Source organism: Myodes glareolus, chromosome 8 (genome assembly GCF_982192425.1).
Source record: "Myodes glareolus chromosome 8, mMyoGla1.1, whole genome shotgun sequence".
Lineage (NCBI taxonomy): Eukaryota > Metazoa > Chordata > Mammalia > Rodentia > Cricetidae > Myodes > Myodes glareolus.
The window spans coordinates 19,478,894-19,550,982 of NC_142033.1; the positions used below are offsets into that span (position 1 = coordinate 19,478,894).

General features: G+C 35.6%; 2 protein-coding genes across 7 annotated transcripts in view; one reads left to right on the forward strand and one right to left on the reverse strand.

Annotated features, from left to right (window-relative positions):
- Positions 1 to 1,067: 1,067 nt before the first annotated feature.
- Csn1s1 (casein alpha s1) lies at positions 1,068 to 28,257 on the reverse strand. 4 transcript variants are annotated; one of them, XM_048443095.3, is made up of 32 exons: positions 28,123 to 28,257; positions 16,012 to 16,074; positions 15,004 to 15,036; positions 14,345 to 14,368; positions 13,846 to 13,893; positions 12,573 to 12,596; positions 12,446 to 12,487; positions 11,914 to 11,937; positions 11,246 to 11,269; positions 10,179 to 10,208; positions 9,435 to 9,467; positions 8,366 to 8,407; positions 7,680 to 7,697; positions 7,553 to 7,570; positions 7,425 to 7,442; positions 7,297 to 7,314; positions 7,169 to 7,186; positions 6,991 to 7,008; positions 6,863 to 6,880; positions 6,742 to 6,759; positions 6,615 to 6,632; positions 6,491 to 6,508; positions 6,361 to 6,378; positions 6,234 to 6,251; positions 5,846 to 5,863; positions 5,715 to 5,756; positions 5,371 to 5,412; positions 4,510 to 4,539; positions 3,551 to 3,574; positions 2,743 to 2,888; positions 2,094 to 2,137; positions 1,068 to 1,449 (listed from the first exon to the last, which is right to left on the reverse strand). In XM_048443095.3, coding segments are annotated over exons 1-31 (924 nt in total). In that variant the 5' UTR covers positions 28,141 to 28,257; the 3' UTR covers positions 1,068 to 1,449; positions 2,094 to 2,136. The 4 variants fall into 4 exon arrangements, with proteins under 4 accessions (XP_048299052.3, XP_048299054.3, XP_048299051.3 ...); XM_048443097.3 differs by having other exon boundaries at positions 4,510 to 4,536; positions 10,179 to 10,211; XM_048443094.3 differs by having other exon boundaries at positions 10,179 to 10,211.
- Positions 28,258 to 61,786: 33,529 nt separating this feature from the next.
- Positions 61,787 to 72,089, forward strand: part of Sult1e1 (sulfotransferase family 1E member 1) — a 14,747-nt gene continuing 4,444 nt past the window's right edge. The window contains exons 1-7 of one of the 3 annotated variants that reach the window (XM_048443111.3): positions 61,793 to 61,911; positions 62,720 to 62,903; positions 64,672 to 64,833; positions 66,083 to 66,208; positions 66,910 to 67,007; positions 69,853 to 69,979; positions 71,662 to 71,756. In XM_048443111.3, coding sequence (XP_048299068.3) covers positions 64,686 to 64,833; positions 66,083 to 66,208; positions 66,910 to 67,007; positions 69,853 to 69,979; positions 71,662 to 71,756 — 594 coding nt within the window. In that variant the 5' untranslated portion in view covers positions 61,793 to 61,911; positions 62,720 to 62,903; positions 64,672 to 64,685. Of the gene's footprint in view, positions 61,912 to 62,675; positions 62,904 to 64,671; positions 64,834 to 66,082; positions 66,209 to 66,909; positions 67,008 to 69,852; positions 69,980 to 71,661; positions 71,757 to 72,089 lie in introns of all 3 variants that reach the window. The other 2 variants (XM_048443112.3, XM_048443110.3) reach the window with 2 other exon arrangements.

Sequence of the window (72,089 nt, forward strand, 5' to 3'; positions counted from 1 at the left end):
AAATGTCTGAGTTTCTATCTTTCCCAGTTCCTGCAATCATTAAGTCCCAAAGAAATCACACAGAGATCTACATTAGTTATAAACCGATTGGTCCATTAGCTCAGGCTTCTTATTAACACTTATAACTTATATTAGACTGTTACTCTTATCTGTGCTAGCCACATGGCTCAGTACCTTATTCAGTGAGGCAGTCACATCTTACTTCTGTGGCTGGGTCAGGACTGCAGACCAGGACTTCCTTCTTCCCAGAACTACCTGTTCACATTGACCCACCTCTACTTCCTGTCTGGTTGTCCCACTTAAACTTCCTGCCTGGCTACTGGCCAATCAGCATTTATCTAAAATATAATTGACAGAATACAAACCATTGCCTTACATGACTTTCCCCTTCTTAAAATAAAATAAAAAACAAACAAACAAGAACTCTGAATCTAGTATACTTTACTTAGGTTTTCTCCTGAGAGCTACTTATTGCAGATGGCAGATATTTTAAGTGTGAAAAATTTAAAGTTCCTTGTATTTGTCTTACACAAAGCAATCTTGTAAGTTCGTAATCTTCAAGCTGTTTTAAAGAGTAAGAAAAGAGAAGCAATTTGTTTTATCTTACAAATAAAAGACCTTACTTCACTCAACTGGGACAGATTTAAACCAGTTTGGCACTGCAGTTTAGATTGCAGCAAATATGGCTGTCTGTTCTATTAATAATCTTGGACTAAACCGACACGTTTGCTCTTGTAGGGTTAATTTTTAGTTTCTCACATATATTCATTTCTCTGTTTCAATCGTATTTAGATGGCAAAAGTAAGCATAACTAGTTTCAAACTCCCAGTGTCCCTTACTGATGCATTATGATTAGACGGCAGATATGCTATGAGAAAGCAACCTTAAATTAATTGTACTCTAGATAGCTTATAAGTATCTTTTAACTTTCAGCTCCAGCTAGAAATAAAGATATCTAAAAATATTTATTAAAATTGCATAAAGTTACTCAAACACAATTTTACACAAACACTCCACACTGTTATGTAAATATTCAATAATGACAGGAACACATGATTTGTGCCTTAAAAATGCAATTTATTGAAGAGAAAAAAGAAAATCTCAGTTACTGCACACAATTACACTAAATAATAGTATTTACAGAAGAATCAATTCAAAGTCTTTTAAAACAAAATTTCCATTATAGAAACTTAGTTAAAGACTTCAATTCTCTCCACTCGGTGTTTTCCCTCTGACATGATGCAACTGGAATTTAAACAGACTATCTGAGAAAGGTAAGCTTAAGAAAGGATGCTATGCTGTCTAATATGCAGCAGACAACCCAAGAGAATGATTGCCCTTTCTACGGTGTTTTCCTATTCTAGTATAGCAATTGAGCCTTGGATAGGATGATGAATCCATATGATGAATGAAGAGGAGAAGTGAAAATGATGGAGGTTCCAGTCACATCTGTAAGTAGAGGTGGAAATGCATGGTTAGCTATATTATGTCATTTTGAGGGGAAATTGTTAAGATTTTATATACTTTGTTACCCATTTTTTTACATCAGCCTAGCTCATGGGATCATTTTTATTTCTCTACTACTGATATATATACACACACACACACACACACACACACACACAAACACACACATTGTTTCTGGTTTGTATTGATTTAAAGATAATTTTTTACTAAGGTGTAACGTTTTGTGTTATTACCGATGCCACCAGGAAAACACAAAAAAAGACTGCCACATAAGTCAGAAGATTATTGCTTTCATCTCACATCACACACCCACACACAAGCACACACACACGTAGAGTGACTGAGATGATTAAAACACATGTTTAGTTTTACTGTGTGACTTGCTACTGATCCCTACTTTAGCATCATAATGAATAGGATCTTTGTCTCAGAGGCACTATTCCACAAAGAAGTAGTAACATTCACACATACTCGCATAGGCTTTTCCATTATTACAAGTTTTACTAGTAAAACATTATTTGCCATTAAATCATTTAAGTATTAATACTATTTAAATACATAATTATGAAAATTCAAATTTCAAATGGAGTAAGGCTAAACATTAGACACACAGACTATAAACTCACCGAGTGTTGTAATTGTGGAGTTTCTGAGGGTTGAATTAATGTCTCTGAAAAAACAAAATTTATTCACATTAATGGATAAATTTATTAAGTAGTAAAATTTTAATTAGAAAAAGATGATGGTTACTTATTAAGTCCCTGTTTTCATCATACTATGCTTCACAAAGATTACTTTAAGGATCACCTTAAAGATAAGGAAAAGTATTACCATAGCATTTCAAATGAGGAAAAGGCCAGGAGTTGAATTTAGGATGAATGCATGTTTAGATATGTGTTTTCTTTTTTTACATACATAACACTTTCATATTGATTTTATATATATATATATATATATATACACACATACATATATATTCATATATGGAGAGAGAGAGAGAGAGAGAGAGAGAGAGAGAGAGAGAGAGAGAGAGAAAGTGCTTCGAGATCAGTGAAAACAGAAGAAAAATGTTTTCTGTGCATCGGCAGTTTTCTACTTCCATCATTAAAGTGGGTTCCACTTACTGAATGGAGAATTCTGCTCTTCTTGTTACCGAGAGGTCATTTAGAGTCTTAGATACCAGAAAACATCTGACTGGTTATTTTTATTCTAAATATTTTCTTATTATGTATCCTTTGGCATAGCATCAACATTTAGTAATTTTCATTTACTTACCACCACACTTTGGTTTCTTCAGCAGTCTTGGGGGCAATGGGCTTGGCACTGTTAAGAACAGATTCAGGAGTAATGTGCTGTACGTCTTGTGGAATAAAAGACCAAAAAGGATAGGTCTCATAATGCTGGTAGAATTGTGGAACGACCTGCAGAGAAAGACAAAAAAAACCCAAAAACCCCAAAACAGGTGTGAGCAATGGCTGTTGAGTCCACACAGAGCTGGGTATTCGTCTCACTTCTTAAGGTCACCTTTCAAAACTGAATCCTTAGGCCCAATATTATCCATACAGATCCAATTACCAGACCAGAAGAAATAAGAACATGAGTCTCTATTAGTACTTAACTAAAACTCATTGATATTTTCACTACAAAAAAATAGTTTTGCTAATTTAAACCTACTTAACTTTCCTTAAGGACTCCGATGTCCAAAGAAGGGTCCTTTATCCAGGGTAAATATAGCTGATCCTTGAATGTCTCATATATAGAAAATAATTCTCTAAATGTTAACTCAGGCCCTCCCAAGAAACCAGTTTGGGGATAAAAAAAACTGTGTTCCTTTCTGAAATATTCAAACAGCTGCTTCTATTGATCTATTATATAATTTTAGTTAGAAATTTAGAAATTTCTATCTAATACATCCAAAACTCTCTAAGTGGAATTTATATTTTATGGGACCAAAAATAAAATTAAAAACAGGTCAAATTTTCCTGTGAATACTTTTATAAAAACTAACACAGGTATTATGTATGAAAATTTCTATTTTTCTTATTGATATATAAAATAAAATTAAATAATCAAACCAACTGACCTGAGTGAAGAACTGGGCCAGTTCCTTGGTGAAGAGAGAGGAAAAAAAACAGTCTTCATAAGTTACATATAGCTGGGCACCAATAAAGACTAAATTATGGTACCAAATTTAAAAAGGAGAATATCTATATGTACATTTTCCAAACTGTGTATAAAAGAAAAGGTGGAAGCCAATATTTTCATCACACTTTAAATAAAATTGAACAATTGCCTCAAATTTGCTTTTACTTTGAGCAGTGAAAGTGATTGGAATTACAGACCTCAATGAAGATAACTTGGGACACACTGACAAATCATCCCCAAACCAATAACTGATTTAACATCTAAACCTTGGGAGGCAATATTTAGCCATAATCATATTCATAGAAAGAAAAATCCATCACATTTTTAAGTTTCTTTATAATAATAGAACTCTCTATGTGATGCATACAAGTGGGACCGTCAAGCTCCCAGAAACTCAAAGTTGAACACACAGTGACTTCTTTTCAAAATAAAGACTAGAAACATGAATGTGGGAATGGGGGGGGATGATAAATTTACAGACTTCTAAAATTCTCAAAAGTGAGACACAATATGCATTCAGATTGAGAACTTAAATTGTCTCTATTGCATAACCATGTTTGGAAGCAGAGTACCAAGTAGTGTTTTTCTAATTTTAAGGTTGGACTGAAATTATTTTCCTTCAGAGGTGTTTGAAGAATTAGTCTCTCATTTTCCTACAGCAAGTTATTCGAAAATCTACAATGAGGTCAGAACTATCACTAGAGAGCCCAAGAGTAGCCGGCAGCTAAGGAATATTGGCGCAATCAATGCTACTTATTGAAACAACACACACACACACACCTATATCAACACTGTACTATATATATGTCAACATTTTACATGCACACACAAATGTTACACAAAGACACATGAACATGTGTACGTGTGCATGCTCACACACACAGATTTTTTTTTTACCTGTTCCACTACACTCATAGGCTGTCTCTGCTAAGAAAAAAGGAAATAGAAATTAACTTTCTAGGGTCTATTAACACAGAAGAAGAAACCTGTTTGAAACCTTTCTTGTTAATGACTTGGGAACTGACACTAATTTTGTCAAGTGCTATTTAATTACCCACTGACATCTTTCCCTCTAAGATACAGAGGCATCCCCAACAATCACTGATTCACTAAATAGTAAGTCCTGTTAGAAATCTTCATGCCTGGTATGCAATGGCTCTAGCGATCCCGAGTCAGAATTGCTAGGCAACAGCTGTTTCATATTAACTGATTTTTATCTTAAATCCCAGAGACACAATGGAACTAGTGGTATACAGAGTGGGTCAGACAGTGTCTGTACGACCGAAAAATTCCCCTCATAGATAACAAAATAGAAAGCGGGAGGATTTTGATACAATCCCCTTGGACTCTGAAGTCTAGAATCTAGCTAGATAGTCTCTTTAAAGTGTGTCAGTCAGTAAATCTAGTCAATCTTCAACATGCCCCGATTAGGAAAACATGACTAAAACCGAACTGGAGAGTCCTAAACTACATTTAGTCTGACAACCCGAAATTGACACATATAGGTACGTGACAGTAGAAGAGGTGTTGGCATGAACACATGTAACTATAGAAAGTAACCCTTTGTAATGCTTGTGATTATAGCTGCGCTGGCCACAGGAGCTGAGACATGTACAAGGTGGACCGGGAGCAGGCACCACACAACGGTGGATAAGTTAACCAGTACAAACTCGTTTAGGAATAGGAGAAAGAGGAATCAATTTGAATGAAAGTTTTAAAACAAATATATATTAATTTCAAAATACAGATCAATATTACCATTTGGACTTGGTTGTATGCACTCATTCTGTAAGGCTGCTCCTGTACAGAAAAAACATATTCTGGATTAATCAGACATCTGACTTCACACTATTGTGCTAACTACAATGAGTCGAAATTATATCAGTATCCAATCCAAAGTTTCATATTTTGAGTGTATAAAAATATTTCAGGTAAGACTAAATTAAGTGAAATTTAGAAAAACAAATAGTAAATAAATTTTATTCATTGGAATAAATACAAGTCCAAAAGCCCATCAATTCCTTAACACGCTATTTTATTCCCATACCTATTTGTAATCATTATTAATTTTTTTCTTTGGTAAATATTAAGTAAAATATTACCATGTTTGAGTAGTAGAACTGGCTCGGTCTTGGGAGGAGTTTCTGTGTTTTAAAACAAAAACAGTGTATGTTTTAAAATGTAACACTCAATATAAATAGTAAAATATTTGAAATTTAATAAATTATCTCACCTGAGCAAAGGCAGATTGCTAAAGAAGAAAAACAAATTGTGTCTTTCAGTCTACCGATTTTATTCATTTATGAATAGTCAACACTTACTATGCACTTGTCTTTTTCATAGAGATTGCAAAAAGTACTATGAAATATAATGGAAACGCTATGCAAAACTTGGATGCTTCTAGAATGTGTAAGCTTTATTACTTAACCTGACATACACAGTTAAGACAATCGGTTAATTTCTAACAGAAGTAGTGACATTTGTACTTGTGAAATAAGATATTTAATTTTTTGTAGATTTGTCCTTAACAGAATCAACTTGAAACAACAATACGGATATCACTATCACACAACACATCATGGAAATATTAAAATAATTTAAAATTTGGTAAATAATCTTACCTGCACCTCGGAAGCTTGCTAAAGAAGAAAGACGAGTCTCCTTTTAGTATATCGACTGACATAGACTTTGTATTGGCATAGTATTTGAAAAACGTTAAAATAATTTAGATTTAGTAAAATGTCTTACCTGGGCCAGGGAAGCTAGCTAAAGAAGAAAAGTAAGCTTTTTTAGTACATTGATTAGCATAGAGTTTATATTGGCTTATAACTTGAGAAATATTAAAATAATTTAGACTCACTAAAAAAAAGAATCTTACCTGAGCCAGGGCAGCTTGCTAAGGAAGAAAAAAAATTCTCCTTTAGTATACTGATATAGAATTTGCATTGACATAGTATTTAAGAAATATTAAAATAATTTAGATTCAGTAAAAACAATCTTACCTGAGCCAGGGCAGCTTGCTAAGGAAGAAAAAAAAATCTCCTTTAGTATACTGATATAAAATTTGCATTGACATAGTATTTAAGAAATATTAAAATAATTTAGATTCAGTAAAAAAAAAAATCTTACCTGAGCCAGGGCAGCTTGCTGTGGAAGAAAAATAAATCTTTTAGTATGTAGATTGATGTAGAATTTGTATTGGCATAATATTTAAGAAACATTAATTTAGATTAATTAAAAAAAAACTTACCTGGGCCATGGAAGTTTGCTGTGGAAGAAAAATAATTTTTCTTTTAGCATGTTTATTGAGATAGAATTTGTATTGACATAGTATTTGAGAAATATTAGAAAAATTTAGATTTAGTAAAAGAATCTTACCTGGGCCAGGGAAACTTGCTATGGAAGAAAAATAATTTTCTTTTTAGTATATTAAATGATATAGAATTTCCATTGACATAGTATTTGAGAAATGTTAAAATAATTTATTTATTTATTTTCCTTCTTTTTTAAATTTATTTATTCATTTATTAAAATTTTTTTAATTTAAGATTCTTACCTGGGCCAGGGAAGATTGCTATAGAAGAAAAATAATTTTCTTTTTAGTACATCAATTGATATAGAATTTGCATTGACAAAGTATTTGAGAAATATTAAAATAATTTACTTTTAATTTAAGACTCTTACCTGGGCCAGAGAAGCTTGCTATAGAAGAAAAATAATTTTCTTTTCAGTATATCAATTGGTATAGAATTTGCATTGATATAGTAGTTGAGAACTATTAAAATAATTTATTTTTAATTTAAGATTCTTACCTGGGCCAGGGAAGATTGCTATAGAAGAAAAACAATTTTCTTTTTAGTATATCAATTGATATAGAATTTGCATTGACATAGTATTTGAAAAATATTAAAATAATTTATTTCTAATTTAAGAATCTTACCTGGGACAGGGTAGTTTGCTAAAGATAAAAAAATAACTATTTTAGTATATTGATTGACACAGAATTTTTATTGTCATAGTATTTAAGAAATTTTAAAATAGTTTAGATTTAGAAAAAAAAACCTCACCTGGGCCATGGTAGCTTGCTAGGAAAGAAAAATAATTCTCCTTTAGTATATTGACTGAAATAAATTTGTATTGGAGTAATATGTAATATTTGACATTGGCTCCACTAATGCAAACTTTTTCCTAGTTAGAAATTAAGTATATGATATCTAAATTTAGCTCAACCTTAAGAAGCTCACATCCACTGTACAGAGTGTAACGATATTCTCTGTTTCTCTCCCCTGCCTCTTAATATCATGTTTATATCACAGAGTTAATAAACTTTAAGTCTGGTTCAAAAAATTAGAAGGAGCAAACATTGCATGCTGATATTCAGATCAATAATTGATTAATTATTATTAATTAATTAATGTTATTAATAATTAATAATTATGATTAATTATTATTAATGTCAAAGCTAGAATAAATGACTTATTAAGAAAAAAGTGTGAGGGGCTGGAGAGATGGCTCAGAGGTTAAGAGCATTGCCTGCTCTTCCAAAGGTCCTGAGTTCAATTCCCAGCAACCACATGGTGGCTCACAACCATCTGTAATGGGGTCTGGTGCCCTCTGTTGGTCTGCAGACATACACACAGACAGAATATTGTATACATAATAAATAAATAAAAAGAAAAAAGTGTGAATGAAACTCATTTATATTATCTTTGTAATTGAATATGAATTAGCATTATAATGAATAAAACATTACCTGGCATTGTTGGTTGCATTTGATCTGTCTCTTAAGCTGTTCCTTTTTAAAATGAAAAATATTCTCAGTTTCCTGTACACAATTCAGTAGTTTTAGATAGTAAACCTGCAATGCCTTTTCTCAGGACTAAAGGATGAGGAATTATTAATCTTATTTTATTACCTCCTCTACCCCAAATGATTTTATCTCTTTTATAACCATTAAGAAATTACCTGTAAAATTGCTTTAATTCAAACCATAATGCAGTTGTCTCTAAGTGTGAGTATTAGGCAGCCACACTTTCAGTATCCCTCAGGCTCGCTAACCAGAAGACAGAAATATTACTTGCTTTTTGACTTAGCTCAGATTGCTCTGTGAACCAAGTCAAAATGCTTCTAATACAAATGAAAGTTTATTGAGCAATTACCATGTGCTACCTTTAACACAATAACAATTTATTTATCACAAGACACAGTGAACGGATCAGATTGAAAGCATAGCATCAGCTGGAGTTTTAATTTGACAAATGAATGTGTTAATATTTAGATAGCGTGGTATACTGATTCAAAAACGATAAACCAAGAAAACATTAAATAAAATAGTTAGCTAAAATGAAAGAATCATAAACATAGGCTAAATGTTGTTAGCTTAAGTTTAGAAGTTGACAATTGGCCATTTAGATTTCATGAGACTATGTATTGCAAGTCAAGCCGATATCAAAAAGGAAATACATCAACATTATAAGGTTTTCACTGATGCCTGACTTTCTGCTTTTGAAAGACTCACTGAAGTTTTACCAGGGTACACTGGTTGAGTATGTCTTCACTTGAAATGTGCTTAGCCTAAAAGGAGGAAGGAAGGAAGGAAGGAAGGAAGGAAGGAAGGAAGGAAGGAAGGAAGGAAGGAAAGAAGGAAGGATGGAAGGGAAGGAAGGGAAGGAAGGACGGAAAGAAGGAAGAAGGGAAGGAAGGAGGGAAGGAAGGAAGAGAAAGAAGGAAATCACAGAGGTGAAAATTGCCTGGATATACTTTTTTTTACTACTAATAATAGTATATTGTTAAATATGTTAAATTTAGCAAATATGCCTTACCTCGTTGAGATTGGAAATGACATTCTCAGTTTCCTAACGAAATGATGAAAACACAGATTTATAGTTATGACACATTCTTATTTGAATAATTCTAATCAACAACATGCCATATTACTAAGTTACTGCTCTAGACTGGTTTTACTAACTTTACTAGGACATTACTCAGAATGTTGCTACCAATGGAAATAAACACAACTGAAAATTACCATAACTACCCTACTTATCCAACATTTTATATTAATAACTGGAAATTTAACTCTTCAAGTCAAAGCTTTGACTTCAACATCTTCTGATCTACTGTCCTCTCGTTAGGTTAGCAAGAGGAAAAGAAGGAAAACTACTTGTATTATCAGAGCCAGGGTGATCCACATCCAAGTGACTTCTACACAGAATATAAAGCACATACATCATTCAGTTGGAAGAGATCATTTAATAGCCTCAAGTTCTATTTTAAAAAATCTGAGGATGATGAAGAAAGAAACTAAATGTAAAGATGAAGACTCAAGCTGGGGGACCCCACACATGGCCAGATAGGATTGTTTGTCCAGAAATAATTCTTTAAATTAATCTTTGACCAGCAATTCCTTTCTCCTTTTTAGGGATGATAACCGCATTGTAAAATATAGTGTCACACACATTGATATCAGGCAAGGAGGTCTTATGTTGTAATTTCATATAGTTTTACAGGTTTTCACAAATGTCCCCCAAGGTACAGAAGCTCGAAGTGAAAATGAAACCCTTTACCTCACTTGATGAGCTGGTGCTGGAGACTGCCTGCTAAGAGGAAGAAAATGAGTGTTATGACCTCCTGCAAAGTTTCAAAATTTGAAGAAAACAGTCCCATGGCACTGAAAGGGTCATTTTGGTGTTGAAACGAACTATGTGAAAAGATTTGTGGCTACAGTAATATACTTTCTCATTGATTTTACTTGAAAATTATGTGCAGGAAAGTCTAACAACGTGGGAAGAAAGTTTAAAAAAAGCCCTTAAATAGTGCCTTTTATCTATTATAACAAAAACAACTGTGCCCTTGTATTAATGCAAAATTTATGAAAACTCCCGATAAAATAAAAAGATAATGGAATAGCTATTCAGCAAGTTTATCAAAGACCCAAGGGGCAGTGTTAATTCTCACATACTTTGGGACTAGTTAATGTGAATAAACTGAAAATAACACTTTCACTATGGTGATAAAAATTAGATTAGGTATCAAATCATATACCCTTTGAAATATTTACTCTCTCTTCCAATTCACACAAATATATCCCTTTGTAGTTTCATCTCCAGTAATACATTTTTTAAGGATTGGTTTTACTATTCCACTGATTCATTGTATCTGGAGCTAGTTAATTGACTATATATGTAATTGACCAATGCAGTTTCATCCCACGTTTTACATTGGGCAGCACAGAGCATCGATCATAGGTTGTTGCAATGTGGGTTCATCTGTTTTAGAAATGTACCCAGGATTAGAAAAGGAAGTTCTTAGTTCCAAATGTCAGCAAAGGGTTCTACTGCAACATCTAACTTCGATGCACATTTCTCTTTTTAGTTTTTATTCTAATCAACAAGCAAACTTTTTTATTTTACTATTATTTAAATGACTTAAATTTCTATTCCCAGTTTTAACTGAAACATATTTGCATACTTTATTCTTAAAATTGAGCACAATTCTGAGAAGTTCAAGAAAGAAAATACTTTGAGATTCATTTTCCCAGTGAGCTCAGCATAAATTAGGATTTGAAAATGAAGCAGAGTGCACACACACGTGTGCTGCACAATTGCTTGGTTTTTACAAAACAGCAACTCACCTGAACACTTGTCATTGCTTGTTCCTAAGGAAAAGAAATGAGAAGATAAATTTTTCTTATTTTTCATGACAAACACTCAGATATAAAACTAATCACTACCAACTCAAATAGATGCTAGAAGAAAATACAAATTTGGAGAATATCTAGGAATTGAGGAAAACAAACAGAACATGTCAAACTGAAGCATTCTCTTTTCTAATTTGCATTTCCAAGATTAATTGAAATCTTTGAGCGAGTTCTTTCACCTCAGGAGTGACTGCCAACATGTTAATATGTCTGTGACAGTACAACTTTTTGTTTTCTTTTATCTTAGTTTCCGGACACTGAACATAAACACTGTATGAAAAGCTGCCAGAGTAGAGTTGCTCAAGTGTGCACAGATATTTAAGAAATAATTCCTTTTTGCTGAATATCCTGCACCCATGTTTGGCATCACAGTAGTAGAAAGATAACACCCTAGGGCTGAAGTTCAAAATATCAGCGTTAGTGTATCATCTCCTTAATTTCAGCAAACACATAACCGTGTCTTCTTTCTAGCAATTAGAGATATTTGTCACTGAATGCTCAGAATTATTCTCTCATTTATGTACGATAACTACAGAGAATGCTTATTATGTGTTGCCCCCTCCCCAAACCCAGTGAAGTATTTTTAAAACAAAGGGCATTACCTCGGTTGATTCATTCATAGTTTGCTGTAAGAAAAGATTTCAGTCATTAAATAGTTTGCAAAAGATGTTCATCATTGCTTCTATGAATTTTGAGAACTATATACTCTTTTTATTATTGATTTTAAAAAAGTATTAATCAATCAAGTTCAAAAAAGACCCTTGGGTCTTTGATTAGTGGAAGAACACTGGTGTGAAGTAAAACGTTTTGGGGCCACTTGCAATGCTTTTTAATCATCCCTGACAATGCATTTCTTCAGCCTTCATAGTCTATGCAAACCATGGACCAGACTGTAATTGCATTTAGTTGTTTAATCATTGAGGTATATGTACATAATCATACTTCATCACAATTGTTCATGGAAGTCCATTCAATTAGAAGGCCTTTTAATTATCACTAGAATCCACTAGTTATTTCAAATGGGTAAATGAGGGGTCAAGTAAAGGATAATGGTATAGGCAGTCCAAATAAAAGTGTCTTTGTGTTGTGTGGAGGTGTGCATCTGTCATATTACTTTATGGAAAGCATTAGTACCTTGATTTCATCACTCTGTTCTCCTGCCAGAACAGCTCTCTGCTGGAAAACCAAAATATAACTTGTGTAACACATATTTAAACCACAGAATTTAATAACAGTTTAAATTTCTTAGAATGTTTCTTACTTTGTTCAGGTCATTGAAGAATTTCTTATGGTTATAAAAGAAATAAAAACAGTATTAGTTATAAAGGACATAAATAATGTGAATCAGTAATCAAACTGACATAATCCCTTACTGTTGTGAATTTAAAATTAAATCTATTTTCCATTAATGTCCAATTGCTTCTTGTTACATCAATTCTAAACTTGTGTTTCTTTGCTGTGTTATTTTTGTATACTCTGTTAGCAAATGTGTTCTTAAAATACTTTCAAATTTGTTTTACCTGATTTTTGTTGTATTTGTCAAACAGTTCAGTTAATGACCAGTTTTATGATCAATTAATTTTAATACTTGAGTAGCTTTTTAAAAACTCTATACCTCATGGAGACATTCTGTCTTAAGTGTGCTAATTAGTCTTAAAACAAAGTTATGCTGTCTTTGTTCAGCTCATGTTTAGGATGTCAGGTTAGTAAGACCTTTTGGTTCAGCTTCTGATGATAGACTTGCTAAAGTGGACAGTGGAAAGTCCAGGGGTCTTCAACACAAAGAACTCCAGATAATTACGGCATGCTGAGAGCATGAGAAATAGTCATCCCTAAGGAAGAGGATACCAATTGGTTATCCAATACCAAATGGTCAATCTTGAACACATAATATAATATATGCAGATTGAATATAGTGTATTTATGTATTTGGTAAAGTGTGTGTGTGTGTGTGTATATATATATATATATATATCAATTCATGAAGAAAGAAAGAAAAGCAGGGACAGCTATTTGGGAAGGTTTGAAGAGAGGAAAAATAAGGGGGAAATGATATATTAGAATATCAAAAATAAGAGAAAGAATTAAAATATTTATGTTAAAATTCATTCAGACAAAATTGGGTTAGCCATCAAATCTTTTAAATAAATAATTGTCTTCCATTACAATTTGGTATGCTGTATTCAACAAACAACTTTGTCAAGAACTGTAGCAGAGAGTACTTTACGTTGTGAGCATGGACTCTTGAGTTGCTAAATAGATCATTGAAAGAAAAGACAGGTGTTCAGTCAGAGCAAAATTTTAGATAGAAATTAAAATTAAAATCTACTTTTTAATGAATTAAAAGGACTATCAACTCAAGTGAAGACACTTTTGCAAGCATACTGTACTTTATCTATTTATTGAGAGCAAAGTATAGTGAGTGATACACGCACCGAAATGTCATAATTTCCTCCTCTACTTGCATGTTAGCCTAAAAAGACTGAGTTTTCCTCTAAAATTGCATTTGTGTGTTAAGAACTGGTAACACTTACCTCATTGAACTTGAGATACATTGGCAGTTTAACAGACTCCTGTTGTTCCTGTTGAAATTAAATTTTGAATTATAAAATAAGTTGATTCCTAAGAATACACAGGAGTTGAAACATATTATTTCATTTATATGTGGAGATGATGTAAATGCATAAATATTAACTTCTTGCGACAGGAGCCCAAGTGTTTAATTCTATCTTAGTTGGAAGATAAATCTGTGGTTTTAGTTTTATGCATTAAACCAAAAATCTAAAAGAGACACTGTACCTGGCTCCTTTTTTCCCAAGCCTGATCTGTTAAGCATGTTTTCCAAATTGTCAAGCAAAGACTTTACATATGCACTGAATCAAAACAGGATTGAGATGACAGTCCTGGTATCTGAACACTTGGATACTTTTGAAGATATATAAAAATCAGTGCGTAGAAGGCATTCCACATTCGTCATAACTAACTGAAGGGACCGGCAGAACATGAACTCAGCTCCCTACACAGGTAACTTACCTCAGAGCTGTACTGCTGTTGATTCTGCAGAGAATAAGTGATACATGGCATTAGTTCATACACTGGAAAGAGTGGAGGATTGATTCCTATTGTAGTGAGTGTGGTATAGTTAATTAATTCATGATTCATTACGTAAAATTAGAACAAATAAAAAGCCACAAGAATTAAAAGGAAAAGGAAAAGCCAGAATATATTAAAATATTAACATATTCCGTTTTGCTAACTATTTCCTGTGAACAAAGTGATACTTCGTGTGTGTGTGTGTGTGTGTGTGTGTGTGTGTGTGTGTGTGTGTGTAAGTGGTCATGTTATGCCAAGGTACATATATGGAGGCCAAAGAACAACCTTAAAGGTTGAAAGTTGGTATTTCCCTTCCAGTTTGAGTTTTCAGGGACTGACTTAGACATCAGACTTGCACACACGACCATTTACCCACTAAGACATTTCACTGACCCCATGTGCATTTTTACAGAAAGTTTTGTATGAATAACTATTCTTGCATCTGTTAACATTTTTGTGGATGAGATACTCTCCAGTAAGCTAAAAGGGGCTATTTCTTAGAAAAAGAAAGACAGAATTTGGGTCTTTTTGCTGGCAGTGCATCATCAATTAAGTCCCTGATTAGAGAAAGTTCTGGAAGGGCAGAGTACAGTACTTACTTGAATGTTTACTGCATTTCTGTGATGAAGTTTCTGAAAAGTAACAGAAAATTGAATAACATAAACAAGGCTAAAATCAATCAAAATAACAATAATAAATCACATATAATACCATTTACTTGAGATTGCTATTTAAGAAAAATCTTTAACAATAATATTAAAAATTGTCAGAAACTGTTGCTCTGGGAATAAAAGAAATAATTATTTTATTGGCAAATATCAAAGAAAAACAGTTTCTGTTTACTTTCGATTGTGACAAAAAATTAAGAAAACCATATAAGATGCCTGAAAAGTAAAACTTTTCAGTTAGTTTGAACTGCTTCAAAATGATCATTTATTTCTCTGGACAGTTTATATTTCATGATAATTTTAAAAACAATTTTAAAACATACAAATTGGTAGGGAAGCTATAATATCCTAACTACATGCTAATTTTTGTCATTATTGCATTTTATCATCATTTATATTACATAATTATTTAAATCTGCATTTTGATTGTTAAGATAACAATTAAATTTAGTTAAATGGGTTACCATATACAAGCAGATACCACACTGTTTTCTTTGGTATATGAATTTTATATTTCTTGGGAAGTCAAGTGGATACAAGGCACCTAAAATGAATATCTAACTCTGTAGAATACTATGGAATATAAGGCTCTCTGTTATACACGATAAAGAAATATCATATGCCTTAGCATACTGAGAAGGACACTTACTCTATGGTGTACTAGGAAAATAAGCCCTGCTATATCCTATTATGTTTTTTATAGTATTATGCAATATTTTATTTTTTCTCACTTTTATTTGTGATTTTCATTGTGGGTTTATTTAATTTCTAAAGGAGAAGTGACTTGGAGTTATGGATTTGGAAGGATTTCTAATTCTGACTGCAGTTGTTAGGTAGAGATCATCAAATGCTTAGTGTTATTACTGTAGCAACTCAGGTATGAACAGCTGGTGGATCATTTCTAATAAGAGGATAGAGCTTTTTATCCACTGTACTCACAGGCATAGCAAGAGCAGCAGCCATGAGGCAGGTGAGGATGAGGAGCTTCATGGTTGTTGAGTCCTATTTACGAAAAAGAGTGAGAAGATGTTAGGTCTTATCTTCATACATCTTTCCTTGACCATTCAACAAAAGAGTAATTATGATGATAAAGATAAATTCTTTTGAGAAGTAGCAGTTTTAAACATAAGATACTTGGTTATGTAAATAAAATAAGTGTTTACCATTTCTGTTATCTTAGTTCTTCTAACTTTGAATTTTCATTTATTTATTCTCTCTCTCAAATCCTGCCACTCTGAAGCTTTATTGTCACTGCATGCATGTATATAGATCAGATAACAATTTGTGAGTTCAAAATTCAAAGCCCGTTCTTTTCTTCTACCATTGGAGCTTTGGGGTTGAACTCAAATGCCAGGCTCCATGGCAAGTGTTTAGATATGTTGAACCATCTTGTCTGTTCTTTCTTAGTTCTTATATTATACTACTTTCCCATCAATTGTATTTAATGTTTAAAAAATAATTTGGCATTCAATATGATATTCTTTATTATCTTTATTTTCAGAGGAAAAAAATCAGTCCTTAAAATAATTACAAACAACAATTCTCCTTAAATAATCACCTTTGCAAGGTGTACAAAATAAATAAACCCCAATGGAAATTTTCATTTGAAATTCAATGAAAAAAAGGATTTTATTTTTAATTTTTTGGGAAAATTCTCTTGACTTATATTATTGACCTCCTACAATTAAATTAAAAATGATTATTTCTCACATCATGACTTTCCTCACCAACCTATCCACATCTCTGTATGACAATGACTCAACTGGATGTCATTAGTTTCCTATATATTTGTGTTCATTTCTAGAATTCCAGGAAATTGCACAGAATTAGAGATAGTTATATTTACTTAAATTGAAAAAAATCAATGAAAAAAACTTAATGTAAAAATAATAGCCAGGCAGTGGTGGTGCATGGCTTTAATCCCAGTAATTGGAAGGCAGAGACAGGTGGAACTCTGAATTCGAGGCCAGCCTGGTCTGTAGAATGAGTACCAGAGGAGCCAGGGCAGTACAAAGAAACCCTGTTTTGCAAAAGAAAAAAAAATCTAAACAAACAAAAAAAAAACAAGGAAAAACAAAATCACTCTGTACATGTAATCTTTTTGTCTTAGTCAACAAACTAACACTGATAAAACAAGATCTAAAACAGCTCTAGGAAAGAAGAGACATTTTAAAATACTATCTAATTTATCATTTATCTTTTCATGGTTTTCTAAGGTTCTAAGTGCAAAAATCTGCACAAAAGAAGTTATTTATAAATCCATATCATTAGCTTAGTCACATATGTATTAGTCAAATGGCACAGATAAAAGATGTCCTGAGAGATCCTTTTAAAATGGTCTTTACTATCATATTCATAGAGATCAGAAAATACTTTGCATGAAAACTTCCACTGAACTAGATAAAATAATTAGAATTTTCTTTTCCTTAGAGAATATGAAAATTATGTATTAATTTAGTAATCAATATGTTTAGTTACAAAATTAACAAAGGTAAATTGATTTATACAGCTATAGTACTCTTTCTCCTTCATCACTCAGAAGATATTAAAATTTACAAGTGCAATTTTAATCTCTTGGCACATTGTAACAAAGTATCAATATTTTATAAATGCAGAAAACATTGCAAATAAATTGTAATTATTGAATCATAGCAGCTTTTTGTGTAGTAACACAATACCTTGAACCCAAGAGAGGGAAGAAGAGAGCTGGTGATGATCAAGATGATGGTTGTGACTGTGCTTCGCAGCTATTTAAACTCACTGCTAAGTGAAATGCTAATTTTGTGGTTTGGTTTCAGACAAAAGTTTCACATAAATTCTAAGAAGTTTTTCAAATAGGAAATTAATTTCTGCCCAGTTCTTTTCCTGGGAAATTCTGAGGAAAGGCTTTAACAAAGGAGTCATTCATTCAATGATGGCAAATTATATAGGAAATAAAATGGTGTTCTTCAGAATTAAAATACAAATTGTGTAGATTCACAGTTATTGCTGGAACATGGCTTTGTGTTGCTGGTACAGTTGAGAAGACCTCTCTACATACAGAACTCCATGAACTCTTTGGGAAAATTAATTCTTTAAATGAAATCTTAGGGGGAAAGTAGGGTCCTCAAAATTTTTTAAACTTTAAACACATATGACCATATTTAAAATGTCAGATGCCATCGACCTTTTAAAATGACATTTGTCCTCAGTTACTTTCTTTATAATTTAATTTATAGTATAGTAGCATAGCCTTATTGTATGTACTGAATGTGTGTGTGTGCGTATGTGTGTGTGTGTGTTTGGAAGAAACAACTGTCCTATAAATTTTGGCAGTTGATTAGCTTAGTAGTTTTTTTCCTGTGCTTTTATTTTTTAGCTATCTAGACATTTGACATTTCTTTTTAATTAAGATTAGACTTAAGAATTATAATCTAATTTTAAGTAAAAATAAGTGTAAGACGAGGAAAATAAAATTCCCTTTCTCTAACTCCATATCTAAAATTAACTTTAAGCATTAAATTACACAACTTTTTTATTTTTTACAAACTGAAGAAAAAATCATCATATAGAGACTATTTAAAATTATTACTGTGATGGTCCCTTTTAATTTTATCTTATTCTATTTTATTGTTTTACAAAGATTCATGTTACATGTTTTAAGTAAATTTAAAACTAAGACAATAGCCATAGTCTATTTATAGATATGTGACAGAGGCATTCTTCCCAAGTTAAAAGACATTCTAGGGTCTCCACACTTACGAATCAAAGGAGACTGTGAATTTGCTTATTAAATCGTTGTGACTGAGATGGCATCTTCCTCTCTCTTCCCATTATACTGTGTCACATCAGTTCAAACAAATCACTAGTGTCTCCTCTTTAACGTGATTTATCCAGGGGCATCCAGACTACCGTCACCTGGTGTCCTGTAATGTCTCCCTTTTTCTTTCCCAGATGTGTGCCTGCCATGCTTGATTTATTTTATTTCTAACTCCGACCTCACTATGTGAAAGTTTTCTGTTCTCATCTGTTTCATTACTATATTTCACTCATGAATTTATTCATAGAGATGAAAAAGAAACAAACAAATTATTGTTGCGAATAAAAGTTGTATGCAAATATCCCTTGCCTTACAGTATGTGGGAAATTAACAAATAATCTTTATAGATCGTAATTAGTCCAGAAGTAAAAAGTAGTCCAGGCCTTCTGACATCAATGATCTCTAAGAAAGGGAACGGTATTCCAGAGAAGGGTCTTCAAATGAATTCAATTTTAATGGGTCAACAAAGAAAAGGGGGCAACCAGATTTTTAGGTTAATTACCCTTCCTGTTAAGACTGTGATTCTCAACCTGTGGTTTGCAAAGTCTTTGACAAACCTCTAGCTCCAAAAATACTTGCATTGCATAACAGTAACAAAATTATAATTATGAAGCAGCAACAAAAATAATTTTATAGTTGGGAGTCACCTCAACATGAGGAACCATATTAAAGGGTAGAAGCTTTAGGAAGGTTGAGAATCACTGGACTAAGGATAGCCAATGCTTATCAGATTTCATCTTGTCTTGTGAGAGTTCATGAACCCAAATCCTACTTTCTTTATTTATAACTCCCAGAGAGAAGGATTAATTCCACCTTGTTTTATTTGGCATTGCAGAAATTTCATTAGAGCTGCTTTCTAATATAAAGCTATTCTTTATGATAATATGTCAAAATTGTTTGGTTGTTCAATGTTAAATTTGTGTAAGCCTGCAAGATTTTGATTGGTTTGTCTTGATTATTTTCTGTTTGCTTTTATTCATTAAATTGTTTAGATCTATCACTTAACAAAGTTCAAATCTGAAGTACATATTTAAGTCATATGTGATATGATACACTTTTTATCTTTGAGAATTTTGTTTATGCACACAGTGTATTCACTCAAGAATCAAAGATCTAGTATAGTCAAAAATTTTACAGAGTCATATACAAATTCAAATAAAAGATAATAAGGAGAAGTTACTTCAGTATTTAATCTCCAAATGTATATAGGCAGCATATGATGGAATGAGAAGGTCTGGTATTTGAAATGAACTTGAAAACAGTGAAAATAAAATAGAGACTTAGAAATGAAAGAAAAACTACAAGCAAGTATATGGAAACATGAAGACATAACTCTAAAATATCCAGATGAATGAAATAAGCCTTAGAAATGATAAACATATAATATTGTAAAAAGCAGATTAATTGTTGCAGACTATGAGAATCTACAGAGTGCAGGAAAGGAAAAGTTTCTCTCAACACTAAAGATTGGGAAAGATGTCATGGAAAAATGAATAGAAGGGTGTAAGCTAAGAAAGAGAGAAAGGGGGCGATTTTTTCATGAAGTCAGGATGTTGGGGTCATGGCAAAGGTTTGAAACTACTGGTTCACAGTGCCAAGAACAAGAACAATGAGCTCTGGAGTTGGAAAGGAAGACAAGAGAGCAAACAGGGAAGAATGCAGAGTGTAGAAGGACTTGACCTGGAACTTGGAAATTCTCCTTCTTCAGGAGGAAGGAGGAAGTCTGAAAGGTTTACATTCTCTATAGGCCGTCAGATGGGTTTTACCTTTCCTGACCTCAGACTTCAGTTCCTGTCAGAAGCCCTTATGATCACGGTTTTCTGCCCAAGTACCTTCTGGGCTTTCTTTTCCTCTGCCTAGATCTCTAAGAAGGATAGTGACATTGGACCTTTCCTTGATTCAGTGATTTGCTTGGCATGATTTTGGCCTCATTTCACCTGTTTCCAAGTAGTTGGCAGAGCAGACAAAGGTAATGGGTGGTAAGGTCACATCTGTTGATTCCCCAGTGTCTAATCCTATTTTTCAAAAGTTTTAAGCATTCATTGAGTTTTTCTAATGAGTAAGTCAGGTACTCAAGTATGATGTCATCACATCAAAAGCTTTTTTCATTATAATGATTTATCATTACAACACTAGTAAGAAAATATTATATAGATATTTCAGAAGAAAAATAATAAAATTTACAGTAGTTGTAGGTAAGTTGTATGTGGACCAAACATCTTTATTGCAGCATTTCTCTTAAGTTAAGAGTGTGTTATTTTCTAATCATAGCCCCAAGTTTTCTTTGTGCCCTTAGACAAAGATTTGGCCTAGGAGAAGAGTTTGCTTCATAATATGTTTGTGTGTTATACTTTAGTCTTTAATAATCAAAGGGTTAAAATACTGATCAGTTTTTGAAATCTCTGTCATTTAATTTATAAATATGAGGTGTATAGTTTGTGTTATCTGCTTTTACTTATTGATGAATAGTTATTAACTTGAGGACAATTATTAATTAAATATATATTTTTAATGAGTATAAATAAAAAATATTTACCATCTATTTACAAATAATTATTGATAAATTATATGGTATGTTGAAGATTAGCTATTTACAGTTACAGTTCTTTGAGAAACAAAACTGGAGAGTTGGGTCTTGAAAAATGAAAATATTTATCATATTATATAACTACAGTGTTCACCGTGATTTATTAGGAAACTTGCAGCTTTAGTTACTCAAAGTAACATATGCTATTCTGCCTTATTTGCTTTGGGCACTGGATGAACTCTGCTTTGTCACTTGATAGAAATACTCTGGATTGTTACATGTGTAACATCTGTTATGAACTGTAGATTTATATATATATATATATATAATTGTCTCATATTTGAGAGAATTCATAACTCTGTATGTAACAAAGATAAACTAGTAATTCCTATATAGATGTGATTTACTAAGCAAACAGATTTAACTAAGCAATCGGTAAATGAATAAACAAACATGCAATGGTCATTGCACCAGACCTCCTTTGAGCATCACACCATAGCAACCACATTTAACGTCTCTTTTTTATTGTTTCCTGTACTTTTCCCTTTTTCTTTTCTTTTGTCTCCTCCCATATTCCTTTATGCAATCTCCTTTTCCTTCCTTCTGATACTATGAATGTGAAGAGTTCACTGAAATGAAGTCCTACACATATCAAAAATAACAGCAACTAAATATGTGCTTTATATTAATATGGTAACACTGCTTGCTTTCTGTTGACACATAAGAGCTAACTGTAAGGTCCCAGGAAATCATTACTTACATAAAATTATCAGGATGTGGTAATTATTACAAATGTAGGACTGCCTTCTCTTAAAATTTATAACTTGATGAATGTTTCACTATATTATTACATGAGTTTTTATAAGGTTGATAAGAAGCATAGCTATGAAGATGGCTAATTTTTGTTTTTGACATATTATTACCTATGAATTTTAGATAATAAAGTGCTAAATGATACACTAGGAAATGAAGATATTACAGATAAAGGATTCAAAATAAATGCAGTATACTTCCTGGAAATGTTCTGAATCACTTGCAGTTATTTTCAAGTGTACCTGTACTAAGAACTTTTGTAAAAGTAAAGTTTCCTTGATACAACATGTCCAGTGTTAATATCTTACTTCAGTAGAAATAGCTAAGCAAATGTGAAAAGATAAACTACTCTGTAGTTCATAGACCAAGCATATTTTAAATAGACTGCAGTTACCTTACATGTGCTGTCTGAACTGAAGATTGTAAACCATTGGAAAGGAAAAGACTAGAATATTATATGAATCACATGCTATACTTTATTGCAGTCTACATCATTGATGCATCAGGATCTCATAGATAAAATTACAGCATCACAATCCAGCATACTATGCGAATATAGCAACTTTGCTATGTTCCTATTCACTTCTTTCTGGGATTTCAACCTTCCTGTCTTTTGTGAACCCATTCAACAATGTGCAGTCTCCCTGTATGGAAACAAAATAACAAAATCATCTACTAATCTGCTTTCAAGCACTATATTATATATATATGTGTATATATATATATATATATATATATATATATATTCCTTAACTATTTCTGCCTTAAACAAGTGACCAACACTGATACTCCACTTTCTTACCTCTTACAATCTCACTAATATATAGCTTGCTTTATACCTTAATATCCCCTATAATTGCTCTCCACTGAGACCACTAGTCTCCTACTCGATGAACTCAATGTATTGTCCCCAATTTGTACTTACACACTATCTGTGTAGTATTTCTACTATCATTTTTCTTATTTTCAAGGTGCGCTCTCATCTTCCTCCAACCTTAGTAGATCCACTTTCTAGTTTTCCTTTTGTGTCTCTGACACAATTACAGTTTTATTCTCCTAATCATTCATGACATGGGGAATTTTCAACGAGTAGTTTGAACTATTTTAGATAATGTTTGTTCACCTTCTCTGTGGTACAACGTATCAAAAATAGTAAGCCAATATTTTGGCTATTTGCCATAAATATAGTTCTTCAATCTTTTAAAGGTGAAACCTAAAAATTTGACCTACTGAGCCTCCTTTGCTATTATAGTAACCTAGGCAATCTTGACTCTGCCAAACAGATCTACTATCAGGTATTCTGATTAAAACAAAGCGAACAGGAAGAAGCTGGGATGCAAAGAACTAGCTTATTGTGATTTGGACAACTAAGAACTCTGCTGCTTTGAGTGACAGAGCTTTGGTATCTCTCCTGCAGAATGAGCAGTATGAACTGCCTGATGTGAGAGCAGGCAGAACCTAAGTGAGATTTAGCATTGCTTTACATACACTCCATGGTAAGCTTAGTAGTACCTTCTTCTGTTTCCAGATCTTGATAGTTCAACCCCATTCTCAAAAAAGAAAAAGAAAAAAAAAAGAAAAGAAAGAAAATATCCCTCAAACAATATCTTCGATTCAGTTAACATCAAATACATTTGTGATGAGAGTTAAGCATTTGAAAAGCATCTTACTCTCTCTTACTTATTCCCTGATTGCACATTCTCCCACCTTCCCTTAAGTCTCTTAACCTAGGTAGTCACTCCACAGCCTTGGCATGAAGCCAAAGAAAAAAGGACAAGGACGTCAGTAACAGGTTTTGCTTTTTTGTTTGTTTTTGTTTTTTTATTATTTCAGTGACTAACAAACGAGGAATTTAAATGTCATTGTTGTAGCACAGTTCTGATAAAATATTTTGATAATGAAATTAGTAGTTTTTATTTTAATATGATAATATAATTAATATTCAAGTGATTATTTCTCTCTCTATATATTTCAAGACAGGGTTTCTCTGTAGCTTTGGATCCTGTCCTTGAACTAGCTCTTGTAGACCAGGCTGGCCTCGAACTCACAGAGATCTGCTTGCCTTTGCCTCCCAAGTGCTGGGATTAAAGACGTGCGTCACCACCACCTGGTCCATTATATTTATTTTTAATAGAATCAGCTGTTGTACTTTCTAATGTTTGATGTATTATCTATTGGAAAATTTGTGAAAATTTTTAATGTTCAATCTCTATCCGAAAAAAAGTCTCTGCTATTCATAAGTTTTATAATGAAATAATTAAAGACTGAGTTTTATGTTGTGTTGTTGCTTTGCACTTAGTCAACTGTTGCTGTTTGGCGCCACCTAGTGTTCAAACCTTATACAACTGTCAACTAAGTATTGCCTCGTTAGGTGGGGTGCTGTTTACAAGGGGCTCCCAGGCATGGCCACAGGCCAGTCTGGTCTAGGCAAATAGTCTCTTGAGGTTCCTTCTTCTCAGCTCATTCTAGGGTGTGCTAAATTGATAATAAGAACTCACCCAGGCACTATATATCACAAAAAAATGAAATAGGATAAAATAAACATGTCTATTGCCAGCAAAATGCATTAACATCTGTAGAATGCTCATGGGATAAAGTGTTCTGAGTGTTCTCAGGATCCATGTGCTTGTGGGTTTACATGGGGGGAGGGGGGATGGCAGTGAAGAAATGGCAGCCTACACTTTGCTTCCCTCTTTGCCATTTCATTGTCATTTAGCTTCAACTCTTCTTCAAGAGGAGAAGACAAGTATTTCCGTTTGGAGTGGTCAGAAAATATCCGCTCTTCAAATCTAAATGCTGCAATTTTATATAAAAATATATATGTCCCACAAATAAATTAGAAAGAAAATTGTAAAGATTGAGTTTAAATGTTTGGGGACACAGGAATTGGGGGCTGTGGAGGGGCTTTCTTCTACACTCTTTGGGTTTTGCGCCCTCTACTGGAACGTAAAAGAACACCATTTTCAGCAGAATCTGAAACTTTAGAATTAGATTTTATTCTATTATGTTTATGTGTTAGGACTGACCACTTTAGATTAGATAACTTCCTGGGGGCCCATTCTCGGGTAAGATTGATTGTCTATATCTTATCATCCATTTACTTCCTGTAGGTGGGGCTTTATGAGATTTCTCCTACCCACGTTGGACTGTCAAATGGTGCTCTCCAGGTTAGGCGCTCACAAGAGTGGCCTGGTGTACAGGATGTAGGATCAGGGATAGGTCTGGACATTGTGGGGCATAGCGCCTAGACAGGATTGGGGTGCTCACAAGACTATGCTGGTGCACAGAATGTGCGCTCAGGGCTTGGTCTGGGCATTGGGGAGGGTACTTACCAGACAGGACTGGTAGTTAGTTAGCCTCAGGAGGAGGAAGTGGTCAAGTAAGGTACTATACCTTGGGGGCCAGCTTTAGGAATGTCATCTAGTAATTTTTAGCAAGGCAGAGGCAAGGGGAGAGAAGAGCAAGGCTTGCCTAGCCTATTTGTCCCTTAAATTTCCTTCTCAGTAATTGCCTAGAGGGGAATTCTGCACTTGCAGAGTCTTGTAAAGTTTGCATAGCCACCTGGACCTTTCTTTTACTGATGCAGGGCGTCACTGCACCCACAGGCACATCATTCTGCCAGCTCTGCGTTGTGTACGCTAGTGCTTCCTCTGGATTTCTGCTGTGAGCACTCATCGTATGTGAAGATAGACTCATGTCTATGAGTGTGAAATCCCCCTGAGAGCCTAGCAGCATCTGCTCTGGGTTTGCCATCCTCTTGATTTTCATAAATTGAGGCTTTAAGATTGGTGGAAGGGGGGTGGGTGAATATGCAAAGCATTTTTCTGGATTTTGCTATTAAGAGAGATGCCAGAATATGTAAGGATATATGCTTAGTCATCCTTCATAAACAAGCATTTTTTTCTAAGGTATTTAACATTTATACTTCTGGGTATGTATGTAGAAGATAGAAGTAATGATTTTTTTCATTTTGCATAAATTTATAACCAAAATTATTATATTCGTTACACATATCGCTTATAAACTGGAACTTAAGTAAAGTAGGGCACCCTGATAATCAGACAATGTTATTAAAGGTGATTATTTTTCGATAATCTATGGTGATACATTATTATGAATATATCTCTTACATTATCACAAAAATATTTCTTACATTCAAAGAGTTTAGAACTTCTGCTGGACCTCACTGCAGAGTTATCAATAAGTACATCTTAAGGTTACTTAAGCCAGACATTCTGCTGTGTACTCTGCCGGTTTATTTGACCTGCCTTTAATAGAACAATGTAACAAGCGAACTTACTTGACTTGGATTCACCATTTAACCAACTTTAACTTTTACTATAGATGCTAAAATAGAGCATTAGTCTCAAGATATATACTGTTTATTGTTCCCACTGCTGAAAGCAAAACATGTGTGTACATATGCATGATATTCTAGGCATTTGTTGAAAGCAAAAATAAATTGAAAGGCAACCTTATACAAACAAATATCCACTGTTAAATGTTGAAAACATCATATATATTAACTGATGATAGTCTGTTTGCAGTGATCTTTGCTATCTGGATCAGTTGGGGGTCAGGGAAGTTTTAATTATACAACCCTGCCAAAGGTTTTCCTAAAGTGTCCTCATTCCTTCTTGTGATTATTTCTGTGTTGTTCAATGAAGAGGGAGACAAGACCCTTAGTTAAGAACACACACACACACACACACACACACACACACACACACACACACCACTTACAGAGAGAGAGAGAGAGAGAGAGAGAGAGAGAGAGAGGAGAGAGGGAGAAAAGACAAGACCACATTCTGGCATGAACAGATTCAGATTCATAAAACATACAGGCAGGAGCTAACAGAACAGAGACAGAAAATTCAAATCTATGCTTGCCTTGGCTATTCCAAAGGGTAATGTTTTGATTGCTTTTCTTAAATACATTTTGCATCTCCGAGTTATTGCTTATGCATTAAAACTGATACAGTAATCTTTACAGTGCTTAGTTGAAAACTGAGTTATTATTTGGTTTAATGTGTTTGCGTTAAGGGAGCTATATTTTGTGAATTGACTTTTAGTAGTTTTCCTCAAGAACGTTTTAATGATAATTCCACATATAAACATATGTAAATGCAATTACAATTTTACATATAAACATATTTAAATGCATTTATGTCTTCACCCTTAATAACATTGCATTTTTTACTTTTTCTTTTATTTAGTTTTGATATATAAGATTTTCCAATTTAGACATGCCACAAATAATATCCAAAGGTCACTTCACACCATATCATCTAAGCAATTTTCTGAAGGCAGTCTAAGGAGAAGAGGGTCGAGGACATAGGTGAGGGAACTGGTCCACAGGTGCAGCTCATCACTTTGAAGCAACACTTGTGAATCAGAGCACATGGAACACAGGGAAATTTACAAGCAAGATACAGAGAGGAAGAACAGTTGTCTCCTGCTTGTCAGATTGAAGAGTCTTATTATTGCAGTGGGTGGGAAATGTGATAGTGAAAAGGCAGAATTTAATACAGGGAAGACAAAGGTTGAGTGGGGAGTGTCCGCACTGTTGTTTCTGTAGACCATTGGGCAACAGGTAGGTGTGAGGGCAGAGGGTTCTCTATTGATGACCTAGGCCTCTTTGTTTCTCTGTAACTTCCAGGTAAGCACAGCACCTGATATCAAAGGACTCAGAATTTGGGCACATATTTGCATCCATTCTATTTTGTCCAAAGCCCATCACAGAACTCCAGTCCAGAATAGGAACCAGGAGAGAAGGGTGCTAGGAGTATAGAAATCCTTCATGGTGGTTTATGTTTATGGGCATGGTAGTGTGGATCAGCACAACACATAGAGAAGAACAATCTCTAATGAGAAAGATAATATAGAACTCTCTTCCCTTTCCCAGATTTACCAAGGTTCCGTCAAACATTGAGACTGAAAACCCAGAGGACGAGACTCTTCTCCATGACAAGAGGAAGCCAGTTGTTCTTCACTGTATCCTATTTGTAACTTGCTCTGTGTTTCGTGTGATACTTTGTGGTCCTGTTACTGCACTCAGTTTCTAAGTTCCAAATTCTTTTACTGAACTATGTGTTCAATGACATGTTCGGAACTTGTTTGTTAAACAAATATTCCTGAGTTGAGTCATATTCCTGAGATGGTTATATATCATTAAATTTAGATACTTATTTGAATTGAATAAAAATGAAATAGAATAGTTCAGTTTTATTGACTATAAACTGTGCAACTAATAAAACTGACTCTTATGAAACTATATGATTATTTCTTGCTTTTTTATTGTATTTCAGTCTAGATACAGAGAAATAAAGTGACTGACTGAATAATCAAATTGTGAACACTAGAGAGCAGCCTCATTCTGTATGACCAACCCAGGGGTTGTTCAGCCTCCTCAACAGTTAATCATTTTTCTTCTTTATATAGAACTGAAATACAATACAAGCAGTTTATGTAACTCACGGACACTATATCTATTCTCAATACACTGATGTTTAATTAATATGCTAGTCTAAAAAGTGTCATAATTAACGTCTCTCAAACTCTACTTGGAGACTTAACGAAGACCCTTATTCAAAGTTTTAAAACACTTTCATCTATTTATTGTATGTTTTCTTTTTTCTGAAATACACTTGAAATTGTCCTTTTAAAATACATGGATGATTTAAAAACAGATGAATGAGTGTTTCTACAAGTGGCATGGACAGTTGCTGCTATTTCTGTATTAACATCAAATAAGTTATTGTAATTGTAACTAACTACATACATATCTTTTTTTCAAAGTTTATTAAATTATAAAAGTTTCCATTTCCGCCCCTCCTCCCAACACCCTCCCACTTTCACTTTCCCCACTCCCTCTCCTCCTCCCTCTCCATCCCTAAGAGTAGTCAGGGTTTCCTGCCCTGTGGGAAGTTCAAGTTCCTCCCCCCTCCCTCCAGGTCCAGGAAGGTGAGTATCCAAACAGACTGGATCCCAAAAATCCAGTATATGCAGAGGAAACAAGTCCCAGTGTCATTGTCAATGGCTTTTCAGAAAGACTCCGGGCCAGCCACATCCAGAGAATCCGGTCACATTCAGAGAATCTGGTTAGATCACGTGCTCGTTCAGTTCCAGTCCAGCTGGCCTTGGTGAACTCTCATTAGATCAGTCCCCTTGTATCAGTGGGTGATGTCACCCATCACAGTCCTGATTTCTTTTTTCATTTTCTTCATCCTTCTGCTCCTCATTTGGACCGTGGAGGTCTCAGTCCGGTGCTCCAATATGGGTCTCCGTCTGTATCGCCATCCAACCTCGGATGAAGGTTTCCTCTGCTCTTGCCTTCTTTGTTCACGTTCTCCTGCCTTCTGCCTCTCATTTGGACCTAGGGAGCTAGGTCCAGTGTTCCGATGTGGGTCTCCGCCTCCGTCTCCCTCCATCGCCAGATGAGGGTTCTATGGTGATATGCAAAATGTTCATCAGTATGGTTGTGGGCCAAGGCCGGTTCAAGCACCCTCTCCTCTGTCCAGAGAACAATCTGGGGATCTCTCCTTGGACCTGGGATCCCCTTTATACTCAAGTCTCTTGTAAACCCTAAAATGACTCCCTTAGTTGAGGTGTATACTTCCCTGATCCCATATCTATCCATTCTCCCTCCCTCCCATCCCAGTCCCCCGATCTTTAGTCATTCCTCCCCTACTCCCTTCTCTCTAACCCTCTCCCCTTCCAAGAGCCCCCCCCACCCCCCATGCACCCGAGGTTACCTGGCACTCTTGTCTATTTCCAATCTCCAGGAGGATAGCTACATGATTTTCATCAGGTTCACCTTCTTATTTAGCTTCTCTAGGATCACGAATAATAGGCTCAAAGACCTTTAATTATGGTTAAAATCCACTTATGAGTGAATACTCAAAAGAGTGAATACTCTTTTTGGGTCTGGCTTACCTCACTCAGTAAAGCGTTTTCTATTTCCATCCATTTGCATGCAAAATTCAAGATGTCATTGTTTTTTTACCGCTGAGTAAAACTCTAATGTATATATGTTGACCTTTGTGACTTCAAGGTGTGGTAGCACACACCTTTAATCCCAATGCCTGGGAGGCAGAGACTGACAGATCTCTGAGTTCAAGGTGTGGTGGCACACACCTTTAATCCTAGCACTGGGGAAGCAGAGACCAGTGGATCTCTGTGAGTTCAAGGTGTGGTAGCAAACACCTTTGAGCCCAGTACTGGGGAGGCAGAGACAGAAGGATCTCTGTGAGTTCAAGGACAGCCTGGTCTATAGTGTTATTCCAGGACAAAGATATACAGAGAACCTGTCTCAAAAAGTAAGAGTAAAAATAAAAGAAATAGAGGTTAAAATAAAGCCGCATAAAGATGGAAAATAAACAGAGAATCTTGATACTGTATGCTATTATTCTCTCTTTGAATTGTTTAATTGTCTGTATTCTGTCAATCATATTTTAATAAAACGCTGATTGGTCAGGCAGGCAGTATAGGCGGGAAAGCCAGACAGGAAGTAGAGCTGGAGCAAAGAGACTGGGAGTATTCTGGGAAGCAGGAAACTCCCTCCGCATTCCTGCACAGACCACCAAAGAGGCAACATGTAAGCTGTCACACTGAGAAAGGTACTGAGCCCGTGTGGCTAACATAGATAAGGATAATGGGGTAATATATGTTATAAGAGTTAACAAGAAACCTGACCTAATGGGCTAATCAGTTTATAACCTTATGGAGTCCTGTGTGTGATTTTTCTTTGGGCTTGCCGACGATGGAGTACTGGGCGGGACAGAAACCCCAACAAGCAGGCCCCTCATGTTACACTGGGCTTTCCTGAATTTCAAGAAGCAAAAACACTTATGGCAGCTTATGTTGAAGAGGATGTGGAGTAGCTGGTGGGAGTGCAAACTTGTACAGAAATCAGTATGGCAGTTTCTCAAAAAATTGTGAATCAATCTACCTCAAAACCCAACATATATCTTGGGCATATACCCAAAGGATGCATACTCATACCACAAAAACATTTGCTCAACTGTGTTCATAACAACATTATTAGTAATAATCAGATCCTGGAGACAATCTAGATACCCCTCAACTGAAGAATGGATAAAGAAAATGTGGTTCATTTGCACAATGGAGTACTACTCAGTAAAAAAAAAAAAATCAAAACGATATATTGAAATTTGCAGTCAAATGGATGGAACTAGACAAAATCACTGAAGTGTGGTAACCCAGACCCAGAAAGACAAGCATGTCATGTACTCACTCATAAGCAGATATTAGAAATAAAGCAAAGAATAATCAGCCTACAGTTCACAACCCCAGAGAACCTAGGTGACAAGTAAGACACTAAGAGAGACATACATGGATCCCAATGGGAAGGGGAAATAGACAAGATCTCTCGATTAAATGGGAAGCATGGAAAAATGGGAGAGGGCAGAAGTGGAGGAAGAAAGAGAAGGGAAGGGGAGAAGGAGGGAGGGGAGAAAGGGACGGAGAGGAGAACAGGAGGCAACTGGATGGTTGAGCTGGGGGAAGAACAGATAGGTAGAACAAGGAAAGAGTTATCTTGATAAAGAGAACCGTTATAGGATTAGCAAGAAACCAGGCACTAGGGAAATTCCCAGGAATCCACAAGGATGACCCCAGCTTAGACTCTAAACAATAGTGGAGAGAGTGCCTGAACTGACCCTCTCCTGTAATCAGATTGATGACTACCTTAAATGTCATCATAGAGCTTTCTTCCGTTAACTGATGGAAGTAGATACAGCAATTCACAGCCAAGCACTGTGAGCTCCTGAAGTCCAGTTGAAGAGAGGGAGGATCAATAATATGAGCAAAGACATCAAGACCATGAAGGAGATATCCACAGAAAGAGCTGACTCAAGTCGAGCCAGTGGGAGCTCACTAACTCCAGACTGACAGCTGGGGAACCGGCATAGGATCAAACTAGGCCCTCTGAATATGGTTGACAGTTGTGTGGCTTGGACAGTTTGTGGGGCCACTGACAGTGGGACCACCACTAATCCCTAGTGAATGAACTGGCTTTTTGGAGCCCTATGGGTGAATACCTTGCTTAGTCTAGACACAGGAAGGAGGGAGGGCCTTGGTACTGCTTCAACATGATGTGACAGACTTTATTGACTCCACATAGGAGGCCTTACCCTCTCTCAGGAGTGGATTGGGGGTGAGGTGAGGAGCAGGAAGAGGAGGGAAGGGAAGGAGAACTGGGATTAGTATGTAAAATAAAAAAGATTTTTTTTAAAATAGATAAAATAAAGAGGAAACAAATCTAAATGATCTATAATCTCTCCACAGATTTCCTAATGGTAATGGACTAGGCCTCATTGAAGGAATGTCAGCTTCCTCCTTATTTGTGTGTAGGTCACTGGGAATGATTTTATGAATTCATTGGGATCCTAATGCTGGAGAGTTCAAAACAACAATCTTAGCTAGAAATTCATAAAGAGGTCACCTCTTTGGAAAGTTGAGATTATCATTTTTGAATATACAATTCCATCCAATCTTCCAGAAATATCGTGAAGAAATTATGGTGTAAAACCTATTTGTAGTTCAAAATGCTGAATAAGTTGCTCTAGGTCACAATGTTTAAACGACACACCCACAATTCAAATGAAAGTCTGCCTGGCATCTAGAATAGAGTCCAAGCCAGTTCACCATGACCTTGGGAAAAGGTTCTATGGGAGCTGCTCGATGAAAGGGCAAATAGCTCAACCTAAGTCATCAGATCTCACCAAGTACCTTAATATAGTTGTAACACCTTAAATGCCTTAAAATTAAAGTGCACACTGGTTGAATTCACTCCCTTCTAAAGAGCTTCTCTAAATAATAATTTAGAGAAAATAATAATTGCTTATTGTGATTCTATTTTTACAAAAAGGACTGACCGAGAAGAATTAAAGGTTATGGCAAGTTCAAACTTCTTGTCTAAAAACTTGCTCAAGTTCTTCTCTACTTGAGCCAGAATTGGGGTAAGTACTGGGCAGGGAAGGCAGTGCGTTCTTCCCAGGGAGCAGCAAGAACACAGAGCACTTGCTGTCTTCTCAGACTTCAACACTCCCTCGTTAAGCCAATGTTCCTCTTTCGCATATTGAAATATGCGGTTTCATGTGCGGTTTCTCTATTCACAAACAAACTTAAAAGCATGTTAACATTTGAACCATTTGTTTAGTGAGATGAGGGAGTCACTATTGCCTTTTGTATTAAGACAAGTTATAACTAGAACAACTACAGTTTATCACTCAGATCAGAATAAGCAGACCACCAAGGCTATCAGTTCAACAATTACTCGTGATCCTGTGTTGTGTGATACTCTCTGTAGGTCACTGAAAGTTCAAGAGCAACAGAAAGTGCACAGCTTATTCCTGGGCCTCAATACATTTCCAATTTTTTGACATTTATGGGTCAGTTTGAATGGTGGCTAATTTTCAAACTTCAGAAAAAAACGAACTTGGAAAAAAATCTCTTAATGCTTGTATGTTCTAAAAAATGACTAGGAATGGGAAGAACACACCCTTCTCTTTGTAAGTTAACTAAAATTTTTCAAATGGCTTCTATTTGCCTGTGAAGTAAACTATGAGGGATCAATCAAAATAAAATGTCCACTCAATTTTTTTTTCACATTATGTTCTAGTGGAGGTTGATGAAGTTTGGCCCAGCTTCAGCTTTAATAAACACATTATCTTAAGAATTTTGTCTAGAGAGTAAGCCTTACTGTAAAGCTTTTGCAACTCTCCAAGCCCATTGGCCACCATCCCTTCTGTTTCTTCATGTGGCTTTGTTGATCTTCTGAACAAGGGGAGGGAAAAGCCATAAGACAGCTTTCTACTGAACCCTTAACATATCTGTTCAACCTATGGCTACAGTGTTCTTTTCATTGTTATGTCCTATCCCAACTTCTAGGCTATGCTGGTTGAAAAGAAACATTCAAATAAATTCCTTAAGTCTATATTTTTCAGGTTAATATTATCATGCAACAATTTAGAAGTCTCATTATATTTATCTCTTCCAGAGACATTTTCCTGATATTTCAAACACAATCTCACCTTATTATTATATTTAAAACTCTAGAAAAGCATTTCACAGATCTTATTAATAAAACTAATCCTAAACTTTCATATATCTTCTCCATTATTATTGAGATAAAATAAACTTTTGCTGTCTATGGAATCTCCCCATTTGAGAAACACATCCCAGACAATTGGGTTGTTTTGAGAATCTTTGAAAACCAGTTTCTAACATATATACTATTTTTCCTGATGTGGGTTCATAATCCAGTTGACTCTTGGTAGTCTACATTGGTGTCTAATCGTCAACACTGTACCATTCTTTTTAGCCTATTGACTTAGAGCCATAGGTGTTTAGAATAAGTCTATAGGTTAATTGAGTAATTGACACAACTTTCCAGTGGGATTGTTATTATGTTTGGAAGTATATTTTCTAAGTCGACAGAACATACAGCTCTAGGAAAAGAAAACAAAAATTTCACCAGTATCCCTTCAAGCACACAAGTGAATAGGACTTTCCCCATTTTTACCTTTATAAATTTGGAACCCTGTTTTTACATTAGACAAACAATACCATGTCTTAAACACTGTTTCAGAGCACTAAGAGTTTTCTGAAGCACTTTTCTGTAACCCTTCAAGCTATTGCCACCGTAACTGAGTATTTAAGTAGTCATTTCTCAATCTTATGAAGTCAGTTGTTTGATGATAGCAGGCAATATAGCAATAACATGAGTGCAGGAGAACTGTCACAATTATGTTTTTGTGAAATAAATTCTTCAAATATAAGAAATAATAATAAAATGTGAAAGCTACTCACTTTTAGTTGATGTCCATATATAATGCAGTTACTGACATCCATATTTAAATCTCTGTCTCTCTCTCTCTGCTTCTCTTTGTCTCTGTCTGTCTCTGTGTCTCTCTTTCGGTCTCTCTCTTATCAAGTTGCAAAGAACCCACCATGAAGACACAGGTGCACAGGTGTAGGCTGCGTAAGTTATGAAAGCCTATGTAGTAGGATTGAATATGGAAATTTGAGTCACTGCTTCATGGAGCTTAAATGAAGAACCAATTTATGCCTAACAATATTTATTCCACATCTATTTCAAGATATAAAATACATTGTTTGTGTCTGTCTTTAAAATGAATTATATTACTGTTTTTATTTGTATTTTTTTTCCTTTTTAAATCACATTTTATTGGAGCCTCTTGGTTAAAGGGAGAGCGGAAAGCAAGAGAGAGCAAGAAAAGAAAGAGAACAAGAAGAGAGAGAGAGAGAGAAAGCGAGAGACTATATTACTGTTTTTAAAACATGTTTACTATACAAGCTAATTTCACTCTGCTAATAATAACACTGTAATTTATAAAACCATCTTTATCCAAACAGTTAGCACTAAGTAAATACAGGCATGATACAGATGAAAAAAAGAAAAGGCTTAGTAACAAATAGGGAGTTATTGTTTCTATTTAGAGACTTTTTTTTTTTCAATCAAACATTAGGTATCACAGCATGTTTGGAATTCAACAGAAGTAAGACAAGCAATATTATGAAGGTCAAAATATTTTCTACATCTAGTGTAGAAAGGAAAAAAGTCAGAACATTGATACAAACATTTTATGACTCTTTTTAAGGCCACAGTCTGTAGTAAAGTATGAGGTCCCATATTAACTTTGCTTGTTGTTTTATTGGTTTCATTTCATTATGTTAAGTTTTGCAATAAACCACGGCTTTTACCATGGGTAAGGTTAGGTATTGTTTACTTGTGTACTGGTTATATAGTTCCTTTGACTCAGCCACAGGTATACAGCAAACACATTATTAAACATCTGCTCAGCTGGATGCTGGGCATTGTGCTGAAAATTGCAGATTATGACCCTGCTTTAAACTGTGTATGGTACCACAGTGAGCCTGGTATTGACATTTAGTTAGAGAATAGTAAAATGAGTCAAAGTTTTTTTTTAAATGCATACAACATAAATGTTATTTGAAGAGATATAGATGCTCATAGTGATTGGGGATACTTCTCAGAGGTGATAATCCACCCATTTTTGATGAGGCTAGAAGGGTCATAACAAATAAGAATTTCCTCTTTTGAAACCAAAGATTTTGCAGAGAAATATGAAAACATTCACACATTCCACAAATCCTAGGAAGATTAATTTTTCCCATTCTTCTATCTAAATTATGGCAATGCTAATGATATCTTATGGAAATTGTGTGTTATACTGGTGTGGGAGGCCCTTCTATCTGTGTGTTGCTTTTATTGGTTAATAAATAAAGAAACTGCCTTGTCCTGTTGATAGGGCAGAACTTATGTAGGTGAGGAAAACTGGACTGAATGCTGGGAGAAGGAAGGCAGAGAGGGAGAAGCCATGGAGCCACTGGAATCAGATGTGCTAAAACTTTGCTGGTAGGTCACAACCTCGTGGTGATAGACAGATTATTTAAAATGAGTTAAATTAAGATGTAAGAGTTAGCCAATAAAAAGCTAGAGCTAATGGGCCAAGCAGTGATTTAATTTAATACAGTTTCTGTGTGATTATTTCAGGGCTAAGCAGCTGGGCTCTCTCCTTCTACATTATGCAAATTGTTATTTGGAATAGAGGGGAACAGATTTCTAAAGTAATTGTCCAGAAGCTGAATGATGCCCCCTCCACTGATTTTCTCCCCATCCACTCCTCCCAAAAGGTGAGAGCTCCCATTGGGAGTCAACAAATCCTGGTCCATTAAGTTGAGGGAGGACCAAGCCCCTCACCATTGCATTAAAGCTGAACATGGCTAGCAGCAAAGAGTTTGCATAGAATGTGCTTTCTTGTTGACTCTCAGGGCCTGCTAAAGTGCTATAGGCCTCTTTGGACTCCTGGTCCTACTAACATACCTCCAGATTCTTCCTTGTTCATTTTTCTCTCACTTGATTAGGTTAATTCTTCATTTTGCTATTATTCACCAGTGAGTGAATAACTCATTTACTCACTTTGGTTTTTTTGCATATTTTTAAAATTGTAATTTATATGCAATATTTATTCCTTCCCATTCCTCTGTTTAAACCTTCCCATAAACCTCCTTCCCACTCTCTTTTAAATTTATGGCCACTTTTTGTTTATTAATTCTTATTGCATGCATATATGCATTTACACATGTGTATATATTCTTAAACATAGTCTGTTGAGTCCTTGTAATGCAATATGTATGTGTTGGGTTCACAGGGGACACACAAAAATGGGGACAGATCATCAAAGTCTAATAAACCAGAAGTAAACTTTATTCCAGGAAAAAAATTAAAAAATTAAAAAATAAACCTTCATGGGGCACAAAAAGCTTATCAACTAGTTGAGACCACAGCCAGAGATGGATTTTGTAAGGCTGTCACAAAGGCCAGTTTGTGAACCCACCTTTTTATAGCACAGAGCACCAGCCATTAGGTCTGAACAAAGGAGTTTTTACAATCTCAAGGTAAAACTCAGATACAGATTGCCTTACTTTACAATCTTTTTTAACAGGGGTTTTCAGTTAAACTAGTGTTTGTACTTAATCTATTGTCTTCTCTGGTATTTCCAGGTGGTGTTTACTGAAGCTCTGTGCTCTCCCCTTTGATGCTGTCAGTTTCACCTAGCAGGGATAATGTATAATCCAGAGGCCATGTACCTCCTAAAGATTAACTCAACTCATATCTGTCATTGTTAATCACAGACGGCCAGGTGTTGTCTTAGGCTAATTCTCAGTTTGCAGAAAGATGCTTTGGCCTTGTAAATAGAGCTATGGGTTGTAAAGTGGAGGAACCGACTGTTAATCCTTAAGCCACTGAGAAAGCTGCTGACAGTTTGTCTACTCTCATTCTCCTAGGCACACAACTATGTATCTTCTAGCTAGCTTTTTGTAATCTTTCCTTCCTCTCATCTACAATATTCCCCGAGTCATAGGTATCGGAGTACTTTCTAGATAATATGCACTAGAACTGTCCTCTGCATCTCTGCATTTTGATTAGTTGTAGTTTTTTTTTTGTAGTGGTTTGGATCTGTTGCAAGGAGAAAGTTTATTGACAAGAGGTGGATGAGCTTCCTTGGTATAAGAGGGAATCATTCAGGGTTCCAAAGGAGGGAGGCAACAAACTGTCTACTCGGCTATGAAACCTATGAACCCTATCAATGGCCAATATGGTACGATAACTGTAAAGATGTAGTACTGGCATATATAACTGGGAGCTAAAGGTATGCAATGGAAGAAGGGAAGCATCTTTAAGAAATGGTGCTGGCATAACTGGATGTCAGCCTGTAGAAGAATGAAAGTAGATCCATATCTATCACCATGCACAAAAATCAAGTCCAAATGGATTAAAGACCTCAATATTAACCTGACCACTTTGAACCTGATAGAAGAGAAAGTGGGAAGTAGTCTACAAGACATAGGCACGGGAAACCACTTCCTAGGTAGAACCCCAGTATCACAGACAATAAGAGAATCAGTGGATAAATGGGACCTCCTGAAACTGAGAAGCTTCTGTAAAGCAAAGGACACTGTCAGTAAGACAAAAAGGCTACCTTCCGACCGGGAGAAGATCTTCACCAACCCCTCATCAGACAAAGGTCTGATCTCCAAAATATGCAAAGAACTCAAGAAACTAGACACTAAAACTAATTAACCCAATTAAAAAATGGGGTACTGATCTGAACAGAGAATTCACAACAGAAGAACTTCGAATGGCCAAAAGACACTTAAGGTCATACTCAACATCCTTAGCGATCATGGAAATGCAAATCAAAGCAACTATGAGATACCATTTTACACCCGTCAGGGAGACCCACATTGGAGCACTGGACTGAGCCCCCAAGGTTCAAAGGAGGAGCAGAAGGATGAAGAAAATGAAAAAAGAAATCAGGACTGCGATGGGGAACGATCACCCATTGATACAAGGCAACTGATCTAATGAGAGTTCACCAAGGCCAGCTGGACTGGGACTGAACGAGCACGTGATCAAACCCGAATCTCTGAATGTGGCTGGCATGGGGACTGTCTGAGAAGCCATTGATAATGGCACTGGGACTTGTTTCGTCTGCATGTTCTGGATTTTTGGGATCCTAGTCAGTTTGGATGCTCACCTTCCTAGACCTGGAGAGAGGGGGGAGGAACTTGAACTTCCCACAGGGCAGGAAACACTGACTGCTCTTAGGGCTGGAGAGGGAGGAGAAGAGGGAGTAGGGGGAATGGGAGGGTATGGGGAGGAGGGGCAGAAGTGGAAACTTTTATAAATTAATAAAAAAATTAAAAAAATAAAAATAGGTATAAATGATCTCTTTGCTCTCATTTCATGATTTTTTTAAAAAAAATATTTATTTTCAAGTTGCAAACTGATACTATCTTTTCATTTCTTTCTTCTAAGTTCAATTCAATAGGGTACCTGGTATGATCATATAAAATCTTGGTGGGAAAAAGTTAAGAATTCACATGTGCTATTTATTTTCTGTGAAAATGTGCTAGAAGTGAGAAATAAAAGACACATAAACAACCTGGTAATTTATAAGGCGCTTTGAGCATCTAATAGCACTCTGAATATAATGCAATCACTTGAAACGTATGATAGTAACCATCTGCAAGAAATTTAAGAGTGAAAGAAGAGAATGTTCTCTACACATTGGCACAAACTTTAGCATAATCAATACAAATGTTTCATGAGTGAATGCAATTTAAGTCCAAGTGTTGGTAATTTTCTAAAGATGAAAGTTGAAACAAAATAAAACAATCTCATGAACACAGCATCATATACATAGTACTACCTACCAAAGAAAATTTGAAAATTGTTTCTAAATCTATAAATTTTAGAACCCAGGAATAAAAAACTCTCTGTATTTTAGGTTGAAAATAAAAGATGAAATTCAAAATGTGTTATCTTTCAGAGAAGGAAGGGGTTCATGAGCCTCTTCCCTAGTTGAGTAACTATGGACAATTGATAACCCCTAGGGAAAGGAGACTCAGTTTTCTTTAAGGGTGTGACTTCTAGTATGCCTGCTTTCTACAATGGATTTTCCACATCTAAGAGCCTTCTCTAGTGGATTTCCCATATCCAAGAGTATATGGGCTGCACAAATTGGAGTCTTTAGTTTATTAAAACAAAGAAACAAAATTGTCTGTGGTTTATAAGGTGGGGAGTTAGGCAAAGTAGGATTGAATATTGTCAAAATGCATATATGAAATTCTCAAAGAACTAAGAAACAAAACAAACAGCAAAAATTGTGCTCCAGATTGCCCTTTCCCATTTCCTGTTTATTTTGAGCAGTCGTGACATGTTTTAGTCTCCTGATCTGAATTAATGAGAAGCCTAGGAATGAAGACATTATTTTTCATATTTCTATAATCTTAAAGTAGAAAGACAAATTAACAGTTAATTTACAGTCATGATCATTTGGACAACATGAAGTAAGCACAAACTGACAAATCCATGTGAGCATCATATAAGGCAAAAATTTAAAAGCATAAGGGAAAGTAAGAGGCCAGGGATTTTAAATAATCAACTTTCATAAAAACTACTACACAGTAAGGTTAACTTTGAATATGCTTTTGCAAATTAATTCGAGAGAGTTGAATTTTAAAAAAATGATGGCATAATGGAAGTGTGGCATAGAGATTGTGGTTTTCTTAGGGTTTCTATTGTGTTGAAGAGATACTGTGAGCACAACAACTTTTATAAAGGAAAACATTTAATTGGGAATGGCTTACAGTTCAGATGTTCAGTCCATTATCATCATGGTGGGACATGGTGATGTGAAGGCAGGCATGGTCCTGGAGAAGTAGCTGAGAGGTCTACATCTTGCAGGCAGCAGGAAGTAGTCTCAGTGTCACACTGAGGGAGGCTTGAGTAAAAGTGACCTCAAAGCCCACCCCCACAGTGATGCACTTTCTCCAACAAGGCCACACCTTTTTCTTTCAACAATACCACACCTAATAATGCCACTTCTTTTGGGATTATAGGGATTAATTGCATTCAAACTAACAAATAATTGTTTGTAGCTCTGCTATATAAACAGTTGATATTCCATGTTGATACCTTATCTTGGATATGGGTGGGGATATTATTATTAGTAGTTGTTGTTGTTGTTGTAGTCATAATAGTCATAGTAGCAAGTGTGTGTGTGTGTGTGTGTGTGTGCGCGCGCGCGCGTACATGTGATATTGTGTATGAGGGTGGTCTGTACACAAGTGTATGTGGGTATAGAGGTTGGGTGGTTCTGGAGACTGGGGGCATGGTGGGAGGTTCAATGTTGCTTATCTTTCCAAAGATCTTTGTATTTATTTTTTTGATAGCATCTCTCCATGGACCTGAAGCTCATCAATCTGATTAGGCTATATGGTCAATGAGCTTCAGGAATCTGCTTGTCTTCCTGTCTCTGAGGTGGTTACAGGCACTAGATACCTAGTTTTTTACAAAAGCTACAAAAACTGTGTTCTGGAAACCCATACTAATATCCTTATGTTTGTCTGGTAAGCTCTTTGCAGAGAATGATCTCTACAGTCTCTAATTTGAGAACATTTTTGGTTTGCAGTTTAGGAAAACAAATTTGTATTATTTGGTAATCTCCTTAGGTCAGTGATTTGGCAATGCTTACTTGGGGCTTAGAGCTGTCTTAGAAACATTAGGGTTCAGAAGAGATATTTACCATGGCTATGATCAACTGAAGGATTCACAAAGTATCAGAATATTCACCTCCAAATGGGTCCCTCACCTGACTATTGGCATGTGACTTCCATTAGTGCCTTGTTGCTTACTATACTATATATACATGTAATCTTCTGGGTTTGTTTTTGTTCATGGTACATACATGGCTTCAAGGCTAACCACTCTGGACTAGACACCAACCAAAGAGAACCTGTTTCATCCCTGGAAGAGGTTCATTCCCCTTTTCTCCTCAGTCAATACTTTCTTGCAGTACTTTATCTAGGTGTGGTACCCCATGAAAATATTCCTCTTCTATGTCAACATGACCATTAATATTGTCATTGTTCCAATTTTGTTTATATAGTCATTTCTAGAAGAGTTTGTTTCACAGCAAATTTCTTGACACCTGAGAGGTTGTTATTAATACCTGATTTATTTATGAATATGGATGACATGTATGAGAGAAATAGTGTGTGGTGGGCAATCAAAAAGATACTCTGCTATATTACTATATTATCCATTCTGGGGTTGCAGCTCCTCAAACTGACTCTCCAGAAGATGGAAAGAGTCAGTGAATTTAAAGAAGACCTGAATGTAAAGAGTAAGTAGAATTCTGTAGCATAAAAAATAATATTCAAGTGGGTGCTTCGAATACTTGTTGCTGTTATAAGTTACATTATAAAAAACTGCATAGAGAAAACAATTTTTAACCAATTGAATTTAGGAGTCTTATGTATCATACAGACAACAATACCATCTAAGCTACTGAGCATGAAAGAGTAAAACTGTATTTGAGATTATATTAGAAGAAAGATGATGTTTATTTATTTGGAGCATATACACCATGTTTTTATCATGGTGACACCAATAATTGAAAAATATAATACATTTGCAATAATAGAGCAAAGAATAGAAAGTCAAATGGAAAACTTGATTTGTAAGCATCAAATGTGCTTATGTATATATTTTACATATAATGTTATCTACATATATATTGAACTCTTAATATTGAAGGCTAAATTAATAATATCATTCTATGCATTAATGGTACATTTTTGAAGATTTTATGATTATGACTTAAATAATTATCGCTTAATTTTAATGCTTTTTATTACAGAAGTACAGGAGATAGGACAAATGTTCAGAGTAGTGCTGAATGAGAGAGCTGATGAGCGGACCTGTGCCCTTAAACTTGGAGTGGAAATTTGTGACATTTCCTCTCCGTGCATCTGAAATTAAAGCATCTCTCAACTTATCCTTCTTAGTCTGCAACATATCTTGCGAAGAATCATCATTCAATATCTAATGCTTATCAAATGTCCACATTAAAGAGAAGTAGGTGGCTTTGTTCCAACTTCATTTTTAATTTTATAATTTCCTCTTTCCTACTCTTCCTCATCTTCCTTTTATCTCTTCTCTTCATAATTGTCTTAATTCTTCTTTATTTTAGAATTAATCTTACAAAGAACTGTAATACCATGAAATTTAATGGTAATATGCAAATAAACAAACTTGTTAGAGGTTCTTGAAAATTAAATTAAAATTCATGCTCAAGTCAAGGAGTTCGGGAAAGCGCGCAGCCTGAATCGGGCGTGGGTATCCACTGGAAAGTGCAGACTCTTACACTCAAGTTTCTTCATATCTGACCAGTGAATCTTTTTTATGTTCCCATCATTCTTGAGAGCCTGTTTTGCAGTTCGGACATTATGCTTTTCTTGCCAAAATTCTGAAATTTGGTATATTTCCAAAGAACTAGAGTAACTTTTAGTGGAAGACAACATCAGAAATCACAAAAATGAATACTTTGTGTGTCTGCTGTTACCAAAGTGTTATTGTCTATAGATCATCATATTAGTCATCTATATATCATTCTCTCTCTCAAATTATGGTTACTATTATGTGTTTGAACCTAAGCACAAAATACACTGGAGTTTGACAGCAGGACAGTGAGCACAGATGCCATTTAAACCTAAGTGAAGACAAGGTCTTCTGTGGGGAAACTCAACTCTCAGAGTATTAAAAGGCAAGGGGAAGGCTCTGTGTGAAGAGCTCTAGACTTCCTTTCTGAAGCAACAAGGGGAGCACCTGATTATGAATGTCATAGAATTGAGTCATATATTGGGATTTCTCCAAGTTAGTCTAAAACTCAACACAGAATCCAGTTCAGAGTAGAACGTGTAGAAGTATGTAAGAATTACACATGTTATTCATGGTGAGGCAGTCAGATGGCTCACTGTGCCCAAGTCCTTACAGCAAAGACTAACAAACAGGGTAGTCCCTCCAGGCTCATAGAACAGTATCATCTGTGTGATTACACAAGTACATAATAAAGCATAGTGAACTTTAAAAATAAATTATATGTGCCTTCTTTTCCTAAATATGGTACATCTTTCTCTTTTTTTTCATAAGCTCACTGAATCTAATTTGTGTCACTAAATTATATTTATGTTGTGTGCCAACCACAGGAGGATGATTGACCTTCTCAGGGTAACAACTTTAACAACTGTGTCTCCCTCTGCCCATTCCCATCAATTGCCAATAGGTCCTTAGATAGGGATGGGGACTTCATGTCCAGTTCCACCAACATCCTTACATGGCTTGAATTTGTGCAAGTTTTGTGCATGCTGTCACAGCTACTACAAGTTCAGATGAGCAATCACCCTATTGTGTCAGGAAAATGTTATTTCCTTGTAGTCATCCACTGCTTCAGGCTTTTAAAAATCTTATTGACTTCATTTCATCAATATACCCAGAACTTTGGGGACAGAGGTATGGCCTAAATGTCCAGTTTGTACCGAAACACTCTCCAGCCTCTTGTTTTCTGCAGACTGAGCAGCTCTGGGTCTCCGGGTTAATCATCTACTGCAAAAGGAAGTTTCTCCGATGAGGATTGAGAGAAGCAGTAATCTTCTCTCAGTGCATAGCATTAACTTATTAGTCTAGTTACTGCTGTGTCTGTTTAATAAAATATTAATAATAGGTTCTCTTGTAGGGTTTATGACTTACTGAGACTCAGGTTCTAGGCCTCAGTAACAGTAAGGTATAGGATTCACTTGTAGAACGGGCCCTAAATCTGATTAGAATATAGATGACTGATATCATAGGTTTTGTTTGTTACTGGACCAGTAGACTGTTCAAAGCCAGTCATTATTGTAGCTTTTAGACTTCTGTGCAGGGTAAGGTGGATGATTATGTTCATCTTATGGTAGTGTGCATAGAACATTCCAGAACTGATTTGTGATTTCCTTCTATATGCTTGAATACCATTAATGGATAAAGAAACTGCTTTGAACCTATAGCAGGGCAGAGCTTAGGTAGGCGAGGAAGACAGAACTGAATGCTGGGAGAAAGGAGGGCAGAGTCAGGGAGAAGTCATGGAGCCGCCACCAGAGTCAGATTTGCTGAAACTTTGTAAGCTACTGCCACGTGGTGAAACACAGATTAATAAAAATGGGTTAAATTAATATGTAAGAGTTATCCCATAAGAATCTAGAGCTAATAGGGCAAAGCAGTTAATTAAATAATATAATTTCTGTGTAATTATTTCAGTTCTGAGTGTCCAGGACAAACAGGCAGCCCTTCCATCCAAAAAATTGGCGTCAACGTGGCTGTCTTGGCTATCTAAATCCATTTAAAATCTAAAAAATCTTGAAAAGGAATTCTAGACACACAGAAAACAGTTTAGCCTATTTTTTTGGGGGGGGCTGGCAGTGTGCTGTAGCTCCCTTGAGAAAGGTTTTCCTGATTCACTGGGTCATGCTGCCAGCATGAATGCTGGCTATGGAGTATTTGAATGGCATTTGTGGGCCTGGGAGTTTATGTACCCACTTGGAGTCAAGAGGAAAGTAGCTGAGACCAGCTCAGCGCCAACCACCTGGACAGGAGGCAGGATCAGGACTACTAGGCATACACAAGCAAGAGAGCATGGTGATTTCCTGCCACCATACACAGAGATATTTCCAGGCTGCACAGTTTGCTGCATGGCATATTTACCTATTACTCAGACTAAAAGGGTTTATATGCTGCACGCTCATTCTAAGAGTTAAAGTGCTGAGTGTGGCTCCTACCTGATGGCTCCAGAGCAGATACAATCAAGCTGTTTATCATTTTAAAAGCTTTTCAATACAGAAAACAATTTCAGATGCACAATAGGACAGACAGACATAAAAGAACTCTAAATGGGTCACAGTGTTAGATAAATGTATATGGGCTTGGGAGAGATAAGAAAAAGAGTTAGAGAGTTGGGAGAGATAAGAAAAAGAGTTAGAGAGTTGGAAAAGAAGTAAATCATTTTTTAAAAAGTCCTTAAAGAGACAGAGTATAGACAGTCATTGATTAAAAGGAATAAAGAAAAACAAGCCATGTAAAGATGGAAAATTCACAAAGAGTCTGGATTATGCATATTATTGTATTATCTTTGAATTTTTTGACTGAAGAGAGATATTTGGTTCTGGAGACTGCTAAGCTAAGTCAACATATATATTTCAAAGGTATCTTGAATTTAAAATTTGAATCTAAGGATATGTTGCTTTGGAAAAGAGGTTCTTCTCTTATTTCCACAGAAGATGAGAAACTGGAGTGCTTTGAGACTGGTATGGTTTTATGGAACAAGAACCCCTGAAAGGTTGCTGTGAACACCCTCAAAAAATTACTTTGCCCGACTGGTGACTGAGATGAATCTAACACACAGGATACACATAAAAGACCTGATTAACAGTGCCCCAAATCATCAGGAAACAGTATGGAAAGACCTATGTCCATATTTCCAAATATTGTCTATAAATGTTTGCTTACATTTAAAGGGGGATATGATATAGAGATTTTCATTGGTATGGATCTTGGTTTATTGATATAAATTTAAGGTCAATTTTGTTATATCTATCTATCTACCTATATATCTATATATTTCTGCTCTTAATTAAAGTATTATGATTGTGTAGCTTCTTTAAAAATATAACATATAATTAAGAAATATAAGTTAATAGATAATCATTAAGCTTGTAGTCATGTTCGTTAGGTTTTCTAGACATATAGAGATATGTTGAAGTTAGATAGGTATTCTTTGAATCTTTCAGAGACCTTCAGAATATGGCATTTAAAATGTTTAAGAACTCAAGACTTTTCATGACAGTGAGACACATCTGCTCCTGGCAGCACCAAGCACTTCAAGATGATGGGCATTGAAGAGGCTACTTATGGAGTTGGTTAGCTATTTGGGCAAGAAACTTCTTTTGCCTGGACTACTTAACAGGACACGCAGGACCCGCATAGAAATGATTGCTGAACTTGCCTAAAGGTGAGACAATCCTTGAGGATTCCTGCTTCTTGAAAAAGTCTGCTAGACATTCTGCAGGACACAAAAAAAGTGACTGGCAAATTGCCAGTATAGGTAGAACTGTCTTTGAAATTTCCTGCTTTGTGAAAAAATGTGCTAGATACTATAGGTCTGTAGGTTAAAGATGGAGCCCCAACATATAGAAGAACTTTGGGTGATTGTCCATGCAGCGAGATGTGTCTGTCATTTCTAGAGTTTTGGAAGTTGCTTACAATGTACTTCCCGTTTTCTTAGGTAATATTATATTCTTCTCAAGTCTTTGATGGAGTTGATGAATTTATAGTTATAGTTATTGTTTTCCTTAGTCATGATAAAAGATCAAGTAGATATAAATATTCTAACTGTAATTCTTGCTTGATACCTGTTTTGTTATATGTAATTTTATTATGTTAAAATTAAAGCCTTTTTTATTTAAACAGAAAAGGGGAGATGAAATGGGATTTCCCTCCGTATGCTTTAATGGCAAGAATGAATAAAGAAACTGCTTTGGACCTATAAAGGGCAGAGTTTAGGTAGGCAGGGAAGACAAAACTGAATTCTGGGAGAAAAAAAGGTGAAGTCAGGGAGAAGACATGGAACTGCCTCCAGAGCCAGACATGCTGAAACTTGCTGGTAAACCCCTGCCATGTGGCAATACATAGATTAAAAGAAATGAATTAAATTAATATGTAAGAGTCAGCCAATAAGAATCTAGAGCTAATGGGCCAATCAGTGATTTAAATAATACAGTTTCTGTGTGATTATTTCGGTTCTGGGTGGCCAGAAAAAACAAGCTACTCCTTGCAGCACAGAACTATGGAAGTTAGCAGGTAGGAATGAAACTTCAGGTCAATACCACCTTTATTATTCCTCATTCTATGATTCAAGTATGTGGTGTCTTTAGAACAACATTTGCCATCAAATTCCGAGGACAATCTAGAGTAATGTCAATAGCTTATAATGTTTGTGTGTCTATGAGACTCCATTGATCAGCATCTCCAGTCCTAACACCATTTTGTTTGTTCTTGTTGTTAATAGTAGAGTCATGATTTTCCCACTATAGTGTAACAGCAGTTAAGCTTTTGTTTATATATTAATTTATGAAGCTTCTACTGGAATAGGTTTTCAAAAAGCATTTAGAATGAGTTATCCTTTCACATACTCTCTCTTCTACCCCACCATCCCACCATCCATTTCATTTAACCATTCCTGTTCCATTATTATACTTTACTCTACCGCAGAATTCTATCTCCCTTTCTTTCGACTCCCCCACCAAAGTAGGCCTTTATTGGTTTCTGGCATCTATAGGCTCTCCAAAAGATAAATAATTATTATTTTATATATTTCACGGCTACCATCCACATTAAAAGAAAAACTGACATTTTTTTTCTGTATCTGGTATACTTAGTCAGGTATACCAGATGGCTGTTCCAAATGCATCCATTTTCCTGTGAATTTTATAATTACATATATAATTACATTTTTCTTAACAGCTAAATAACATTCCATTGTGAAAATGTACCATATTTACGTTGTTCATTCCTCAATGGGTAGACATATGAGCTATTTTCATTTCCTGGATATTGTGAATAAAACAGAAATTAATATTGCCAAGAACTATCTCTGTATTAGTACATGAATTCCATAGTGTAGGTTCTTGGGAGTTTTTATAGCTACACTATGTGATAGAGATATTTTTAGCTTTTGAGGAATCCTCATAGTCAGGGCTACATTGGTTTGCTCTCCCACTAACTCTGTCTAAGACTCCTCTTTTCACAGATACAAAACAGTGTTTGTTTCTCCCTCTCTCTCAGTCATTCTGACTGAAAGAAGATTAAATTTCAAAGTTTAGATATGTATTCCCCTGATTGATGAGTCTGTTGAAAAAAGATTTAAACTTTCTAGGCCGATTTTATTAAGTCCTTTGAAAACTCTTTGTATAGTGCTTTGCCTCCTGGTCCAGGAAGGTTATGGGCCAAGGCCAGTTCAGGCACCCTCTCCTCTATCCAGAGAACAATCTGGGGATCTCTCCTTGAACCTGGGATCCCATTTATAATCAAGTCTCCTGTAAACCCTAAAATGACTCCCTTTGTTGAGAAATATTCTTCCCTGATCCCATATCTATCCTTCCTCCCTCCCCCGCTCCCAGTCCCCCGAGCATTCCCCATTCCTCCCTCGCTCCCTTCTCTCTAACCCTCTCCCCTTCCAGCAACCCTTCCACCCCCCCACCCAAGCACCCGAGGTTACCTGGGACTCTTGTCTATTTCCAATCTCCAGGAGGAAAACTACCTGAATTTTCTTCAGGTTCACCCTCCTATCCAGCTTCTCTAGGATCACGAATAATAGTCTCAAAGACCTTTAATTATGGCTAGAATCCGTTTATGAGTGAATACATACCATATTCCTCTTTCTGGGTCTGGCTTACCTGACTCAGTAAAGTGTTTTCTTTTTTTTTAATTATTATTATTTTTTATTTTTTTATTTTTTATTTTTTATTTAATTTTTACTGGGAACCCCTCCAGAATCAAGTCTAATTCTTTGATAATTTCATACAATATATTTTGATCAATTTTAATTTTTTATTTTTTGTTATTATAATATAATGACATCATTTCCCCTTTTTCTCCCTCTGGGCCCATCCATATAATCTCCCTTCCTCTTTTTCATTTTTGTATTGTGTGTATTCTTTGACATAGGAAATGTAGACAAGATAGGACTAGGGGCAGGCATAGCCTCAAAGATACACCCCTCCACCACCTACATGATGCACAGTTTTCACATTACTGTTCCAAGATGAGATCAAAGTGCTCAGTGCATGATCCTGTAGGAGACATTTCAGATCTAAAGACCTGATTTTGTACAGATCACTTTACCATCAACACCATGTTTACCTATACTGTTGATGATACTTTAAAATAAAAGTCCAGCTGGGCAGTGGTGGTGCATACCTCTAATCCCAGTACTTGGGAGGCAGAGGCAGTGAGATCTCTGTGAGATCTGGTCTAGTTCCAGGACAGCCAGGACTGTTACACAAAGAAATTCAGAGACAAAACTAAAAACAACCATCACCAAATGGTGTGGGACAATTCTATATTCTGTCAATTAAGTTTTAAATAAACACTGATTGAACAGTAGCCAGGCAGGAAGTATAGACAGGACAACCAGACAGGAAATAGAGGCGGGGCAATGGGAATAGGAGAATTCTGGGAAGAAGGAAGCTCTTTCAGCAGTCCTACCTAGACCACAGGAGAAGAAAGATGTGGCCTTCCCCACTGAAAAAGGTATTGAGCCATGTGGTTAGCATCGATTAGAATAATGGTCTAATATAAGTTATAAGAGCTAATACGAAGCTTGAGCTAATGGGCTAATCAGTTTATAACCAATGCAGACTCTCTGTGTAATTTCTTTGGGGCCTAAATGGCTGTGGGAACTGGGCAGGACAGAAACCACAACAAGCAGGCCCTCATGTTACAATCAACAAAATCCCATTGTATATTAATTTTATGCAATGGATATGCTTTATTTTATTCACAAATATGAATGATATCTTTATAGCGACTCAGAAAAATCATTTGAAGCACACACCACTCACTCACACACACACACACACACACACACACACACACACACACACACACACTGTGTTATCCATGAAAGAAAGATCTTTTATTGATAAACCCAGGGTAAGAGGAGAATTTTTACATTAATAATCAAATGTTAAATTAAAGGCAAGGTAAATTCAATATTACTAACTTAAATATCTCTAGACATTGTTTCATTTGTAATCATCATACAATAATCAATACAAGTTAACTACCAAAAATTCTCTAATTGCTTACGTCAGAATGTAACACTACATTTATGTAGAAAAATCACCTAAAGGGGATGTATACTGATTTATAGCTCCAGCTAGTAAAACCTGCTTGAGAGAATATCTGCTTACTTAGTCATATGTTGAATGGAGACAGTCACTTTTGCAGAAATGTTCCTAAGGCTAGAAGTCAACACCAGCAGTTTTAGATAAAAAAGATACAATTTCTAACAGCTGTTTTTTCCCCCCTCGAACATATGTGACAGCCTCTTTGAACATGGCATGTCTTAAGGGTCACTCTATAAACTCAGTAAACACTCTGAGAAGTTTAAAGAAATCATTCCAAGTTCCAGGGATTAGATGGCAGACCTGACCCAACTTTCAAATTCAAATCTTCCTCTGTTTGGAGGTGAGAATCTAAGTCATTCAACTATGCTCCTGTTGGGGGAGGTGGAGCTTATGGAAATTAATTTACAAGGAATCAAACTACAGCCACTACTTCAATTTCATAGACTGGCTACAGAATAATCTTATTAATTATTTAGGGAAAGAAATCAAATACACTCCCTTCAAGGTTCCAATATAAATATTTCCTTATCACAGATTTTGATAGTTATGGGTCAAAGAAAATTAATTAAAAGTTACATGTCTCTGGCAAGTTCAAATTTATTGTCCAATAACTTGCTCAAGTTCTTTCCTATTTTAGCCAAATTTCAGGATAAGCACCGGGAAGGGTAGCCAGTATGTGTTCACCAGGGAGCAAAGAGAACAAGGAGCACTATCTGAGTCACAGTACCTCAGTAACAGTGTAAACTGATTAGGTTACAAATGTTTGCTTCCTCATGTCAACATATTGAGCTTTCTGTTACACCATGAACAATATTGGATTTTGTCTATTCTGTGTAATCGTACAAATATAAAATATGAAAAAAGTATCTCTTCACCTTTGTGCATTCCAGAAAATGGCACAAAATGGGAGGAAGGACCTTCCTCTATATAGCTTATGAAATAAATACCTTGCTTAAGCCAATGACATAACCTCGCTCAGGCCTCCGAAATTGCATTTATTTGCCTAGTAAATGATTAATTTAATGACGTTTCCTGACAGTCAATAGGAATAAATTTTTCACAAATAAATAATAAAAGAAAAATATTCATAAATAAACAAAAAGTTCTAGAATAAACTTGTGTTACATTTCTCTCTTTTCCTGGGATTCTGAAATCTGGCTCATCTTCAACTTAAAACTCCATACAAATTCTTTTTACGTGGCCCACTGTAAGAAAATGCCTTCAGATGAAACTTTCTAGGCCTATTAACTGATCAGCAGCCTTGCGCCTGACTTCCAGACATGTTCCTTCTATTCTTGTGTGTGCAATGTGAAAGCCATAACATATTTTCTACATAACTCTTCAGACACTTAACTCAACTTATATTTAGAACACTTTTTTCTTTTGCAATGTCCCGTCGCCTTATATTTCAGTATTCTCTGCTCAACCTCTTTCCTTGGCTAGTTGAAATACTTCTTAACATGTTCCTTCCTGTTCATTCGAAATATTACAACATTCTAAAAACATAGTAATGTTCTACATATCGCTTCCATGGTGCCCATATCTTTAAAAATAATATCTGACCTTATTATGTCTGTTCCTAAACTCCAAGGAGGCATTTACTAATTCTTCTAATCCTTGGATCCTTGTTTTAGCTAATTTTCCTGTTGATGTAATATCCTACTTTAAGAAAGCACCACAGGCAAGAGCTAGCTTCACTTCACAGTTTTAAAGGCCAGATATTTAGTGTTATGACATGGAGAGAGTTTTTATTTTTGCTGTCCTAGCAAATCATCTTTTTCTCTGAGTGCAAAGATACATGGTTTGTTGTATGAACATTCTCTGGCTGTGATTTTCTTGACCAGTGTCAACTCATAGAAGGTATGTCATTACTTGTCCTTTAGAAATTTCCAAGACCATATTTTACATATAGCAATACAATTCACATATTAAATAATACCAACACAGAATTATTTGATTAAGTTTTAAACACAAGGAAAAAGTAAAAATTTTTAACTTATAAAATCTCTCCCTCCAAAATTGTTTTTTAGTGTAAAATATATTCCATATTTAAATTTTCCGAAGAAGAATGTAAAAACACCACAGTGATATAATGGCAATGTCACTAGTGCCTACCCAAAAGACAGTATCCTAAGAGCCTTTACACAGCCACAAGTGTTTTTGTGGCTGTTTTTAATTCTGCACTGTCCTACAGTTTGATGTCTATCCTACCGTAGAGCAGCTCTTCGTTAACTGAATGCCTTCATTAACATGCTGTTGCATCATTGGTGTAAGAAACTTTCCATAGCTAAAATGGTTATCCAATACAGAGTACTGATTTCCAACTGTTAAATGTATAAAGACCATTACAGAAACCAACAACCTATCAAGATGCATAGTTGTAGCACCATTCTTAACTTATATATCTACAGCACTACATACACACCTCAGAGTCCATTGCCTAAGAGGGGCAGAAGAATTCTAAGAGCCAGAGGATCAGGGAGTTTGTTGTGAGAGTGTTTCCTAAATATATTAAAGAGGTTGCCACTATAAAGTCTTGTCAATAGTACTGTCTAAACATAAACTTACCAAGAAAGACACCAATAGACGAGACAATATAGACGGAAGAAAACTCAGGAGTCCTTAAACTTTCATAAAGGACTAAAGGCTGGAGCAGGCCTGAGCCAGAAACCTCTGAAGAAGCAGGCCAAGGCAATGACCTCCACAGGAGAAGGTACTAGGGATTAACATCTGAGGGAGCAGGCCTGCGGCAGTAACATCACAGGAGGAGATACAAGGGAGCAACCACTGAAAGAGCAGGTTATGCCAGAGACCTCCGTGGGACCCAGAGCAAGTCAGGGACCTCGAAAGGAGCAGGCCTGATCCAGGGACATCTGCAGGAACAGGTCTGAGTCAGCAACCTCCACTGGAGCAGGCCTAAGGCAGTGACTTCCTCAGGAGCAGTTCAGAGACCACGATGACCTTCACAGAAGGAGATACAAGGGGGTAACTACTGAGGGAGCAGGCCCAAGCCAGAGATCTCTGGGGGACTGAGTGTGATTCAGGGACTTGCAAGGGAGCAGGCATGAGGCAGCAACTTCTGTCACAAAAGGCATGAGTAAACAACCTCAGCCCACGCTAGCCCTAAACAAGCAACCTTCATAGGAACAGGCCAAAATGACATCTTGGATGGCAAGCAACATCCAGGAGTGCAGAGTGACCTCCAGGAATACCAAGTGACCTCCGGGGTGACTGAAACCATGGCCCTGAACGCATCATGAGGAGTAACCCTCTGAGTCTTGGATCCACTGGTTCCTGGAAGATTGATCAACAGTGATACAGACAGCCCCTACCACACCAATCAGAGGAAAAGATGCATAGACAAGGTTAGAACACATTCAACACCACAAAAGTAACATGACACCAACAAAAATTAGTGGCTCTTCAACAGCAAGACTTGAACAGCTAAATATAGATTAAGCAGAAGAAAATGACCTAAGAATAACTTTAGGAGAATGTTTGAGGCCCTTAAAGAGGAATAGAAAATTCCTTCAAAGAACTGAAGGAAAAGACAAAAAAAAAATTGGAAGAAATCAATAACTCCCTTAAAGAAAATCAAGAAAAAGCAACCAAACAGATCAAAAAAACGTTTCTAGGCTTGAAAACCAAAATAGAGAATGTTGACCGAGTTTTCTGTCCACCAGGTTCCTGAAGGCACAATATCGTGGTGATATACAGATTAATAGAATTGGGTTAAATTAATATGTAAGAATTAGCCAATAAGAATCTAGAGCAAATGAGCCAAGTAGTGATATAATTAATGAGATAGTGGGACAGTCGGGAACCAACAAACAACCCTTCATACTACAAGAGACAATAAAGAAAACAAAAACCAAAGGAATTCTAGAGACAGAAAATATGAGAAAACAATCAAGAACCACAAATACAAGCATAAACATCAGAATACAAGAGATGGAAGAGAGTCTCAAGTACTGAAGATATAATAGAGGAAATAAACTCATTGGCCAAAGAAAAAACTAAATCTAAAATAAGCTTAAGTCAAAATAACCAGGAAATATGGGACACCACGAAAAAAAAACAAAGCTAAGAATAATAAAGGTAGAAAAAGGAGAAGTTCAGCTCAAAGGCATAGAAAATGTATTCAACAAATTCATATAAGAAAACTTTCCTAACCTGAAGAAAGATCATCATTTAGAATAAATTGCAGAATTAATACAAGTGAAAAGAACTACAGGGAACTAAGGAATGCTGAGACTGGAAGAAACAGTGTTCTCCAGGGAAGAATATACCAATTGGTTGTCTAATACCAAATGATCAGAAATGAAAATACATATAAAGTTAGCATTATACATTCTGAGCAAGATGTAGTTATATATTTAGGAATATACATACACACAAATTATACACACACACACACATATATTAATATATGTAGACATATATATTCAACAATAATTAACAATAGAGGCCAGGAATTTGAAAGAGATGGGGCTGTATGTGGTAGGATTTGAAAGGAGGAAAGTGAAGGGACAAATGATTCAATTTTATTATCATCTTAACAGACAAAACAGTGCTATAGAAGCTGGATAGCTAGAAAATGTAGTGATTCACGTCTGTGATCTCTGCACTCAGGCTGAGGTAGGAAGTCTGAAGCTTAGAGGTCAAAAAGGTCTACTTAATAAGATTGTTTCAGCTTATTTTTTCTTTTAAATTTATTTATTTATCAAAAATATCCACCTCCTCCCATTTCCCTCCCACTTTCCCCCTTCCTCCTCCTTCTCCCACTCCAGTCCTAAGAGAAGTCAAGGTATCCTGCCCTGTGGGAAGTTCAAGGCCCTCCCCCATCCATCCAGGTCTAGGAAGGTGTGTATCCAAACAGACTAGGCTCCAAAAAAGCCAGTCCATGTAATAGAATCAAAACCTGGTGCCATTATCATTGGTTTCTCAGTCAGCCCTCATTGTCAGCCACATTCAGAGAGTCCGGTCTGATCACATGTCTGTTCATCCCCAGTCCAGCTGGCCTTGGTGAGCTCCCATTAGATCAGTCACACCGTCTCAGTGGGTGGACGCACCCCTTGTGGTCCTGACTTCCTTGCTCATGTTCTCCCTCCTTCTGCTCTTCATCTGGACCTTGGGAGCTCAGTCTGGTGCTCCAATGTGTGTCTCTGTCTCTATCTCCATCCATCATCGGATGAAGGTTCTATGGTGATGTGCAAGATATTCATCAGTGTGGCTATGGGATAAAGCCAGTTCAGGCACCTTCTCCTCTGCTGCCCAAGGACCTAGCTGGGGACCTCTCCTTGGACACCTGGGAACCCCTCTAGAGCCAAGTCTCTTGCCAACCCTAAAATGGCTCCCTTAATTAAGATATCTTCTTCCCTGCTCCCATATTCACCCTTCCTCCATATCAACCATCCCATTCCGCCAAGGTCTCCCCAATCCTCCCCTTCTTCCCTTCTCTCTCCCCATCTCCCCGTCCCCCCACTTCACTCCCACCCCTGTGCTCCCAACTTTTGCCTGGCAATCTTGTCTACTTCCAATATCCAGGAGGATAACTATATGATTTTCTTTAGGTTCACCTTCTTATTTAGCCTCTCTAGGATCATGAATTATAGGCTCAATGTCCTTTGTTTATGGCTAGAATCCAATTATGAGTGAGTACATACCATATTCCTCTTTTTGGGTCTGGGTTATCTCACTCAGTAAAGTGTTTTCTATTTCCATCCATTTTCATGCAAAATTCAAGATGTCATTGTTTTTTCCCGCTGAGTAGAACTCTATTGTGCATATGTGCCACAACTTCTTTATCAATTTTTCTATTAAGGGGCACCTAGGTTGTTTCCAGGTTCTGGCTATTGCAAATAGTGCTGCTATGAACATAGTTGAACAAATGCTTTTGTAGTATGTTAGGGCATCTCTTGGGTATATTCCCAAGAGTGGAGTTGCTGGGTCCTGAGGTAGGTTGACTCCCAGTTTCCTGAGAAACTGCCACACTGATTTTCAAATGTTGTTACACAAGTTTGCATTCCCACCAACAATGGACGAGTGTTCCTCTTACTCCACATCCTCTCCAGCATAGGCTATCATTAGTGTTTTTAAATTTAGCCATTCTGACAGGTATAAGATGGTATCTCAAAGTTATCTTTATTTGCATTTCCCTGATTACTAAGAAGGTTGAACATGACCTTAAGTGTGTTTTGGCCATTTGAACTTCTGTTGAGAATTCTCTGTTCAGTTCAGTACCCAATTTTTTAATTGGGTTATTCAGAATTTTAATGTTTAGTTTCTTGAGTTCTTTATATATTTTGGAGATCAGGCCTTTGTCTGATGTGGGGTTTATTTATTTATTTATTTATTTATTTATTTAGGTTTTTCAAGACTGGGTTTCTCTATAGCTTTAGAGCCTTTCCTGGAACTAACTCTTGTAGACCAGGCTGTCCTAGAACTCACAGAGATCTCCACCAGCCTCTGCCTTCCGAGTGGCTTGATATGATATATATATATATATATATATATATATATATATATATATATATGTATGTATATGTATATGCCTGTATGACTCTATACCAAAACACTAAGGAAAATAAATTAAAGCTGAAAATATAGATGTCTTAAGGGATTCCTTCTTTATGATCCTCTTGTGTCTCAGGGAGACCAGTATTACCTCCTGCCTTTCCCTAACTCACAAGGACAGCACCTTAAGCCTCCCCATGTTTCTCCACATATTTCTTTTGATTCCCAAGATCCAGAACTTCAGCATCATGTTGTGAGACCTCAGCATGCTCAACAAGAAGACCACATGCTATGGAATAAAATGTATTCATTAATGTTTTAATAAGGTTAAGTGTACCAAGAGACATTACAATGTTGCAGGTGGCCTTTTCAACAAAACAAAGTATGAATAATTGTTCTGAAGGTTGAAACACTTTTTTCAGTAGATTCTGGACATTAGGAGCTTTGATATCTTTTGAGGGGATACCAATGAAGAGAGAAAAAATTAAGTCAATCAAGCATGAACAAAATCAGGGATATTCCCCAAAGGAAAGCTGAGAAATCTGATTAATTGTACAGCAGACTTGAGGAAGTTTTACATAAATATACCAATGTAAAGTTTATAACTTCTGATGGAATAGGTGTTAAAGGGGATAATATTTCTTCAACCATTAACAATTCATATTAAAATGAAGGAAAATAAAATAGTACAGTATAATAATAAAAGAAGGAAGACAGCTTTGGCAGCTATAATTAGATATGACTCAATAGAAATTCAAAAACCAAAGAAATACTGAAAGAACTTGCATTAAAGACAATTTAACATAAAAACTGGATTTTTAGCAAAAGAATAAAGCAGGTGTGAATAAAACCTCTCCCATTTCTGTCAAGAAGCTCATTTAGACCCTATCATTGGTGAACTGACTAACCATGTATCTGAAGTAATAAGAGACTTACAAACACTGTTGGGTATGTGAGTTGATGGACAACTGGAGGGATCAAGGTGATCCTCATTGCATCCATCAGAGAACCTTGTCATCACCACTGAGGAATCCTGGGTATATTAGCTACTTTTCTATTGTTGCAATAAATGTCCAAGGCAACTCATAAAAGAAAGTATTTAATTGGACTTATGGTTTTAGAGTTTTAAAGTCTTGATGCAAAGCATGTCTGACAGTGTCTCCAGGTTCATCTTCTTTGCAGGAAGCCCTGTCCTGGTTATTCATTCAACAAAGAATATTATTGAAGATTTGCAAAAACATTTTTTTTCAAGGACTTTCTCCTTTGGTTATTTCTTGGTAGAGAGAAATGTTTGATCAACAAGGCCTCACAACAGTTTAATGATTACAAACACATGGTAATACCAAGATGGGTTCATAGTTATTTAGTTATCAGTAAAAATTTCATTACCTTTTCTTGTAGAGTTTTACCTGGGACCCAAAGTTTATCAAATGTATTCCTTTTATTTTTTAACTTAAGCTTAAAAATAATATATAACAACTAGTTCAGCAAGAAATGTAGTCTCTTACCCAGTGTTTCACTATAAAATTGATCCCAGAATATAAAGTCATATTGCTGGAGCCCAAATTCATGAAACAGTGACAGCATCATATTTTTCACCCTTTCTGGGAAGGTCATGTAGTCTGGTACTTCACCTATGATAACTGGTACATAGCAGAGTGGAACCGGAAGCTGGCCACAGTTTTTCTCTTTGTTTTATCCCATGCTGAGTCCCACAATGTTTACAAATGGAATCTGAAGCACATCAGTCACCAGTTCCTCACAGTTCCTTATGAGGTCTATAAGCATTACCTTGTTTTGGATCTTGTTATAGATCCTGCAGAGCTCTTCAAAATTTACAGTCTGTTGAATAATTAAATCTTGAAATGCTTTTACTGCTTGCCAAAATGAGAATTTTGGAATGACATTCACAGCAATTTTGACAAAGTCATTTAGCAATTTCTCGGCAGTCTCATTCTCAAATGGCACGAGAATATGCTCAAAGTAGAGTATAGAATGTTTGCTCTGAGCTACGATGATTTGGGGAAATTTCAGGACTGTCACGTCATACCCTTTTGCACAAGCTCCTCAAGAAGAGTCTTTAGGTTCAGCCAGTGACTCATGGCACAGGGCCACACTAGGACTTTTCCAGAGAAATCACAGTTGACACAGCACAGCTGCAGCAGAAAAACTGCCTCAGTCCACTTTTCAGATGCCATGATGTGCGACCCCAAACTGTTCTGAGAAGATTGACTGCCTCCTTAGCTTAGTAACAATTTAGATATTAAATTATTTAAAAATTAACTTCCTAAGTTACTAAAACGGAGAGGTCAAGATGTCTTTCAGATATAGCAACGCATAGAACATTTTTTTCTGAATATTACAATCATTTACATACTTATGAAGAGCTGGATCCTGTTGCTTGCCTGTGTTCAAAATCTGGAACCTGAAGCACCAACAGGAGAGCAACTCAGATGAAAAAACAGTCTTTATTCCCCGTGGAAACCTGGGATCCCCTCTAGAGTCAAGTTTCTTGTCAACCCTAAAATGGTTCCCTTAATCTAGGTATCTTCTTCCCTGCTCCTATAGTTATTAATATCTACAGAGCAAATACAAAAGTTTCTGAAAAACTTGACCCACCTGAAATGAAATCAGCAAACCAATAGTAAATTATATGAGATACTCCTGTGTTCAACATAAAAAGCTTGATTATGACATAGTTGAATTGATCCTAGCTAAAAGTAAATATAAGACTCAAGGTCTTATGCTTCAAAGGTCAAGCTTTGAAGATCTCCCAGAGTAGGGCAGCTTAATTTGGCATTGGGAACAGAAGAGCTACCAAACATGAAAATGTATTTACCTTGTGATACTGATGAAGCTGAAGTGGCAGGAACGACTGACAATCTTCATCCTGGAACTAAAGCAGACACAGATAAGGCTGAAGCACCATTTCATTCCATGAACCCTTGGGACATGTTTTTTCCTGGCAATGGTTTTTGTCGGGAAACTGAGTTTTACACAAACTTGGACTTGAAAGAGAGTGGAGCAGGGCTTCCCACAAGTTACCCCAATGGGAGTGTTGTTTATTAAATTTATTCTTTTGCAGCAGTGTCCTTTTCTGTATTCAAGGCTGTTTTAGAATTATTGGCAACACTTGTTTTCTGAGATTTTGATGCAATTACGACATTCCTCCCTTCCATTTCCTCCCTCCGAACACTCTCATGTGTATCTAGCCCTTGTGAATTGAAGGCCTCTCTATTCACTAATTGAATGCATAGATGCATAATTTGCATGCATAGATGTGTATCTATAAACATACATATTCCCAACATAATCTTTTAATCTGTATAATGTTGTTTTTATGCATGTTTTCAGGACTGTCCATTTGGTACTGGATTACCAATTGGCATGCTCTTTCTGTGGAGGACCACTCTTCTGCTTCCAGATTCTTATAGAATGTACTTCTCCATTGTCTTGTTAGGACACAGTTAAGTTCTACAAAACTTTCTTTTGCTGTTCTCTTGAAACACAGCCATACTATTTGAGATTCTTCATTGTTTTTTATTTATTTTTTTTATTATTAAAAATTTCCATCTCCTCCCATTTCCCTCCCCCTCCCCCCCACGCCCCCTCCCCCTCCATCTCCAGTCCAAAGAGCAGTCAAGGGTCCCTGCCCTGTGGGAAGTTCAAGGTCCTCCACACTCCATCCAGGTCTAGGAAGGTGAGCTTCCAAACAGACTAGGCTCCCACAAAGCCAGTCCATGCAGTAGAATCAAAACCCAGTGCCACTGTCCTTGGCTTCTCAGTCATTATTATTCCTTTAAGCTTGTTGTTTGCAATAACTAATTTATCCTCATTATCATTCACCAGTGAGTAAAAGATTTTCTCACTATACCATCTCCTCTTTCCCTCTAGGCCTCCTCTCCTCTCCTCTCCTCTCCTCTCCTCTCCTCTCCTCTCCTCTCCTCTCCTCTCCTCTCCTCTCCTCTCCTCTCCTCTCCTCTCCTTGTTCACTGCTTCTCATTCCTTTATGGATAGAAAACTTAATAAAGATTAAATGAATGAGTAATTTAAGATTTACATATGAGCCGGGGGCGGGACAGAAGTAGAGGCCATCTGAGTGAATGAACTTCATCAGATGACTCAATACCACTGCAGGTATTCCTCTCAATCCATTGCATCATCGCCCAGCCCCACCAGTTATTCCCTGACTGTCAGAATAAAAGCTGACAAGAAACGTTCCAAGTGCACACACAGTACTTGTTTTTTTAACAGCTTACAACTTGTGCTGTCATTTGAAGTGACTAAGCTAGATCATTTCATTTCTTTCACGGAATCATCTGGACAGGTTGTACTTTTTATTGTTGATGTTGATTTTAAATACAGAAAATATGAAGTTTGTGGTATTTACTAAGTTGTTAAAAATCCAGGGAAGATTAAGTCTATATTGATACAATGCCTAGTTGATAATGTAAATCATTTAAAGTCTTTTAAAATTGCTTGTTACAAAAATATTTTTAGGTATTCTTTGATGTTTAAAGATCTTTAAAAAAAAGTCAGATATTATAGATACCTGAAAAGTACTGATTGCAATTGTTATAAAGGATCTTGAAGCTACTGCTGCTATCTTCTTAGGAAAACTTTGTAAAAAATACAGGAAAAGTCTAGATTTATTGACAGATCATTCATGTGTATTTCATTTGTAGGACACTGTTAATTTTGATAGCATTTTTGATCGTGGAAACTAGCCAATCGAAAATACAGTCTAATAATTAGAGTAATCAATCTTTCTCAGAATCTCTTTTGGGTCATGATTTTGTGGCAGAAATATATATATATATATATAAGACAGCTTATACTTTTAGCCACTTTGCTCATATCTAGACTAAAAGAGAACTTGACAAAATCTTCAGCATTCATCACAGAACAGAGAAGGGCAGTAGGCTAAAGTGAAGGTTAGGGGGTAGAAGAGGAAATGGCTGCCACTTTAAACAATTGTTTAAATTAAATTAAATTGTTTAAATTGTTTAATTGCTGTTGTTTCTCCATAACTGGTACCTCTTCTCCTCGTGAAAGAGAGTTGACAATTTCTGACTGAAATACACATTTTAGGGGAAAACACAGACAGTGAGTGAATCTATGTGTTATGGTTCAAGGCAATTTATGAAAACCTGAGAGAAGGAAAGAGAACTTTTGACGTCAGCACTTTAAATGTGAGACCACGTTAATTATGAGGTGACAGCTTGGGGTCGGGCTACCTCCAGTTTGAATGCAAACCAATTCTTAGAAATGTGGCTCAATCCACAAAATACAATTCACCCGAATAAACAAATTAATAAGGTAAGTGTTGACTATTATAGTTCTTCTTAGAAGTGGCCATTTCTTTCTTATAAATATCTATTTTCAGTAAGCCTGGAGACAATTCTGAAAACAAGCTAATGGCTGATTTCTGTTCTGGTAATAGAAATGATATTTCCAAATTGTTATGTCTATATGCCTCTGATTTTAAACAGACTTGAAATTTCAGGGACTGAGATTTTTTTCCCTCTGGTAAGAATAACCATGACTAATAGTATTTTGTGGGTTCATAGCACAATATAAACCATTATCTGAACAACAACAAACAAATGGCAAGGTGTCACTGATGTCTTTCTTCTAGTGTGCCATTTAGAGCTATATTGAAATAACTATTATCTTAGAGATATTCAGAGAATAAATGCCAGGAAGAATATCATTGGTATTCTTAAAGTGAGGGAACAAAGTATTAACTATAAATTTCTCTAGGATCTTTGAATCTTTGAAGTATATTCCTAGAAATTTATAGTGACATTTTAATTGTATTTTAATAAATGAAAACTTCCTGAAGATCTGAGAGTAAACAGTCCCACTGCTCAGCCTTATAGACCAGGTTATGGTAACACACACCTTTAATCCCAGTAGTCACAATGACACACACATTTAATTCCAGCAGTGCTGCCTTTAGTTCCAGCCCTAGTGAGATACATAAAAAGGGAGGATTTAGCTCTCAGACACACAGTCTTATTCTGAGATTCCTGGAGGGAGGATTGCCATTTCAGACTGAGGTTGAGGTAAGAGCCAGTGGCTGGCTGTTTTGCTTTCAGATCTTCAGGTTGAACCCCAATTTAACCCTGAGCTTTTGTAATCATGCTTCAGAAATTGTTAATGGCACATGCCTTCCCTGATTGAACAGTTGTGTTACCATGGTATTTACCTTGACCCACTGAGGTACCTCCTAGCCCACAGTTTAAAATTTGATCAGGGGGTGAATTAAGGCCATTCTGCTGAGGCGTGTCAATTCGGAGTAAATCTCTCATTAAGAAGGTCCATTATTTCTGGGAGTAAGTGGGAAAAATAAAATCAAGATCCATGATGTCAAAGGACTTTTCTATAACCTCAGCATTCCCTTTTTCAGACATTCGTTTTACAGTATCTTTATTTTACTTCCCTTTAAATATGTTTATCAAACATTTGAAATGCTTTCATTCAATGACATATATTCAGGAACAAAGACAGATTTGTGTTAGATACCAGATAGTACCTTCATAAAGCGACAGTCTATCTTTATTATTTAATACAGACAAAATTGAACTCTCTGCTGAAATATGGTTACATTGTAAGACTTCTTAGACTTTTCATTTGATTCGTCAGTGTTGACAAAAATTGAAGATTATTTTCCATTCATCATAGAATCTTACATATATTATATGTTTATCTAACTATAGATATATCCCCTACACTGTGGCATAGTGTTTAAATTATACTCTCCACCACCTTGCATAGTTTTGCCTGTTTATGAAAAAGTTAAATGATCTATACTTTTAGTAGGAGTAGAAAGTACTTAAACTATATGTTTTATATATATATATATAGTTTAAGTATATATAAATATATAATTTTTTCATTTTTATTCAAGATAGATTCTTTTATCATGCAATATATCCCAATTATAATTTCCTCTCCTCACACTAATATGAAGCATGTTTTCACTCAGGTAACAGGTAAGGTGAAGGCATTTATGGCTTTTATATATATAGTTATTTTAAATGTGAAAGCATTTAAAAGTTTAAAAAATCTGTTTTTCCCCAAGAACACCACTTTGAGATGGGGACTTTTAAACCTGAGGATTGTGAAGTCTTCGCTGAGTTCCGTGGAATTCTCATGGATAAGCGTTTCACCAAATATTGGGATGATGTTGAAACATTCCTGGCAAGACCAGATGATCTCATCATTGCTACTTATCCTAAATCTGGTAAGTGTCCTTGCTATGACAGAATGTTGCTTTGGCACATAGAAATTATAAAACTACATCATTATTAAATCATCAGTAATAAAGTGTTTACCTGACTCAAATCATTTTTTATATTAAGGACAACTGTAGCAATTTTGGTGTCAAAATATTAATAAATTTCACATTATCAACTTTATTTCACAATCTCAAGCTCCAAAAAACCCAACCAGTAATCTCATTAGATCACTGATAAGTGGAAATTGTTGATCATGCAATTATCTTATTCAATACAGATGAGTCAATTTGAAATATATGTTGCATAATGAATATTTAAAACTACTGAGTTTTTATTATTGCTATGTATATAGACTACAAACCCTTTCAAAGGAGAACAAAAAACTCTCTTTCAGGCAACCACTGATTTTCATTGCATATACTCACAAATTTTAATTTCACTATATATATATATATATATATATATATATATATTCACAAATTACAATTCTTTTTTTCTGAGATTAACTCTACTACTATACATAGTTCTAGAGTCTTAAAATTATAAACTTTAAAATTCAAAGAAGCCCAATCATGTGTTCTCTGTCTTTGTGTTAACATTTGATGCTTAAAAATGAATCACTTGTCTACTTATGAGCATATGATTTTATAATTCCAATAGTTAAGAGAAATGAGAATCGTGAGTTTGAGAAGACCAGTACACACTGACCAGTTCTTTATTATTCGTGGCAGTTTAGATCCATGTTAGTTGAACTTATTTTGGTTAGTGTAAATTTAGATATTCAAGTATATAATGTTTGGGGGATGGAGGGAAGGCTCAGCAGTTAAGAGCACTGGCTGTTCTTCCAGAAGACCCAGGTTCAAATACCAGCACCCACATGGCAGTCTATAACTCTAGTTCCAGGGAATCTGATACGTTCACATCAATGCATACAAACTAAAGTTAAGTAAATTATTTAAAGAATTGCAAACCAAGGGCTGGAGAGATGGCTCAGAGATTAAGAGAACAGGATCCCAAAGGTCCTGAGTTCAATTCCCAGTACCTACATGATGGCTCACAACCATCTGTAATGAGCTCTGGTGCCCTCTTCTGTCATGCAGGAGTATTTGCAGGCAGAATACCGTATACATAATAAATAAATCTTTAAAAAAAGAATGTATTGTTTGAATTTGGATGATATCAAACTTTATTAAAATAATACTGTTATCAGTCTTACAGAGTCATTAGAGATTCAGGTGTGTTTAATTTTTACAGGTACCACGTGGGTTAGTGAAATTGTATACATGATCTATAAAGAAGGTGATGTAGAAAAATGCAAGGAAGATGCAATTTTTAATAGAGTACCTTACCTGGAATGCAGAAATGAAGAGTTAATAAATGGTAATTTTTAAATTAATTTTTGAAATATATGCATAAATTTTAAGATCTATGATAGATATATGACATAGATATAATTATACTGCAATAAAAGCAAGAGAATTTCTAGCATCATAGACAATTAATATTCTGTCACCTCTATAGGTAGTAATCTTATAGAATGGCCTGTGCCTGGAATAGTGAATAATTCTCACTATTATATGTGTTCAGAAGAGTCTTATAATATGTCAGCATTTAGTCCTTAGTTCCCTGACTTGGAAAATATTTTAAATTCTAGGAAACTATTCAGCAAATTTCAAGGAAAGTCAAAACTGTATTCATGAATGTTGGCATACCAATATCTGAAAATATATTATTATTTGGAGGGGGGAGAGGGAGTTTTTTGAGACAGTTTTTTTTTTTTTGTAGCTTTGGAGCCTGCTTTGGAAGTAGCTCTTGTAGAACAGACTGACCTCAAACTCACAGAGATCTATTTACCTCTGCCCCTCAAGTGCTGGGATTAAAGGCAAGAGCCACCATTGACCAACTAGTGAACAATTATTTACTTCAATTGATGAAACTATTTAATCTTGCTCTGCAATTCATTTAGTTAATACTTTTCTTCACAGTGAAATTGTATTATCTAGAATCTTAAGTAACCTCCTTTAAAAACACTCTTTAAATTTACATGAACATTTTTCAAATTGCCTGTTTTCTCACCTCAGGAGTAAGACAATTAAATGGGAAGAAATCTCCTAGAATAATAAAAACCCACCTGCCACCCCAGCTTCTTCCAGCATCATTTTGGGAGAAGAATTGCAAGGTAACCAGAATTAGATTTTCTTAGACTTGATGTGCTCGGATATCACCTAAGAAGCATCTTAAACATATTGTGATACACTTTTCATTTCACATACAGATTTTTTAACAAATATGAATTATTTTTAGCATAACCCAAGTCCAATTATACCTACTTTTATTTGCTTAAGATGATTCTGCAAAGAAGTTAGATTCTAAACCTTGGTTTGTTCCTGTGTAGAAAAAGGGTCATAGTGTCATTTTCCTAATAGAGATAAATGCAATTATCCTTGAAACCACAAGCCTAGTGCCTAACCCACTGTAAGTCCTGGATGAATGTCCTATAGCTACTTTTATATCCTTGTGGAATGAATGTCTCCTTTTCACAAAACAGTGTGTGACATTGTGAGACATTCAAATGAGTCAGAATAGGATATCCAGACAAGTGTCCTGCAATAATCATTTACCCAGTTAATGAAAGGGTGAATGTATCTTCATTTCATTTCCTAATAATATGCTACACACTGGCTAAACTATAAAGGAAAGATATTTATTTGGTTGGTGGTTCTGATCCAGGGTCAAGAGACTGAACTTGGTGATTATCTTCTTGTTGACAAAGTTTCAAGGTAACATATGAGTCAGGGGATGCACATATGTTTATGTCTCTAGTCACTAACTCTTTTCTTTAAAGCAATTAGCCCTCAAAAGTTTGCTACTATGGTGACCATTTCTAACCTTTGACACCTCCCAAATGCTCACCTCTAAATACAAAAGTCAGATTATATTCATTCTACAGGTACACAGACTTCATTGTGATCATTGAATTTGAATATGGATTTTGGAGGGTAAGAACCATATTCAAACCTACCAGTTCCTGTAACATGTAGGGTCATATGACACAGATAATCATGGATTCCATAGAAACAGTCACTTGAGTATAGAAATAAACAAACAGACACTACAGGTAATACTTAGATTATATAAGAGAAGATTTCTAATTAAGATGCAGAGTTTAAAAGGCTGAAGAGGGCTGGGCAGTGCTGGTGCATGCCTTCAATCCCAGCTCTCAGGAGACAGAGGCATTTGGATCTCTGTGAGTTTGAGACAAGCATGGTCAACTGAGTGAGTTCCAGGACAGCCAGGGCTACACAGATAAACCCTGTCTTGAAAAAACAAACAAACAAAAAACTAACAAACAAAGAAGGACTGATGATGAACTAGTCTATTCAAACAAAGAAACAATTTCAGGAGCTACCTGTAACCAGTTCAGCTTGTCTGGGAAGTTAAGGGTTCATGCTGGATAAAACAGTGAAAGAAAATTACCTAGGACTTATCATAGGAAAGTTGGATGTCAAGTTAAGAAACATGGATTTTCCTTCCATTATAACAAGACTAGGGTGTTTTAGAGAGAAATTGGCCATGGAGTGAATTTCATGCATCCTGGCTACTGGTGTTTCTTGCTATATTTGACACTGCAAAGATCTCAGGCTACAAACTTCAAAGATTCCAATGCTGTCTTAATTTCATCTGAAATAACACTATGATCACTTCCTCCTGTATGATTTCCTGCAGAAAAGCTCTTTCACAGTTGTGCGATTTCCTGAGATGTCTCATTACTATTTTCTGTAAGAGTATTGACCAAAGCACTTTTCTCCTTGCAAGAAGAGTGGTAGGATTTTACCGCTCCTTTGAGTTTACAGTCAGATTTTATTTCATACTTTCTTATACCCTTTTCAAATACGAGGTCATCAAAGAAATAAGGATAATTGAATGGACTTGCCTTTTAAATATTTTCAGGTTTATTTGTTGATCCGTCAGAGGAGAAGTAGTGGAGAATATTTTGGAAAAGTGTGTTTGGTGCGATGGATCAGAAAGATTAACTGATGGAGTAAAGGAAGTGATTTTTAAAAGAGCAAGATGGCGGCTGAGAGAAGTATCTAAGGACAATGGGTTTGAAGTTGCGGTGTGCGTTGGAGGGAGGTGCATACATTGTAGACCTGGAGGAGACTGCGTGCTTTGTCCCATTTCTTTAGTGGCTAAAGTATCTGAGGACAGTGATGAGGCTTCTGCTGGATGAAGTTTTATAGTGTTAATGCTAGAAACAGCCCCTAACACCACAGCCTCCTGATTTGCTAATCCCCCGATGTTGATACACTGTGTATAGCAAGAATGGAGAGCCAGTGAGTGAAGACAGAGAGGGCAGTTTCCTCTCATCACATTCCTCAGGAGCAATAGTGGTCACTTTTATTACCAAACAGTGGAGGGAAGGATCTCGAGGAGGGCCCAGAAGAAAAAAATACAGATCTTTGAGATGCAGATTAAATACAAATATGTAAACATGATTACTTTTTATAATCAAAAGTAATGAAGCTACAGGGCATATTGCCTTGTTTAATCTTAGGATCCAAATTGTAATACAGTTTAAAAAGCAGAAAACCGTACTTTCAACTGAGAGATCTGTCAACTTGTTTATTTGGATTGATTTATTTTCAGTACTACTATATATTGAATCAATTTAAGTTTCATTATTTTATTCATAAAAATGAGAAAAAACAATCTAGCTGACTCAAATTTTTATTTTTACAAATAAAAAGCAAGAGGAAACCTTGAAGAATGTCAGAAATGGAGCTGTGGCCTCAGGCTATTGAACACATTTCTTAGCAGAATAGGACTAAAGGCTAGCCAGGACACAGAAAACAGCGCCTTAATTTAAAAATGGTATGTTTTTTTCCAAAGAGTGTTTTTGTTTTAATCTTTTTTCAACATAGAATTGATATTATGTTAGTTGTTGCAGACACGAATCTCTAAAACTTGAGGACAACTCGGTTGATAATCAAGGCAGTGATTTCACATTTTATTTCATCCCCTAGATGATCTATATTTGCCGGAATGCCAAGGACGTGGTGGTTTCTTATTATTACTTTTTCCTAATGGTAACAAGTTATCCAAATCCTGAATCCTTTTTGGAATTTGCGGAGAAATTTATGCAAGGACAAGGTAAGAGCACCTCATGTTCTTTGGGTTACTTTCTAGAAAAGTAGGACAAAAGCAAATGCTGCTCTATGTGAGGGAAAAAATAAATGAGCCAATATAAACAGAGATAATATAAGTACATAAAAACAGAACTATAGTATAATATATAAACAGAATAGAATGTAATATATTATAAATAAATGTATAAATATGTGCAACAGATTAATATAAGTTAACAGAAATAGAACATAGTATAAATAAAATAGAATATAAATATAAGATGGTATAAATATATAGATAGGAATATAATATAAATTTAAATACAATATACAGTTATATGTAAACAGAGGTAGAATTTCTGGTTTCTAAGGGATACAATATCACACAAATTCTAAAGGAACTGATCTTAGAGTGGTAGGTAGGAGGCTTCTCTGTTTGGGAGGAGGAAGGAAAATCAGAGACTCTAGGAATTTCATTATAATGCTAAGAAGTAAATGCACTGACACAATTTTGAGGGTTGAGGTGATAATTAACCCTCTATAAGTCTGGCAGTTAGCATGTTCTGTCTCTAACATATATTTTTATTTCTTCCAAATGTTTTAAAACTTGTAATATGGTTGAACAAAAAAAGTGTGAGGCTAAAAAAGCCTGCTCATTCCTTTCCAAGTAAAATGCCAAGGCATTAGGTGAGGATTGATGCCGGTATTTACCAATATTCTGAATACCTATAAAACTCTTATTTCACCAGGTATGTAGTCAGAACATTTTCAGTTGATTTCCCTGACCAATGAAGAGTTACTTGAGTAGATATTATGGGAACATTGCCATTCCATTAAAGTTCTGACTAAAACAACTAAGTATTTATATATGAAGATGAAGGGGCAAAAAAAGGGTTTACACTTCATTAAACAAGCCATAAAAATTGTATAGGAATAATTGAAAAATGTTTATAATCATATGAGTTAATATTGCTCATTGGAACATGTTGTTTGCAGAAAAATGTACACTAAAACACTGTCAATAAAATATATGCCTCAAGATTGTCAAGACTCTATATAAAATACAGAAAATAATAATTGATACACCTTAAAAGGGGGTAAATTAGATTATTATTGACATCATTGTGAACCTTCTCATAAGAAACTTTGATTTTTGGCAGCAAACTACAGAAAATGGGTCAATGAGTCAATGCCAAGTCTAGTGGTGACTCAAACTTTCACAACTGAAATTGCCACTCTTGTAATAATTACTATATTCACTCACTCACTCTCTCTCTCTCTCTCTCTCTCTCTCTCTCTCTGTGAGTGTGTGTCTCACAGAAAGAGAGGTGTATACACATAGACCCATAGACCCACATACACAAGCATACAGACACACAAAGCTACACACACTCATACACACACACACACACACACACACACACACACTAGTTTAACACATATTCTGATTACTCTAAATTAAGTTGGTGTCTTATTTTTTCTCAGCATCATAATACATATCATTATACTAAAGTTGAAAACATGTTTCTATACATGAAATTATACAATAATTTTTGTATCATTGCTGAGCAGAACTTTATTTAATAAGTTTAACTTAACTATTAGCTCTTATTTCATGAGCATTTTATCTCTTATTAACAGTTTGAATACGTCTATCAAGCTGCAAAATGATGGTGTAGTACCTGTATTTGTTTCTTCTAATTTTAGTTTTGTATGGTTCCTGGTATGATCATGTGAAATCTTGGTGGGAAAAGAGTAAGAATCCATCTATACTATTCATGTTCTATGAAGACATGATAGAGGTAAGAAATAAAAGGCAAATGAACATTCTGGTAGGTTTTAAGATGCTCTAAACATCTAAAAATCCCGTGGATGCAATATTATCATTGGAAATGTAATAGCAACCACTTGCAGAAGTATAAAGGGAAAAATATGATACTCTAGTTTGATTAAGTTTAGTGAACAAATAAATTTTAAATCCAGGTGCCAAAATTTTCTAATGATAATATTTGAAAAAAGAACCTTGAATTAATAAAATTAAGAAATAATATAATAGCATACATGAATAGATAATCACCAAACTTGATAATTTACTGGACACTGTAGTCTGAGAATTTTTACCTTTATATTTGAAA

Coding starts and splice junctions, on each gene's coding strand:
- Csn1s1 (XM_048443094.3), bottom strand. Junction 15,037..16,011: donor CTGCTGCTCTTGCTATGCCT/GTGAGTACAGTG, acceptor GTTACTTTTCAG/AAACTTCATCACAGAAATGC. Junction 13,894..14,344: donor AACAGCAGTACAGCTCTGAG/GTAAGTTACCTG, acceptor TAATTTCAACAG/GAACAACAGGAGTCTGTTAA.